Source organism: Cavia porcellus, unplaced genomic scaffold (genome assembly GCF_034190915.1).
Source record: "Cavia porcellus strain 051 isolate PalLab524CR breed Dunkin Hartley unplaced genomic scaffold, mCavPor4.1 scaffold_4, whole genome shotgun sequence".
Taxonomy (NCBI): Eukaryota; Metazoa; Chordata; class Mammalia; order Rodentia; family Caviidae; genus Cavia; species Cavia porcellus.
In genome coordinates, this window is record NW_026947487.1 from 82723696 (window position 1) to 82795784 (window position 72089).

At 37.9% G+C, this 72089-nt stretch overlaps 1 protein-coding gene across 1 annotated transcript; it reads right to left on the bottom strand.

The window, feature by feature from the left end:
* Positions 1-29219: 29219 nt before the first annotated feature.
* On the bottom strand, positions 29220-58554 carry LOC100717473 (liver carboxylesterase 1-like). Its single transcript, XM_003471972.4, is given in 15 exon segments — positions 29220-29500; positions 29502-29645; positions 29937-30009; positions 30930-31061; positions 36331-36478; positions 36737-36817; positions 38264-38404; positions 42362-42400; positions 45004-45108; positions 45686-45790; positions 47983-48136; positions 50423-50556; positions 53032-53176; positions 54732-54936; positions 58275-58554. Coding segments are annotated over 15 exon segments (1695 nt in total). The 5' UTR covers positions 58330-58554; the 3' UTR covers positions 29220-29466.
* Positions 58555-72089: the final 13535 nt, after the last annotated feature.

Consider the following 72089-nt stretch of genomic DNA (forward strand, 5'->3'; position numbering starts at 1 on the left):
TCTGAAAGGATAAAAAAACTCTCCAACTTCTAAAGAAATCACCCAGACAACCCTTTTGTTGGCCAAACCATGCACACCTAGAATTTGTCCTCTTTTATGTAAACAAGGTATCCTCAATTCAACACTCACAGTATAGTGAGTCACAAATCAGTTCAACCACTTTCTACACAAGATTTCTCCTTTGTAGAACCACACTGTGAGGTTCCCAAAGGCAGGCACAGGAGGCAAAGTCCTTCAAGCTAGCTTTGCCCTGGCATCCTTAGATCCAGCTGGAAATTTTTAGGTCAACGTAAGTTGTACAAACGGGATATTAGGACAGGTGTCTTGGGTCCCCTGGCCTGATATTTACTTGAGTTTCAGGCTCTGTGATTTGGAATCAGTCTTACACTTCATTTGATCCCCTTTTCTGATGCTTACAGGTACATTCTCAACAAGTGACACTGACTTTCGTCACACAAAACTAGGGTCAGGCAACTGACTATCGCTCAAGATAGAGGTTTTTGGGAAAAATAGTCTTTCAGTACATAAACTCTATTTTGCTACAGTCTCGCCCTTTATTCATCTATCCAAATATCCACTCACTCTTCAAACATCAAACAAAATCACTGAACTTTGCCTAGGTACTATGGATAAAAGGATGATTTCAAGACACAGTTCCTTTAGAAGAAACTCTCTATATAGTAAACAAAGCAAATGGGGACCATTGCAGAGTACACAAAAACATAAGATTAGGGACATAAAAAGTGCTCTGAGTGAACCTGGAGAAATCACTTTTTATAACCTGCTGGGAGCACAGAGAAGATGTTCAAATTCTCTTTCATAGTATCATTAGACACTAAATGAAAGAAGCCAAGCACTATAGGCTATAGGGTGTGTAATTCTATGTATATAAAATTTTCAGAATAGGCAAATCCATAGAGACAAAAAAATAGATCCTTACTTTCTAGGGTTGGCAATATGGGGGAAGAGGGTACATCAAAAGTGACTATTAATGAGAATGAGGTTTTTGGGGGAGTGTAGAAAATGTTCTCACATTAGATAGTGATGATGTTTGCACATCTTTTTAAATACAAAAATTAAATAATGCAATAAATGAATAGTGTATTTTGAAAAAGAGGCTTTCCTATCAACCATAATTTCATAAAATGAGAATTTTAAATCCAGTTACACATAGTACTATGTTATTTTAGAAATCACATATGTCTGTACTTGCATAAGAAAATTTTTGTAAGGCTTACAACTAATTAATGTTAAAATAGCCATTTTTGGCTGTAGTAGCACATTTTACTTATTTATATTTTCCACATTTATCTATTTGTGCCTTCATTTAGTTAATACTTACAGAGAATCCACTGTGTAGCAAACTCTATGCTCAGTGTTCTGTGTGCATGCAGAACCTAGACATAACCTGATGAGATTGGTAGTAGTGGTCCCAATCTAGATGTGGCTGAAGTCACTCATGATGTAGCAAGAAATTCAGAACTGGACAAAAACCTGTGTGACAATACAGGCCATATCACCATCCGGTTGTAGAATTAAATATTTTTTGACAAACCAACATGCCAGTATGCTAAGCACACACTTGACTGGTCTTTGGGAGATCTGGAATAGCCTCCCTATAACAGGATCTCCTCCATTTCAGGCCCTTTAAAGGACCACCACATTCCTGTCATCTCTCCTGGTTCCTCTAAGCTATAAAGAAAGATAGACTCCAGTTACTGTGTGGAGCTATGCAAAGGGGCATGGATGGCTGGAAAAAGAAACCCTAGAGTTCATGGATAGGCAAGGTTGTATATCGTCATCCTTTTTTATAATTTAGATCTGAAATGGCCCTCAAAGCTTCATGTGTTTTGGAAAGTAATCAGGTTATGGGGGGATTATAGCTGATGTTAGTTTTGGAGTTTGATCAGAAGATCTAGGTCACTGTGAGGATGACCCTCCCTTCCTAGTTCCTCCCTTCACTCTGCTTCCTGGACACCATGAGGTGAGCAAAGTTTCCTCTGCCAGTCTCTTCTACTATCTCTTGGAACTGGCAAATAATGACTAAAGATATAAGCCAAAAATGGACCTGTCATTCTTTACATTTTTATATTTGCATTGTCTGCATATGTCAGACATTGTGTCTGGGAAAGGAGAAAGTGACTAAGACACCCTTGCATTTTTGGAAGAAAATACCTGACATATACAATTTAAAGAGAAAGAGTGCCTTCTGTCTCACAGTTGGTGACTGGCTACAAGTCAGAAATATCACAGCAGAAAGGCAGGGTGAAGAAAAGTTACTAATCTCATGGCAGCCAGGAAGCAGAGAGAGCAAGATTCAGAGAGGAAGGAATCAGGGAGACGATATAACCTTCAAAGATAGACACCCAAAACTCACTTCATTCTATTAGGCCCTGGCTTGTAATAAATCTACTAAGTTATGAATTCTTTGATAGACTGATCAAATGATGTATTAGTGCCCTTATGATCCAAACATTATTCTAGGCATCACCTTTAAATATTGGTTCATTGAGGATCAAAACCTCAATGCATACTTCATAGTGGAAACAATAATCTGGGTGGCAGAGGCACGTGCTGAACACTAATGATTCACAATTTCCCTCCTCAAATGTAGACTTGCTGATGTGTCACTGCTCAGCCAAGAATCACTTGGTCCTGATCTCTGGGCATTTATCTGAGTCATCCAATTAGCAACAGCCAATGGAGTAGCAATGGCATAAGGCAAGGTTATCTCCAGACCAGCACAGTAAGGATACAGCTGTAACTTTCTCAAACATGTTATCTATCCTGAAAGCAGCTTAAGGAAAAGGTTCTGAGGGCCTAGAATTTACAAGATAGCTAGATGCTAAGTCACTCATCTGTACTTAGATAACTGCTTTCTAATCTACAATGTTTCAGACTTCATGTGATCAAAGAATAAATTTTACTATGCTGCAGTCCCTGTACACCTTGGGCAGCCAATATTGACCAATGCAAGCAGATTGCAAATAATTTGTAGTAGTGACTTAGGGGATATTTTTTAATCTCTATTTCTCCCACACAGTCATACACCACTTCCATATAATTGAAGATCAGAAAGGTACAGCACATTTCATCAATGGGTGATCATTCTTTTTAGATCTCACAAACTCAGCATTCTCTGAAAACTTGCAACTGTCAATGCATCCTTTCTGCCTGGGCAATTCCTCTGGAGTGAAGCAAAACAATTTATGCATGGCTCCAAATTAAGCACTAACTGAGATATAAATAACTCAGCTCCCTCGCCCCTCTGGAGGTTAATGTGAAACACATTTTCTTTTCCTATAGTTTTTGCCTGTTAATAAGCTCAGCCAATCAAGTGTGTAATATTTCATTTTTTTTTGTTGCTTTCCCTTCTTTGCCTCTGATTCAAGCTCATACCACTACACCCTGCAACTCTCAAAATAAACAAATCACACTGGAATACTTGCCCAAGGTTTCTGCTTGAGAAGCTCAAAGACAAAGGACCCACAGATACTACACAAAATGATCAATACACTCTTTATGTATCATTAGAATTCATAAGTTCAAGTTATATATTACTCAGTACCTTACAATGTAACTATATTTGGAGATAAAGTATTTAATGAGGGATAACACTTGAATGAATCCACTAGGGTGGATCCTAACCTCATATATTTGGTATCTAAATTTAAGGAAGTATTTTATCTAATGAAATGAAGTGATTATATGGAGAGATGTTGGGGTCTGTGCATAGACCCCAAATCCCCCAAATGGGTACATGATGAAGGCTAAAAGGAATGAGACATGTGACATGGTTTTTAGGGCTGCAGGAGTGTATCCTCAGCAGAGCTCCTAACTTTGCTAGTCAGCTGGCCAGCTGGTGCTAAGCAGCCCATATTTTAATCAGAACAAGCAAGGAGTTGAATGGACAATGTAAATAGGATCTTGAAGCAACAGATGATGCTAATTAAGGAAAACTATTCAGAAAGTCTCCAAGTGGTCTCAGCTGTGGTTTATCTTGCCCCCCTGAAGTGTCTCCTCATTCTCAGTTCAGTCATGCCTGGGCCACACCACAGCCCTGCATGTGTATTCAGATTCAATGCTCTCCAATGTATCCCTCTTTTTTGTTTTATTGATATACAGAATGGGTGGCCAGCTGAAGCAGTTGTTAGGCGAACTCCCCCAATTTAAACTTCATATAGTCCATCAATCGTAACAGTACTCAGTTACCTACTATTGTCAGAGGGTGCTAGTGCTCTGAGCTTCCCCTATAGCCAACATTTTACATGGCATTATACCTCCAGAAGCTGTACTTTCCTGAAGGAGGTTCAAGACCAAGCTAAGATGAGACCTGCATTAAATACAATCAGTTTCTTTTCCTATCAAGCTCAGTTAGGTCTCCTCAGAAGTTATCTTAGAACTATGCATAGCATCTCTTTGCTCTTCTATCAGTGTCAGCTATCAGGATGAGTCACAGCCATTGCTTGATCAAGTTGCTTTCAGTGAAAGCTTTCAGAAATGTTTTCTCCTGGTGACTCTCCTTAGCCACACCATATATTAAAGATCACTTTCCTCTGTGGTCTTATAATCTTCTTCATCAGAAGATCAGGGACTCACTGAATATCTTAGGGATGCAAGCAGAGGTTCTTTTATGCCCTAGGTCCCCACTGATCTTGAAGGGCTGGGGTCAAAATATTGGCTATCCTATTAATACATCTGTCTAATTTTTGGTCTTTAAATCTCAGCTGTTGAACATCCAGAAGAAAATATTCATAACAATACAGTATATTAGAGATAGTAAGCTTAACATTACTATCTTGTCTAAACATGAAACACCTTAGAACATTAAATAAAACCTATTTTCTACTAGCCATGGATATTTTAGCATTTGAGTATCTACATATTAACAGTTACATATTTTACATAGATCAAAAATCGAAGCCATACATATTATTGTATCATGACATTTTTACAGTAATCCAAATTTCTGTTTTGACATAAAATATCCCTTTTAGACAGTCACCCTTATCTAATACACAAAGAATTTCTATCCAACTTTTTGATCTTTAGTGGAATGTGAATATCACAAGTCTTTGGTACCAGCAGAGATCTGAATATGAAACAGAAGTCTGTTACCATAAGTACTCCCCATTTTACAACCAGACCTATATCTATGCATCAGGAACCATGAATATATCCAATACATCATGAAGCTGATAGAAATCAACTGTCATAGCCATATGAAATCTTTGCACAGGCATTTTAAGCCAAAAACTTATTGTGCTATTTCTTTTGGATAATTACCAATGTGAATATATAACAATAATGTATTTTACAATTTTTAATTAGAGTATATCTAAAAAAGTCAAGGAGATTATTGGGGTCTCTGACCAATAAACAAGAACTGATTAAAAATGTTATCAGGCAGCTACTTTCTTATTTGTCAGAGTCCTCTCTAATGATCCCAACTCCAAGGGAATTTATTTTGTCCTAATAATATTATTTCTAAATAATGGGACCCTCAAGTCCATGATAAATAACATATTACACTTATATACCCAGTATTTGCATCATTTGGACCAGTCAGAAACCAAGACAAAAGCATGCATTGTAAATTCATAACCCAAATGAATTTTTGATCAAATGATCCAAAAGCGGAAAAAAGAGAAAAATTATTGAGTTCAAAATAAAAAGAACAGGTGTTCACAGACACTCTGTACAGATTCAGACAAACAAGAAATAAACACCTGAAATAAACGCCATCGGGATGTGTGAGAACTCTCCAAGTTCCCGAGGGACTATTGATGTACTCCTACCATGCCCCTCTGCTAAACAAGCTCACCTCCTACACCCCGTGCTTTCAGGACATTTCCCAAGTGCTCCGTGCCATTTGGGCACTCTTGTATGGGTACTTGTACTTTTTGCTCCACACATGTGAATAGTCACTAGGTCAGCAGCTCCTAACAAATGCTCACAAATAGACTGCACAAACAGCTAACAGATACATGGACAGAATGACAAACATCTTACAAAATCAGAGTGCACTCAAGCATATCCTTGATCATGCCTTAATAATTTCTTTTATTTTTTTAAAGAGATTAAGACAAAAGGGGACACAACAAAGCAGATCAGATCAGAACAATGCAAGCAGCACAGCATTTTACCACAAGACAACCCATAATTAACAGTAACTACCATGTCTCTTTCTTTGAAATAGTTGAGCATACCTTCATATACAATAGTATCAAATATAACAAAACAGTATAAAAACATTCAAGAGAATAAAAGCATTACAGGGCTTTCAGAACTAAATAACAGAATGAACAATGGCTACTATATTATCTCATTTTCCATAGAAAATTTTTATACTATCACATATAATATATACAATAAGATATAACATGATAGAACCAAAGCATAGGACTTCAGAGTAAGATGACATTAAATCAGCACTGGCTATTCTAATGTCTTGTTTTCTTCAAAATAGCTGTTCATACTATCACAGATAATAAAATTAAACAAACCAGAATAAAATCATTCCAACTAATGAATGCAAACCTTATAAGGCTTCGAAGCAATGTAATGGGGAATCATGATTATCATAAACTCTTATGTACTCTTACTATGACTTACACTAGGGAGACTATATGATATTTATACATGTGAGTTTGATTTATTTCACTTGTGAATGTGGTCTCCAGCTGCATCCATTTATTTATAAATGTCTCAATGTGATCCTTCTTTATAGCTGAGTAGTACTCCATTGTATAAAATACCACAACTTTTTTATCCATTCTTCAGTTGATGGACACTTAGGTTGTTTCCAAGATCTGGCTATTACAAATTGTGCTGCTATAAACATGGGTGCACATATATCACTGTGCTATGTGGTTTTCAGTTCTTCTGGGAATATTCCTAGAAGTGAAATAGCTGGAACAAATGGGACTTCCAATCCCAGCTTTTTAAGAAATTTCCAGACTGACTTCCACAATGGTTGCACCAGTCTACACTCCCACCAACAGTGCAGGAGTGTTCCTTTTTCCCCACAGCTTTTCCAGCATTTGTTGTTGGTAGTTCTCTTGACCTGGCCATTCTTTCTGGAGTGAGATATAATTTTAGTGTTGTTTTAATTGGCAATTCTCTAATGAACAATGATGATGAACATTTTTTTCATGTATTTATTTGCCATTTGTATTTCTTCATCTGAGAACTGTGTATTCATTTCAGATGCCCATTTTTGGATTGGGTCTTTGAATTTCAGGGGTCTGATTTTTTTAAATTCTTTATATGTTTTAGACAGAAGTCCTTTGACTGAGGCAGAGCTCACCAAAATTTTTTCCCAGTTTGTGGGTTTTCTTTTCACTGTGCTGGAGATTTCTTTTGACATGCAGAAACTTTTTAATAAGACATGATCCCAGCTATTGATTCTGGGAAGTATTTTCCAGGAAGTTTGACTCCTGTTCATGAATTCTCTACCTATCCCTATGTCTTCCAGAGTTTTACCTAATTTGTCTTCCAACATATTTAGTGTTCCTGTTTTAATATTTAGATTTTGATCCATTTACATTTTATTTTAGTATATGGTGACAGGCATGAGTCTAGTTTTAGTTTTTGGCAGGTGGAGAGCCAGTTTTTCCAGCACCATTTATTAAAGAGACTGTCGTTCTTCCAGTGAACATGTTTGGTCCCTTTATCAAAGATAAGGTGGCTGAGTGTGTTTGTAGTTTTGGTTGTATCTCCTAATCCTTTCCATTGATCTTCAGATCTGTTTTTATTCCAGTACCATGTTGATTTTACTACAGTTGCTTTGTAGTATAACTTCAAGTCAGGGACTGTGATGCCTCCTGACTTGCCTTTGCTTCTGAAAATTGCCTTTGTTATTCTAGGTCTCTTCTGGTTCCAGATGAATTTTAGGAGTGATTTCTCTGGATCTATGAGGTATGTTGATGGTATTTTCATTGGGATTGCATTGAATCTGTATAACAGTTTTGCGAGAATGGCCGTTATCACAGTATTTATTCTTCCTATCGTTGAATAAGAGATGTCTTTACTTTTTCTGAGATCTTCAATTTCTTTTTTCAAGGTATTATAATTTTCCCTGTATAGATCTTTTACTTCTTTTGTGAGATTTCTTCTAAGTATTTCATTTTTTTGTATGCTAGTGTGAAGGGTGTGTCTTCTTTTATTTCTCTCTGAGTGATTTTGTTATTAATGCATACAAATGCTATCGATTTTTGAGTATTGCTTTTTGTATCCAGCTACATTGCTGAATTTATTTATTATATGTAGGAGTCTTTCAATGGAGTTTGGGGGTCTTCTATGTAGAGTATCATATCATCAGCAAATAATGATAATTTAACTTCCTCTTTTCCTATCTTTACCCCTGTTATTTCTCTCTTTTGTCTAATTGCTCTGGTTAGTATTTCCACTACTATGTTGAATAGGAGCGGTGATAGGGGACATCCTTGTCTTGTGCCTGATTTTAAGGTAAAGGCCTTCAGTTTTTGGTCATTTAATATGATACTGGCTGTTGGTTTGTCATAGATGGCCTTTATTATATTGAGGTAAAGACCATCTATTCCAATTTTCTGTAAGGTTATTATCATGAATGAATGTTGGATGTTATCAAAAGCTTTTTCTGCATCTACAGAAATGATCGTGTGATTCTCATTTTTGGCTTTATTGATATGGTGGATTGCATTTATTGATTTACATATGTTGAACCATCCCTGCATGCCTGGGATGAATCTCATGTGGTCATGGTGTGTAATCTTGATGATTTGCTGCATCCTTTGTGCAAATATTTTATTCAGTATTTTTGTATCTGTGTTCATTAAGGAGATTAGCCTTTAGTTCTTTTTATCAGTTGGGTCTTCCTCAAGTTTTGGTACTACAGTAATATTTGCTTCCAGAAATGACTTAGGAAGAATTGCTTCCCTTTTGATTTCATTGAAGATTTTGAGGAGTTTCGGCATTAAGTCTTCTTTGTATTTCTAGTAGAATTCCGCAGTGAATCCCTCTGGGCTTGGGTCTTCTTTGTAGGTAGGGACTTAATTACATTTTGAATTTCATTAATAGACATTGGGTTATTCAGCAGTTTTATATCTTCTTCACCCAGCTTTGGTTCTTCATATGTTTCTAGGAATCTGTCTTTTTTTTCTGTGTTATCGAACTAATGAGAGTAGAGGTTTTTGAAATAGGTATTGATCATCTTCTGTATTTCCACAAAGTCTATAATGATTTTGACTTTTTCATTCCTTATTGTATGAATTTGAGCTTTTTCTTTCCTTTTTTTTAATAAGGTTGGCTAGAGGCTTATCAATTTTATTTATTCTTTCAAAGAACCAACTCTTTGATTCATTGATTCTTTGGATTGTTTTCTTAGTCTCTACTGTATTAATTTCTGCTCTGATTTTTATAATTTCCTCCCTCCTTTTGGCTTTGGGCTTGACTTGCTCTTCTTTTTCTAGATGTTTGAGGTATAGCATCAGGTTGTTTATTTGTATTCATTCTGTTTTCCTGATGAGGGAACTCAGTGCAATACATTTTCCTCTGAGGACTGCTTTCTTTGCATTCCATGGATGCCAGTAAGTCATATTTGTATTTTTGTTTGCTTGAAGGTATTGTTTAATTTCTTCTTTAATTTACCCTATGATCCACTAATTGCACAAGGGTGTATTATTCAATTTCCATATGTTTGTGGGGGTTTTGAGGTTTCTTTTTATTATTTAATTTCTACTTTCATGGCACTATGATCTGATAACATGCATGGTATAATTTCAATTCACTTGTATTTATTTAAATATGCTTTTTGAGCTACTATATGGTTTGTTTTAGAGAATGTCCCATGAGCTGCTGAAAAGAACGTATATTCTGATGTTGTTGGATGGAACACTATGTATATATCTATCAAGTCCATTTGTTCACAGGTGTGATTCAATTCTGTTATTTCTTTTTGCTGATTTTCTATCTGATTGATCTGTCCCTTGTTGTCAATGGCGTGTTAAGGTCTCCTGTTATAATTGTGTTATTGCTAATTTGATTTTTCATTTCTATTAATACTTGCTTTGTGTAACTGGGTGCTCTGAAATTTGATGCATATATATTTAAGATAGTTACCTCTTCCTCTTGACGTTTTTCCCTAACCAGTATGTAGTGACCTTCTTTATCTCTTAGGATCATTCCTGGTTTGAAGTTCATATTATCTGCAAACAAAATAGCTACCTCCACTTTTTTTTTTCAGTTCCTGTTGCATGAAGTATTGTTTTCCATCCTTTGACTTTCAGTCTGTGGGTTTCCTTGGGTTAGATGGGTTTCTCGAAGACAGCATATGGTTGGATGTTGCTTCTTGATCCTTTCTGCCAGTCTGTTTCATTTAGTTGGTGAATTGAGACCATTTACATTAATAGCTATAACTTATATATTGACTTATTGTTGACATTATCTTTCTGCTGTTGCATCCTTACCTTTCCATTCTGTTTAATTGTCTACTTTTCTTAGTAGGCTTTTCCTATGAGTATCTACACTGTCTTTCAGTATTCTTTGCAGGGTTGGCTTGGTGTTCATAAAGTTCTTTAGCTTTTTTTGTCATGGAAGTATCTTATTTTTCCACCCATTTTGAAGGACAGTTTTTCAGGGTACATCAGTCTAGGTTGAAAATCATTATCCTTTAGGATCTGAAATACGTCACTCCATGCTCTTCTTGACTTTATTGTTTGTGCTGAGAAGTCTGCTGTTATTCTGATAAGCTTTCCTTTATAGGTGATCTGTCTTTTCTCTCTGACAGCTTTTAGTATTCTATTCTTACGTTAAATTTCTGGGATGCTGATTATTATATGTCTGGGTGTAGTTTTATTTTGGTTATGGCTATTTCAAGTTCTATATGCTTCACTGACCCTAATTTCAGTTTCCATTCTCATGTTTGGGAAATTTTCAGCTATTATTTTAGCCTCTTGATATCATTTGTGTTGTCTCCTTCTTTTCATTTATCCTTATCAATATTATGTTGTTTTTCTTTGCATCATCTTGCAGCTATTGAATTATTATTTCCTGATTTCTTGTTATTTTTAAAAGATCTTTGCTATCCTGTTAACTAGCTGCAATCTTCTCTTTGAGGTCTGAAATTCTATCTTCACTTACGTTGAGTCGGTTTTGACAATTTTCAATGGAATTTTTTATTTCCTGAATATTCCTTTGAATCTTCTGCATGTATTCTGTTCGTTTCTTAAATTGTTCATCCAGAGATTCTATCTTTTTGTTTTGTTCCTCTAGTTTTTTTATTTAAGGAGAAAAAGTTTAAAAAAGCAGAAAATGGTACAAGTTATACAGAATTTCAGAAAAAAATAAACAGTAGGAAATCACTAGTTAATGGATTACATATTGTCATCTTAGAAATATTTGTTCGAGTTACAAGATTAAAGCATATAAAGTGGACATTCAAACAGTGAGACTGCAAACAGTTCTGTTCAATGATCCAACAAAACTTAGTAATATCATTGTCTGTCTAATACACTTAAATTTACATGCAGTTATACCATTTAGAGTACTTTCTTTTCCTCTCTTTTGTACAATGACTATTACACATTTTGGGTTTTATTGCTCCCACAGTTCTTATTACTTTTTTTGGAAACCAAAATATAAAACCAAATGTGACTTAACAGAAAAGTAAAACCAAATGTGACTTAACAGAACAGAGTCAGTTAAATCAAAAGGGTGGACATAATAGATAATGAAAAAACATAATACAAGGTAATCAACAGTGGTTACCATAATACCTCCCACTATCTCAAATAGAATTGCCTATATCATCAGTTATAATAAAATTGAACAAAACAGTAAAGAATGAAACCAACAAAACCAAAACATTTGAGACATTACAGGTCTTCAAAAGTAGATAATAGTCAACCAGTATGGGCGTAATAATGGATCCCACTATCTTCACAGCTGTTGCCTAAACTTTTGAACCTGGTACTATCAAGCAAAGCAGAATAGAGGAACATCAGTCAAAACAAGATGGTGAGAGCAATACAGGGCTTCAAATCAAGTTAATAGAATATCAAAGTGAGTTACTATAATATATCCTGCTTTTTTAAAATTTATTTTTCCTTTAATTAAAAGTATAAAAATAAAAAAGTAAATAATAAAATGGAGATTGAGATAAAAGAGGACATAACAACTAAACAGTGCAGATCAAAACATAACCATTTAAGCAAATTAGTGTTTCACCACAAGATAATCCCAACATAAAAGTAGTTACCATATTGTCTCTTTCCTTGAGATCTTTGAGTATAACTTTGTATACTGTAGCATCAAATATATCAACACAATGTAAAACCATTCAAGAGAATGACAGTATTACAGGGTATTTAGAATCAACTAACAGATAATGAACTATGGTTTCTGTATAATCTCCTTGTCTATAAAAGTTTTTGTTTATACTATCACATATAATAAAATCCAGTAAGATACAACATGTTAAGACCTATGGAGACAGAAGAACTAAAGCTTCATGGGACTTCAAAATGAGATGATACCAAATCAGCACTACCTATTATGACATCATTTTCTCCAAGATAGCTGTTCCTATCATCCAATCTTCTCTGCTTCATTTCTCTTGAGCTCTTTTTCTGTCATTAGTTGTCAGTTTGTCTTCTTCATTTTGTTTTCTGCTCCATCATTGTGGCCTCTCTGCCACTATTTCTGGATTCTTCGTATTTTTCTTTTTTAGAATATCCTGCAGTATTCTCTGTAGAGTTGAATTGGTGGTTGAATATTCCTCTAGTTCCTCTTTATCCTGAAAGCACCTTGTTTTTCCATCAATTTCCAGGGATAGTTGTACAGGATATCTCAATCTTGGCTGGAGATTATTATCTTTCAAAGCTTGAATTATTTCCCCCCACACTCTTCGTGATTTGATGGTTTGTGTCAAGAAGTCTGCTGTAATTCTGATGGGTGTTCCCTTGTAAGTGATTTGTTTCTTGTCTCTGACAGCTTTTAATATTCTGTTCTTATATTGGATTACTGGAATTTTGATTATTATATGCCTGGGTGTAGCTCTATTTGAGTTGTAGGTAGCTGGAGTCCTGTATCTTTACTGTTTGCTAAATTAGGGAAATTATCTTGGATTATTTCTGTGAATAGCTTTTGTAGTCCATTTGTTTGTGTCCCCACTTCTCTTATGTTCTTAAGTTATAGATCCTCTTATCATCTAGTTTTTGTATTGTTGCTGTTTGTTTTTTTTATATTTTTAAGAAGTTTTTCATTTCATGCTCCCATATTACAAATCTACCCTCCAGTTCAGATAATCTGTCCTTAGTTTCTTTCAAGCTGTTATGCCAGTTTTCGATAGAGTTTTTAGTTTCCTGGTAATCTCTTTGAACCTGCTTCATGTATTCTATGTGTTCTCTATTTTCTCCATCAAATAATTCTCCCCTCTTTTTCTGTTCTTCCATTCCACCATCTGCTTTTTCTTGGGTGATGCTTAGCATTTCTCTGACTATTCTGCTTATGTCTTGCTTCAGGTCATTAATAACTTCATTCCTGAACTCATCTATGAGGCTCTGGAGATAGCCTTTTATGTGTATTCATGGCATGTCTGCTATTGCCTGTTTCCAGGATTGGGGGCCGAGGAGCCTTTCTTGTTGCTCCCTCTTCCCATATTCTTTGTTCCTTATATATGCAAGCATATACAGGAGGCCCAGCTTCCTTTCCTGTCAACCACAGTGTGACTGAATTGTGCTGGCTAGGTGTTCCCACCCACTGCAACACACTGGAGTTACAGACGGAAGTTACAGACCGGGCAGCCTATGCAGGGCCCGCCCCTCCAGGTCAACCTAGCAAAAGGCTTCACTGCTAGGGTGCACCTTCAGGCTCTGGGACCTGGGTTGTGCTAGCCTACTGGGTCTCAGCCAGTAGCGTCATGTAGGCTAGACACTGCTCACCAATCCTGCTTGAGAGGGGGATATGTGACTGAAGTCACTACAGCTCCCTGTTCCAGCAAGTCTGCCCAGTCCCAGAATGTCCTCTGTTGGCACCTCCTAGACGGTGGGAGAGTCCCAGTTTCCCTCACTCACTGGAGGTCAATGCATGGCTCCCCACCCGCCCAGCTCTTAAACTCCGTTCACCGATTCCTGTTCTCAGTGCTTTCACACCTCTCTCTCCCTGCCGAGCCAATTCAGATGCAGCAGTGGCAGCAGGAGACCCAAATCGCAGCTTTCAATGGCACAGGCTCCAGGTTCCATGCTCAGCCTTTATTTGTTCCTGCTATAGCACCAGGATTGCATTCCCAGTTAGTATCTCTCAGCCCAGTTCATTCTTGGGTCAGCAGGGTATATCTCCTCTTGGTTAGGATTCCTCCCTCTGCACCATTCCTGGATTCTAAGCTAGTTCTCACAGAGAGCCTGTGTAGCTGCTGCTATCTGTCCGCCATGTTCTGTATCATTCCTCTGATTTTTTAAGGGTGTCTTCATACATGTGTTCAGCAACTCTGTCATTACTTTTATCATTTCTTATTTTACCTGGGAAATTATTTTTAGTTTGAACTTTGAAGAGTCCTAGATTATATTCTTTATTTAAGTTTCTATTATTACAGCTATTTTAGGTGTATGGCATATACTTCTACAAACATGACTCCTAGGCTTTCTTGGGAAGGGCTGGATGTTTGAGATTGCATTTTGGTCTTTCATTTTGTCATTTTCCTATGTTTCTGCATTTCAAGTGTTGTTCCAAAGCTTCCCCTGGGTGTGTTGGAAATCATCTCCTATTCCATGGGCTCCTGGGACTGAATGGAGGTTGCTGAGAGTGGTCCAGTCAGGCCCTCACACCCTCCCATGCCACCTTCAATGTTCCAGGCACTTGGCAGGCACCTAAGCACTGTGGATGATGGGCTAAAGCTCTCCCTGGGCAACTACCAATGCCTTGGAACTCACTTCATCTGCTCTCACTCCCCTAATCAAAGAAGGTCACTGGGCATAATCTACTTGGGCTGCAAAACCTCCCAAGGCTAGTCTAGTGTGGCTGGGAGCTGAGCAGGTCCTTGACTACTGGGGGTGATGATCTTAAAGTTTCCCCGGGGCTCCGGATGGCGCTCAGGAGTTATCCCAGATGGCAGCTGGGTTTCCCAGATTAAAAGAAGGCCACTGGGCATGGTCCATGCAGCCTGAAACCTGCCAAGCACAGCCTAGTTTGGCTGGGATCTGGGCGGGTCCTTGAACACTGGGAGCAATGATCTTAAAGTCTCCCAGGGCTTGGGATGGCACAAAGATTCACTCCAGCCAACAGATTCACTCCATACCTTAATAATTTCTTACAAATATAGAATTTACAACTATAAATCAACCATTCAAATTTGTTATAGGCCAATTAGCCATATGAAAGAATCCAAAGTGGCTGGGCTTGATTCAGGGAGTGGCAAAACTGTGGAATTAGATTGTACAGCCTGCAGTGCCAACTCATTCCATGCAGGGTGAACACAGCAATCAGGAATCCACACACGTCCTGTTGGGGATGACACATTGGCATACCCTCTTCCCCAGGTTAGCAGTGGTGGCCCCTGCCAGTCAGGGTATGGGATGTCCTATGCAATATAAAAGGCTTTGGCAGAGGTTCTTCCAGGCAAAAATGTATTTGAACCAATGAAGAAGAAAGCTTTGTTGGGAAAGACAAATGATCCAAAGTAAATTGCACCATGAACAGGATAGAAGAAACCTGTGCAGGGGGTGCATCCCACCCCTTCAAGTGTTCAAAGAGAAGAGTCTAAATGAGTGATGAGCTCATTCAATGATAGCTTCACCAGTAGGATTATAGGGGATATCAGTTACATGATGGACTTGCCATGAGAAAAAATAGGAAGCAAAATCCCATGAGGTACAGACTGAACAACTGTCAGTTTTAAGGGAGGAAGGTATATCCATAACTGTAAGCACATCCAGGAGATGCCAAACCACATGTCAGGTAGATTTGTCACATAGTGGCAAATGAAGCCAGAAAAGGTATCAACAGAAACATGAAGAAACAAAAAAAGATCTTAAGGAGGAACAATGTGTGACTTCTGCCTGCCAAAGGTCACTAGAGAAGTATCTATGAGGGTTGACAGCACCAAAGGGAAAAGAGTGAGGCATGGCAGCACAGTGTGAACAGGCAGAAACAACAGCCCTAGCTTTAGAAAGTGGAATATGAAATATTCTATGCAGAGCATGAGAAGATTAGCGGAAAAAGTATGTGACTTTCTTTAGCATTATCCAAAAAAAGGGCAAAGAATACACAGTGTTTGATCAGCAATAGCACTACCCTGTTGTAAAAAGTAGGCAGGGATTGATGACCATGAACATGCAAAAGAATAAGAGAGGCATGATGAGCACAAAGAGGAGCCTGTAAGTGCATAAAGAGACATTAGGTGTGGATCTATTACCGTAGGAGAGATAACAGCAGAAGACAAGTGCAGGACAACATAATGTACATACAAAGAGTCAGTAGCTAACTTAAGGGCTTGGGATGAAAAAACCTGCAAAGCAAGTAAAACAGCAGACAGTGCACTGCACTGCACTGAGCAGAGGGCTGCAGCAGAGAACACAGGTGTTTCCCAGTATTATCAACAAAGTAATTTACAGCTCCATGATAGGGCAATCCATCAGTGAAGACAGTGAGGGCACCCTTTAAAGGGGTATGATTCAAACAAGTTTGAAGATAAAAGGGAATTAGGGTAAACAGAGACAAAATGAGGGTCATGGGGCACATGACAAGAAAAGGAAACAACATAGTCCACCAAGGCGACCTGCAGAGAGACAGTAGAGGACAGCAAAAAGGAAAAGTCAGCCTTGACAAGTAGTGAAACAATACCAATTAAATCAATTCCAGGGAGTATAGGTGCTCTAGCATGTCCTTGAGAGGTAAGAGAGGAAACAGCATTGACAATGGGATATAAAAGTATTGCCAGATGAGTAGGGTAAATGTAACCATTCAAGAATAAGTACCTCGCTGCTCTGGATGGCAATAAGAGCCCCTGTGGGCAAAGGAGTGAAACATCAGCAAGGAGAGAGGGAAGTCCTTTGGGAATTGATCCACCATAACTGTAGTGAGTGTGTGAGCAATGCTTTGAAAGGCCTGCTGTAGGGATAGGAGCTCACAGCTCCTCATGCAGCAATTTGCCTGCCTTGTCCCAATCCTCCACAATGAGCATACCCGCCTCAGGACACCAAGTGAGTTTTCAACAAGAGTTGCACCACACTATCCATGCATGGCTCACCTTCCTAAGAAGGAAAAGTTATTCCACTTTGTGGTTCCATTGTGCTTTAGATAGAGAATTCCCCATGACTTTCTTGATGAAGTAATATTTCTGAAGAAAATGAAGTAAGATGAAGTAGACACGTGTTGGGGCCATGTTCCACCCCAGGAACATAGCAAAGTAAGTCACGCTCCACAGCAAACATTTCCACTGTACAGTCCCTGTTTGGGTGCCAAGATGTTGGGATCTGTGCATAGACCCCAGTCTCCCAAATGGGCGCATGATGAAGGCTCAAAGGAATGAGGCACACAGCGTGGTCTTAGGGCCGCAAGAAGAGTGAAATCCTCAGAGGAGCTCCTAACTCTGCTAGCCAGCTGGCCGACTGATGCTAGGCAGCCTCTGTTTAATCAGAACAAGCAAGGAGTTGAGTGGTCAGTGAAGAAAACCTGAAAAAGATTGAGCTCATTCTCAGTTCAGTCATCCCTGGGCCATGCCATAGCCCTGCACATGTATTCAGCTTCAATGCTCTCCAAGAGAGAGACATCAGAGGCACATGTGCAGAGAAGGTCCATGTTGTGCAGAGGAAAGACAGTTTTTGCAAGTCATGGAAGAAGGCCTCAGAGAAAACCAATCTTAATGGCACCTTGACCTGGAAATTTCATCCTAAAGAGCCTTAAGAAAATAAATTCCTGTTGTTTAAGCCACCCAGGGTGTACTACATGCTTATGGCAGCAAAAGCAGATTAATACATGATACCACTCCCAATTCTTTCCTTCTTACCAAGGTAAAATCAACATCCAAAAATGAGAAAGTATTGCCTAAGATACATTCCACTTCATTGGTAAAGTAGGACAAGAGCTTGAAGCTTTTGTCTTCTGCTATATGGTGACTGACAACTGTTATTCATGTTCAGTACATCAGGGAGGTATTTTAACCTCACGATATATGTCAAGCCCAGATACTTTGGTTTGTACATAAGTGTATTGTTGGCTCACTGACTCAGGATGAGGAAGGGAGAGAGAAAGGATTAGGAAAGGTCAAGGGAGATGCTATATATCTGGGGAAATGAATTATATTTTGCACAGTCACTAAGCAAGCCTGCATTTTCCCACAATAGATCTGTACTGACATCAAAGAGCATTGGGCAATCAACAGCTATGAATCAAATGACACTCTCAAAAATGCTCAAGACCACAGATTCTGTCTGAAATACAGTGTACAGAGACCTGAATTCACAAACAGATGTTCATTACCACTCATTCCGCGCGCGCGCACACACACACACACACACACACACACACACACACACCAAAGATTGGTAAGGGAGAACTCTGTGATGGGCAAAAGACTTTGTGAGAGCCTTAGAATCAGTACTACAATGATCATACATAGCCCGAAGTTGGGGGGGGGGGGAAAGTCCTCTCCTTTATCTAGGAGAGAAAAAATAACTCATAGAGAGCACCACCGTAAAAAGTCCTCCTCTCTTTTAGAGGATTTGGATGGTCTTACTAAATAGACAACAAAGTTGTTTCCAATTATTTAACAGATTACACACACATGTGCACATGTGCTTGTGCGCAAACACACACACACACACACACACACAGGCCTACTAAGCATATTGTCCTTTGCTTCATCCAACTGGTATTTACAACGGCCCTGGTTCTCAGTCTAGAATGGTTGTTTGATGTATTTTTATGACAGCATAAAAGAAATGAATTATCTTCAATCAACTGTGCAGTTATATACCAACTAAATCTGCAAAACAACAGAAGCCACACCTAGACCTGGCCAGGAACAAGGTCAGATGCTCATTCCTGGCTCATCATGACTCTGCAGAAATTAAGGGTGTAATCAGAGTCCAATAAGCCTCGACTCAGGTCTCAAGTAAGAGTGTGTCTAATTTCCCAGTGTCACTTTATCTGCTTAAGTGGTAGTTGACTGTGATTATTGCTTTCAGTTGGGGAGTGTCATAAGGTTTCCTACATGGAACAATATGCTCTATGAGTGGAATCCTAACAACTAGACTTAAATCTTAAGGAACTGAGAACTTGGGAAAGTAGGTGGCTCCAAATGAACACCCAAGAACCTACACATTCATTAGTTTACTCACTAGATATATGGAGTGCACATGTTAGGAAAACTATTAGCAAGAGCAAGCCATGTTCAGCTTACTCCTTCTTTCAGCTTTGGAAGTGACAGGTGATACTGTGGTGGAAAGTGATGCCCTAAGATATTGGAAGTATGGGATCTACCAGGTGACATTAGGGGATAATTGTGGAAAGAGGTTAGAGGAGCGTAGCTGTGAATGAGTTGCTCTCTCGTGTGTCATTCACTAAGTTCATGTTGGTGAATCTATAACCCTATGACATGTCCCAGTGTGGCCTAAATGAAGGCCATGTTTCTGGAACACTCCTTGTTCTCATACTAATGTCAGATTTTTGACAATGTGAAAGTCACCAGAGTCCCAGAGGAGTTGCTGTGATAAAATAAAAATAAAATAAATATGCCATGTGGTTATGAAGAAAAGGAATCTCATCAAAGTATGACTTGAGAAGAAAACTGTCACAAAAGACTGGCAAAACAAAAACCTGGCTAAAGGCCACCATGACCTCATGTAAAAAATACTTCTTTGAGGCTAGCACTAGAAAATGTCCAAACTTGGACTAGTGCTCCCCTTGCTATGGAACCTTCAAACCACTGTTGCTAATTCTTGTGGCCAAGGATTATTGTTTCAAAATGATTATATAATCCTCTTGATTTTATCTTTAAATTTCCTTTACAGCCTTTTGAATATGCCTGTGACACCATATCAGAATACCATCTGTGATAGTTCAGTAGTTTTTAAAAATGGATTGTCTCTTTTTACTTTACCTCACTCATTGAAAGAGAGATTTATATCATTTCAATAAATCTAAGACCTATATGGCTTATGATAAATTAAAGGTAAGCATGGAAAATATGCTACATTTCCTATAAATTAAAATAATATTAAAAAAATAAACGCAGTAATAGCTGATTTAGTTTCTAAAATTGTATACCACAAAATAAGTCACTCACTGTCAAAACCTAACTATAGGCTGACAGGCACTTAGAGATATGAAGATAGTAACAACATTGATCAACAACCATTTAGGTTATAGGTATCAGGCTTGTCTCATTCACAATGCAGGTATGCTGGAGCAGTGGAATAGGATGCCAAGAGACTGAAGAAAAATCTTATAAATCTGCACTAAACCATATTTAGTCCTTGGTTCTCATTTGTTAACCTCTGATCTACATTAGGATCATTTTGAGAGATATCTAACTGATGATTCCTAAGGTTGTCATTGGTGCTGAACAGTCAGCTGAAGGGGTGGAGGGAGAGTGAGTACAAAGTTTTTCAGAGTCCATCCCAAATACAGTTCTGTTCACTTCTACTGATATTTCATTGGAGGAAACAGTCACAGGATCAATGTCATCACAAGAAAACCTGAAAAACGTGGTGTGCATATGTTTCCAAGAAATTGTGATAGATTGTAATGAATGCCCAGCAATAACTGTCACTAACATTAACCATTCAATTATTCTCACATTGAAAGGTCATTTGTGTGATGAAATTTCTAGAATGCTTTTTGGACTGGATCAGGCTGGAGCAGAGTTGTGGGTCTTCTGAGATTTCTAAATTCATTACCTATGCTCTTGCTATTTTTCCTCCTGTGGAGGCAGGCCAGAATCATAATGAGTTTGCAGTGGGTGAATGGGTGGTAGAATTATTCAAAACACAGTCTCCCTTCATTCTTTCAGCCATAAGAAGAAGAGATTCTCAAGGAATTTTCAAACTACTCACCTACAAACTGTATTATTTGAGATGAGGTCTTACTGTGTGATGCAGGCTGATCTTGACTTCCTAGGCTCAAGTGATTCTCCTGCATCAGCTCCTAAAATGAGACTGCAGGTATACAGGGGGCTCAGACAGAAAATCATTTTAACAAACCTAATCATGCACATTAAATCATACATGTTCAACCCCAAAATCTCAATTGCACCCATGAAATAGGCACATATTTTTACCATGACTATGCTACTAATAGTAATACTAAATGTGGGCAAGAGTACAGGTGAATATATTTTATGGTGGAGGGCAGCTATCGTAACACTTAAAATCTATCCTAATGCGTAGGAGAGAGTCTTTCCTGTAGACGTGCATATTAGCTGTATTTTTATTTTGTACTGGTTCAGTGGATGGAAGAATTATTCAAAATGCCTTGACATTTGAACCCCAGCTGATATAAACCTATTCTTAGAATCTTTAAGCTATTTACCTGTGACTGGGTTTTTCATATGTAAATTAATCCACCCAGAGCCTAGAAAGCTTCCTTTATGACTCTTTCACTTGCTGGATCACTGATTCCCTGCCCTACTCACTACAGGGACTGGTGCCAGAGGGAACAGATCCATGCCCTAAAGACAACTGAAATTCTTCAAATCAAAGATCACTTCAATCTTTGCATGTTCACCATGTCTCTTCTTTCTTACACAAAGCATAATAAAAGTTTACCCCTCACCTCATCATCACTTCTTGCTGAACTCAGCATTCCTGTATGGCACCTGCCACTTAAGGCCTGGAGTGTCCCCTCCTGTGGAAACAGTGATTGACAAACTCTCTTTCCAAGGACAATCATCTCTTGGTCTGTGAGCTTGGTCACACTTAAAAAACAATAAATCCAAAATTGGTAAAACACTGATCTTTATCAATAATTCTGGGTAAGTCCAAAGAGGAATATATCAGATCTTCACCTTAGTGAAGCTGACAGTCATAAACATCTGACATAATCAGAATGAGCAGAATAGTAAATACTTAATCAATTAATGTTATACAATATAGGTATAAAAATGTAGAAAATATTATTTTGAAATATTTTGGGGAAAGTGATTTACCATTTTCTTTTAAAAAAAAGGAGATCATATAATTTCTGTTCTCTCCTCAAATTCATCTAAAAAGACAGAAAAATAAAGTTAAATATACCAACCCACATGTACAAACATATTACAGAGGAGACAACATTTCAGAAGCCGGAAGGAGGACAGAGCAGTGAGAACTATGTTTAAAGCAGAGGAAATGAAAGTCATTGAGAAGAAAGGAAGAAAATCTCATACAAATAGGAGAGTAACATGGAGACAAAACATTCTCCCAGCACTCAACAGTAATATCAAGCTAAAAAATGGGAAGTGGAAATATACATCGTGTACATCCATGCAGAGTGCAGCTTTCCCCTTTAAAATCCTTCCAAGGAGAAAATTTTCCACAAATTCTCTGTCTTTTAATCTTACATAGATAATTTGAATGACCCTTAAAGCTCTGACCACTTACTTACATCTGAATATCAAACGATCCTTCACCAACGTCAGTATATAATGTGATTTCTGTCCAGAAATCAATGAGTCAAAGAAAGAAGTTTTTGAAGTCACAAATAAAGAGGACTGCAATAAAGAGGACTTTAATGGAGTCCTTGCCTGGCCATCTAATTTGTGGTCATGGAGATGGACCAGGTTAGCCTGACTCATACTACCAACAAGACACCAAGGATCCTCTTTTCTTCATTGAAAGATTTATTTGAGTGAATACCACTCCATAAAACATTCCCTAAGCCAAGCCAATTAGGAAATATAAGGTCATGAATAAAAGTTCGTATCCCTTGCCTCATCATCACTTCCTGATGAACTCAGGATCCCCATATGGCAAGGGGCAGCAATTCTTCTGAAAACTCCAAGTATTAAAAAGCAATGTAAAGTGATTCTTCCTCTTCTGATAGGAGTGCAAGTTGGTACAACTTTGATGGAAAAAATATTTGAAGTATCTGCTACTGCTAACATATGGAACCTTTATGATCAGCAAAGCCATGCTTAAGTATCACTACATGAAAAGTTTCTGCATATAGTCCTTACAAAACAAGTTCTAGCTGAGCATAGGGCATGCCTGTAAGCCAAGAGTGCAGCAGGCATGTCATGAGTTCAAGGCCAGCCGAAGCCACAGAGTAAGCTCAAGCCTGGCTTGAAATACATAGTGAGACTCTGGCTCAGATCACAAATGGCAGGTTATGGACTATTCATGATAGCATTATTTGTAATAACCTCAAAACAGAGACTATCTGTAATGGACTGAATTACATCACTCCCCAAATTCCACTGTTGAACAATCAACAACCAAAGTAAATGTATTTGGAAGATGGGTGTTGGTGGAGGTAAGTAAATCTGAGTAGGACATAAGGATGAGGTCCTAGTCAAATAGAATTGATTTAATGTCCTTAGGGGAATAGGCCTGAATCCAGCAACACATTCATTACTTTTCTACTGTAAATTTGCACTTTAGCATTATAGTCGTCAGCTGTGCACTTATGTATCTTTTTCTGAAGGACATGGGAAGTGATCTATATATTTAATCACTTGATATGATGAGCATCAAGGGATGTGCACATGTACAAAAGTGTCAAAACAGGATTTTGACACACCTTCATGCTCTAACTGGTTTTTCATATATTTACCCCAGCATTATAGTGTACAGTAAACCCACACCACTACAGGATTTGTTGTATTAAAAAGTTCTCTTTTGATTTTTCTGGCAGAAGTATCTCAGTTCAATAAAATGCCATATAAAAACAGACTTACAAGTTTTGGAAGAGGTCAAAATGGAATCATCAGATTACTCATACATAGATAATAAAGATGATGCATTATGATAAAATCCATGCTTTCATCAAAGAAGAGTGGGTATGCAGCAATGATGATTGTACAATGATGATGATGATGATGACTTTGACACTGTGACAGTGACATGGAACAGGAATTAAGCAATACAGACACAGGGAATGCAGAACTCCTTGATTTGATGACAACCAAAACAGCCATGTATATAACATACATATATGACTGATCAAAATGCTGTGAAAGAACCATGCAACTAACTGAAACAATCTAGTGCTCGAACTAGAGCTAAAAATGTGAAGGTCTTGGCAGAGGTGAAACATGATGGATAGAATTCCAGGACTAACATTCAATGTTGAAAATTGTAACTGTCAAAATAATAAAAGATGCTGTGAAATACACAAAGGCTAAAGTGCAAATAAAACATTCTATAGGCACTAATAGCCATGTTAAAATGTGTTTATTATAACAATTCCCTAACTAAGTTGAAAGTATTCATAGGTCTGCTGTACTTAGCACAGATTTGTCATAGTGATTGTAAGAATGTAAAAGATACACAAAAAAGTGATGAGTTAGAATATGGCATAAAAATGTTTTGCTCTTGTAGTTGCAAACACATTAGTCTTTCCAAAACTTAGTCATGAAATCCTTATTCATATAGCAATAAACCAAATGATGTTATGAACAGACTTGTTGCTCCCATCTCTCAAAATAGTTGCAATGTCATATTCAACAACTGGGTTTACCAACTGATATTACATTCACTAACAGAGCACAAGAAAATGTACACAGGAACAAAGCAGAAATTCCAAATGAAATACTGCAATTTTGAAGAAGAAAATTGTACAATACAATGTTTGAATTTCAGAAAGATATAATATTGGCCTTGTATATGACAAAAAAAAGCAAACTGGTACACTGATATCAACAATAGGAAAATCTTGATAAAATACAAGCCTGAGATGAGATCTTTCTGCAGCAAAACCAAAGACAGAGTACACATTGTTGATGAGTTGTGCAACTATGAGGTCACTTGAAATGCAAAACATTGGCCAGTAGTTGTGTCTTACTTTATCCTAAACGTATGTGGCATAAATAGTTTGATAATTTACAAGGATAACAAGTGCAAAATATCGCAGAAAATTTTTCTTAAAGGATAAGAGATCATTTATAGTAGAGGAAAACCAAAATGTTTTTGCAACAAGAACTATGCAAAAACATTGAGGGACACACTGGTGAGCTGATAGGTGACAGGCAGGCACAGCATCACAAGGACCTACTATGGCAACAGGAAAACAAACATATCAACTGCCCCCTACAAAAAAGTACAGGAAAATAAAACATACATATTCTCAGTGTAAGTGATAACTGTGTGTGGACTGCCTTGGCTGTGACAGTTACAGCAAAGCTTATTTCTGAGGTAGACTTTTGTTTGTGTTTACACTGGACTTCACATGAGTTTTTAATTTTGATGTAATCTTTTAAGTTTTGTAAGGAAGTAAACAGATGATGTGAAAATATTGATGTCTATTCTAAGCACATTACATATTTGACATTGTATTTTATGGACATCTTATTTCCCTGAAAAGTGCATCTTGTGCAATATAGTAGGAAGCTCCTGACAAAACAGGAATAGAAGAGAGGTGACAAGACTGCCACATAGAAAAGGGAGTTAAGCACACATGCAGTCAGTGTAAGGGAGACACGTACATGGGACATTCAGTTGCAATGTATGAAGACTGGCTTGTGTGTGACAGTTGAAGCAAAGCTTATTTTTATGGTAAATTTCTACTGGTATTTTCATTGTAGTTCATGCAAGAATTTATTTTTGATGTTATCTTTTAGATGCTGTAAATAAGTACACAGCTGATATGAAAAAGTTGATGTCTATTCTAAATGCACAATACATAGTAAGAATTTAATAATTTACTTATTGATATTTTATGTTCCTGTTAACTACATAGTATACAATATAATAAAAGCCTTCTGACAAAACAGCAAGACCACTGCAATGTTAAGTATGTTCAACAAAAAGGCTAGGAAAGCAAAAGACATGTGATGTGTGTATGGAACATGCTGTGGTCATTTGTGTAAACTATCTTCAGTGTGATGACTGAAGTACAGATTTTTTTATAGAGTGCTATTGATATTTTCATTGTAGTTCATATGGGAATTTATTTCTGATGATCTAGACATATACCAAAAACTAGGCAATGTTCAAAATTGTGATGCAATTTTATAAACAATAAACCTCAACAATATTAAAACCTCAATACTTTGTTTTTGTGATTTTTCCTTTTAAATACTCATTGCTTACTATAAGTAAAATTCATAAAATTAAATAATTCATTAATAGAAATATTCTAGAAAATAAATAGACCCACATTTATGCATCTTGATAACAAGATTAGTCTTATATTAGTCTAATATCTCAAGGGCTACAAAGAAGAACAGATATGAGAATGATCCTCCCCCTTACACATACACACACAAGCACACATGCACACACACACACACACACACACTCACAAAACAAAATTCATATAATAGCTCAATAAGTGAAAAGGGCTACAAACCACAAAGAAAGTCCTCACCAGAATCAAATCATCTGGCACTTTGGTGTGAAATCTCTAGTAGGCAGCACTATGATAAAATGAATTTGTATTGCTTTAGCCAAACTGCCTGTGGTAACTCATTATGGTCATTTGATCAGATTAATACGTTATGCAAAGGCTCACTGTTTATGAACAAATGATAGTTCATTTCCACCATAAATAATTTACACACTTATCAGGAACAAACTGCAACCATGTACAACAATCAAGAAGAGTCTCACAAAATTAAGAGGAAGGCTTCTTGGAACATAACTAAGTCATTGAGAGCATCATGCTCAGGACAGAGTAGTACAACATAGTCTTCATATGACCAGGATAGTTCTAGTAAAGGAAGATTATAAAACAAAGTAAGTGTGGTCCTTGCCAGTTCTGCTCTTTTCTGAACATACTCTGACCATTGAAAAGTTATAAAGCCCCAGTGCAGGCAAGCAGAAGCCAGCAACATGCTCTTAAATCTCCATAAATGAGAGATATATAATTCTCTTTTCCTTATACAGTACCCAACCTTGAGGAGTAGATTACAGCAACAGCAAATGGCCTAACCTGAACTCCCTTTTCCTCTTCCCAAATGTTGTAGAGAAATATGACACATCATATGATATTGGTTTCTAATTGAAGTGTTAGTATGGTTTCTGTTCTGTACAAGTACCAAAATATCTCCCTGCCAACAGCTCTGGAGCCTCACCACAAAGAGAAGCCCACTTTCTCTGTTACAGTGCTGCTCTCTACTGGACACTGAGAAATACACAGGGGAAGTTATGTTTTTCCTTGAAGTTTTGTGAGCTAATTCATTGGGTCCACGATCAGAGAGAGCAGGAAAGTTTTTAAAACAAAATCTTAATTTTATAGTAAGAAAATGATTGGATGTTTTATGTTCTTAGAAGGATGGAACTATTGACATGACCATGACATATAATACATAGTCTGATTGCTTAAGAGCATGAAACCATGTGGCTTTTTTAAAAAATGTATTTGAACAGTTGAATATCATAGCCCATACCTGTAATTTTAGGACTCTGGAAGTCTGAGGCAGGAGTATTGCCAGTTTGAGTCCTATGTGGAAAATCAGTGATTTAGCTAGAATCTGTCTCAAAACAAAAATGAAAAAAAAAAAAAAAAACTGAGCAGGTAGCTAAGAGTGTAGGCAAGGCCTTAAATTCAGTCCCCAGAAGAGGGAGACAGACAGACAGAGACAGAAAGAGAGACAGAAAGAAACCAAGAGACAGTGACAAAGACAGAGAAATTCATAAAGTATAAGAAAAATAATTCAAAAATGCTGGCATTTGACTCTATCTTTTGCAAATCTGGGGGCAATAAACAATACCAATAAACAAAAGTAGTCATTTCCAAAATTACTTATTGAATTCTGCCCATAAATATATAGGATGTTGTATATGACCAGTCTCATCAACTTGATTTTTTTGTTTTTTGTTTTGGGTACTGGAAATCAAACTCAGGGCCTCGTGCGTGCCGGGCAAATGCTGTGCCACTAAGCTATTTCACCAACTTGGAAAATATACATGTCATGCCAGTCAGAGTCAGTGATTCTGAATCAAAGCTGTGCATCAGAAGGCCTGAAAACTGAAAAAATGAATGGATGTACAGGTCCTATCTGAGACCCTAGAAAATTTTACTTCATCTGCACAGAAGAGTAACCTGATCACTGAAATTTTGAATAATCCCTCCAAATAATTTTTCTACATTTGTTTGCCTAATAAATGTAACCATTTTAGTATCTGCACAGTGTATCTGTTTTTTCCCTACATTTGGCTTATTTCTGTATGTTTATAATGTATTTTCATCAACAGTGTGCTTTGCAAGTCAAGACTAATGATACCACACTCCTTCCCCCAAAAAAGATGAAAAAATTTATTCCACACATTCTTGCAGTATTTGGTATGGAGAATAAAAGCCTACATGGCTTAAGAGAGCAAAGAAAGGCAGTGGCTATGGATACCAATGCGTTCGGTGAGGGGACATAGTAAGATTTGTGAGGTTTGCATCTTCCACTGACTCCAAAGGAGGAGGTATCCAGACTTTCTTAAAAGCTTCTCCAGATAAAGATCAAGAGGGGTCAAGGGAAATGTTGAGATTCAAAACTTTCAGCAGACAAATGTCAAGAATGTGAATCACTTTTACATTGCACAAGGAGGTTTTTGTTAACATGGTACCTAGCAACTAGTGATACCTACTGAGGAATGCTTTCTATAATCCTGGTCTAGTCTGAAAGATGAGGACCCTGGGTCCTGTAGCTGTCTTTCTCAGTGAAATTGCCCCTCTCCAGCAACCAAAGATCTCTAAGGATTTTGATCCAGAAACCTCTCATGCCAAATTGGAAGAAATAATTTTTAAATTTTTGTTTTTTCTTCCTCAAAAGTTCTTCACAGAGGTTCTGAGGAAGTGCATTTTCACTGCTCTTTGCCTAATGGCTTTAGAATTCTATTTTTCAGAAAAGAGTCTGAGCATAACTCTGTGCCACACAATGAGGATAGGCTTTCTCTCATCTTCCTACCTGCCCCAAATCTTTCTCACAAGCAACTGACACATATTGGTGAAGAAGAGTCTGTGATAAGCGTAAACTCCCCAGTAGAACTGTGGTTCTCAAGAATTTCATAATCTCATTCTAGTCTACACTTGGTCTTTAGGACTTTTATAAACTTTTTAAAGAGATTCTCATAAGTATGATTACATCAAGCACCTGTAGGAAGAAGTCATCCTTATCTCTTTGAGAATAATTGATTTATTTCCACCTCATAACACAGATACTGATTATTTTGTCCAAAATAACATTTATCTCCAAATTGGGACTAGAGTGAAAATGTTACCGATCACTGGATTCTACCCAATACCAACAAACAATTCTTCAGCCTCTAAAATAAGATGCCACTTTGGCCTGCAAACGGGATCTGTCCAATCCAAATGTGTTGATTGCTCCAGGTTCCTGAAACTAGGTGAGCCTCCTATTCAGAGCTCAATGCCTGCTTCTTGAGGTGGCTTCTGCCTTCTTGGCTAGAAGCTGGGTCCAGAAGGTCACTTCTTTGTCTTTCAGTTTGTGGGCAGCCTGGATGGTGGCACCAATCTGCAGGTATCCTTCCTTTTGGTCATACTTTGGCCAGTTAGGTAGTCCCTCCCCATTGGGATTCCTGGAAACAGAATTGATTAGAAAGTATCCAAAGAGCTTGGTAGATCCCACATTTTCCCTAAGATTTTTGAATTTTCCCTGGTTTAGATCTACAACAAGGGCCATGAAGATCTACAAACAGGGAGATCCTCCTGGGGCATCTTGTGTATTTACAGTGTATTGTCATGACCAGAGGGTTGTGGTCAGGGTTTAGGGTTTGATCACTCAGTTCTAGAAGACACTCTATCCCCACAAGTATGCCTAATCACACACACCACCTCCAACTCTCTTCTGCCTTCACCAACAGCCTCACCCATTCCGAGCAAAGTTGGCCCAAAATTTCATCATCATCTTGCTGAGGTTTATCTCCTCTTCAGAGGCACCGTCTGTGTAGAAAAAGGAAAAAAATCATTTAACACTCAAAGTGTGGCTGATGGTCCACCAATAATCGTGGCACTGGAGATAGTTAAGAAATACATACTTGTGGCATTTACTCCACATCAAAACTCTACATTGTAAGAGGATCCTGGCTATTTGGTGTGCAATTTAAGCTTAAGAATCATATATATAGGACTCAGCCATGGACACGATGTCCATCTATAGTCTGGCTGCCTTTGTCTTCTGTGTCTACCTCTAGCACCCACATCCTAGAGTTTCCTGTGCCTTATAGAATTACTGGATGTTGTATTCATTTTATTTTCCTGCACACTTTCCATGTTTTTGCAGATGCTGAAATATCACCTCTGTAAAGAATCTTAAGGAACAAAAGGTGAGAGGTGTTTGGGGCACATGAATCATGAGGAACATGAGGTGGAACACAAGTCAAAGGGTACTGAAAGACTGAATGCATTTAGAAAAAGATTTCATTAAGTATCATTATTATACATAATATTGACAAAGATATATGAATTTAAAATATATGAAATGACAGACATAGATATATAAGATATTTGGTTCAAACTTAGCAGTAATTTTAACTTCTCACTTATAATACGCTCCAGTGAGTGGTTATTCTAACAGTGGCATGCTTGCCCTCAAGCAGGACCCTAAAGATGGCGCACTATCCTTTCTTTTGGTATTACAGACCAGAAGGGTTAGAGTGACTATGGCTGGGGCATACAAATATACATATTCCTCCAAGCATGTTAGAACAAGAGAAATGTTGCTCAACCTGTAAGATGAAACCTGTAACATGAAATCAGGAGCCTAAGATGGGGGGAGAAGGAGAAACTTGCTCAAGTCATCAAACCAAGAATGGAACCCAGAGCTTCTAACTCCAAGATCTTAGCCAACAGAGAGCCATTACCTTTTAAAAATGGAGCCCCAAACACTGAGAAGATCTCATCCCCATGGTCTCCTATCACTGTCTTGGGCTTCAAGTCTGATGAGAAGCTTGGTCGATACTGGAACTCATACATGTAGGTTGGGGCTCCAGCATCTGAAAAGATATGGATAATGTGTTCTGTTTACATTACCAGATACACACATGGATGGTTCAAGGTCTTTGGTTCTTTAGAAAACAAATGCTTATCACAAAGGACCAAAAGAGAGTTTCAGGAAAGTTCCTTGATGGGTTTAAGGCTACTGGATGGTTGAGGTAAAATTTGGAATTGAATCAGATATTTATTGAATGAAAGAATGAATTAATGCAGTGAGAAAACCCTTAGATGTCTTTTACTGTTAATTCACTAGTATTTATTCATGTCAAGAATAATGATGTTTGCACTACCTGTTGAGTGTCTACAACCTGGTCCTTGTCTTCTTTGTCTTACTTTCAATTATGCTCAGTGTTTCATCCTTTCTGAGAAGACTGAAGCAAATCAAGCTGTTTTCTGAAAATGAGGATGCTTAAATACAAATATATGCAGGTATTCAACAATCTGTCTTCTGTGTTACAGAAAAGCACAAAACTCAGAGTGAAATGTTGCAGTGACTTTATATGTCCAGTTTTCTTCTTTGGTCAAGGAGTTTAAGGCATTATGTTGGTAATGTGATGGCAAAAAGAGAGAGCCTGGGTTCTCTTGCCTTGTCATTTGCCATGCTTTCTTACCAACAAAGGAAATATTTCCAAGTCCCAAGATGCTACATTTTCTGCCAACTGAATCATGAAAGCCACCAGTTTCTGCCCCTTTAAGACTTACTAATGGACCCTGTTTTTAGAGTTCGTCAGTTTGCTGCAACCATACTGCCCACAAAAAAAGCAAAACCAATAAAAGGAAGCTCAAGAACCAATCAAGCCAGTGAAGAATTTTTCTTTTCTTCTCATGAATATAGTTTGAAAATTAAAAATGCAGAAAAAGTAAAAACAAAAAGCAGAACCATTTTGCTGACCCTTCCATCTGTCACTCAATTATTTTAGAAAGAAACTCAAAATCCAATTATAAAAGAAAGAATTCTTATGAATGAGAGAAATCATTTTAGGCAGTATGCTGCCCCAAATCCTTTTCTTTTATATTTTTAACCTAAAATCATGTAGGCTTATAAAATTTCTATAATCATAATACAAGTATTCAAAAGGAAGAGGAGGCTTTTACAATTGACATTACAGAAAATACGAACTATCATGAAACTACTAAAATCACATACACACAAACTTAATAACCTAGGAAAAATGAATAAAATCCTAGTGCTTTATGACCTACCAATACTGAATCAAGGAGGCAGAGATAATCTGAATGGATTAATAATAAGATTGAATCTGTGACAAAAATTCCCCCATCAAAGAAAATTTCTAGTGGAGATTGGTGACTTCGAATGTTTATCTCAGTTTCATCCCAAAAAGAAATTAAGAGAGACATTTGAAAATTATTTTTATGATGTTAGTGTTTATGATGTTAGTATACTAACACTAAAGTAAAGCAAATACATTAGACTAAAAAAAATTAGAGGCCAATAACCTTTCTGTACATCGATGTAAAGATCTTCCACAGAATTCTACAAATTGAATTCAACAAGAAGATAATCTACCACAATCAAATAGTATTTATCCATACTATACAAAAATTGTGATATATCTTGACACAAACTGAATGACAAGAACCATGATCATCCCCCTCCATGCAGAAAAAAAGAATTTGAAAAGACCAATACCTTTCGTCATAAAAATTTTCACGAAATTACAATACAAAATGTAACTTAACATTACAAAAGTCATATTGAGAAACCTGCTGCTCACATTATTCTCATATGTGAAAGCTTAAAAGCATTTCCTTTTGAATCTAGAGCAAGACAATTGTGCTCCTTGTTGGGACCTCTGTATTTCAGGACCTTGACAAAGCATTCAGATAAGAGAAAGAAACAATAGATTTCCAAAATGATATGTAGATCTGAAGCTGTTACAGTCTGCTGGTGACATGATGATGTAAGTACAAAATCTTACAAACTTCACCAAAATAGAACAAATAAATGAATATCATAATAAAATTAATACCCAAAAGTCAGCAGCATTTTTATACACTAAGAATGAACTATTCAGAACAAAAACAAGAGAATTATATGGTTTACACTAGATATAAAAATAATAACTAGGAATAAATTTAACCCAGGTTGTATCATACATGTACACTGAAAACTATAAAACACTGATGAAAGAAACTGAAGGACACCAGTGTTGGAAAAGCATCCCATATCCATGAATAGAAAGAATGGATACTGTTAAAAGGAACAAACTATCCAAAACAGTCTACTAGTTAGATGAGATCCTTATCTCAATTCCAATGTTGTTCTTCAAGAAAATATAAAACAAAACTCAAAATTATATGAAACCACAAAAAATCATAAGTCCTCAAGGCAACCATGAGCATAAAGAATAAATCTGAGGGGGGCTGTGGATTTAGCTCAGCGGCATAAGCGCCTGCCTTGCAAGCAGGCAGTCGTGAGTTCGATCCCTGGTACCGATGAAAAGGAAAAAGACAGAAAAAAAAAAAAAGAATAAATCTGAGGATACCAAAATATTTGATTTCCAAACTAATATGAGTTTATAACATGGTTATGGTTTAATTAAAACATCATGGTGCTGGTTATAAGCATGCATACACAGATTTACAGATACACACTGATACACTTATACACACACACAGTTCAACTGAGAACTGAGAAAATTTCTCTCCAATAAATAGTGCTGAGGAAACTAGGTTTCTACATGGTTATGGGTGAAATTGGATTCTTATTGTACATTATATAAAACTGAATTAAGGTTTAAAATACACTATCAGACACTCAAAAAGTACTAGAAAAATATAGGATGTATCATAATGATCTGATCAAATAATACTTTTGGATTTAACTCCAAAAAGCATAAGCAACACAAGTAAAAAATACGGAATTATCTCTATCTAAAAACCTTCTATTCAGAAAGAAAAGCAATTAAGAATGCACAAAGAAACTCTATAGATTGAGACAAAAAATTTGAGGTCAGGTATGTAGTAAATGTTTAGTATGCAAAATGTGTAAAGAGTTCAAACATCTCAGTTGCAAGAAAACAAAAACTTCTATAATTAAGCAAAAGATCTGAATTGATATTGGTCAAAAGAAGACATACAAATGAATTTTTAAAAAACTTGTTAAAATGCTCAATACTGCTAAATAATTAGGAAAATGCAAGTTAAAATCACAATGAGCTATCACTTAACCCTCCTCAAAATGGTTCACATCAAAAAAAGCAAAAGCAAAACAGACAAAAGAAAACAAAAATAGCAAGTTTTGGCAAGATAGGTCAAGAAAGGAGACACTGTTAAACTGTTATGTGAATGTAAAACAAACAGGAAATTCCTCAGAACACTAAAATGAGAATTGCCATATGATCCAGCAATCTCACTTACAGGTTACTCCTCAAAGCATTTGAAAGGAGTTTGTTGAAGTAGTGTGTCTGTACCCCCATGTTCACTGTAGCACTATTCACAGTTAGGTTATGAACTCAACCTGAGTCTGTTAATAGAAGAATGGGTAATGACGGTGTGGTATTGTACACACAATGGATTACTATTTTAGCCTTAAAAAGAGAAGAATGTCTGTCTTTTGTGACCACATGTATAAAACTGGAAAACATTTTAAGTGAGATAAATCACACAAAGAAAGAAAAATAGCATATGTTACTACTAATATATGACTCTAAGACATAACTGAAAACCAGAAAAAAAGTGATGGTGATATAGGCTGTATGAGTGGAGGACAGAGATGGTGAAAAGTGCAAAACCTCATAGAAACATTTTTCCTTCTTTTGTTCTTCTTTAGTTTTAATATCTAGTATTGAAGAATATAGTTAATAATAGAGTACTGTACAATTAGATTTATAGAAAAATATTGTTTTCTCACTACAACAAATGTTCAGTTAGGGTGTGTGTTTATCAACTAGATATAATTATTCAAATTTGTATCCACTAATCATAATATATTCATAATTATTGTAGTTTGTGTTTATAATTTGTTACAAATTTATACATTAACTTATAAATATGTAACTTGTCAATTGAAAATCTAAAAAAATTAACTGAATCCTCTGTCTCTCTCTCTCTCTCTCTCTCTCTCTCTCTCTCTTTCCAAAATATTGTATTGTATTCACCTGTCAACCTAAATGGATTTCAAGTTATGCAACTGCAAAAATGAAAAATTGAATGGGGAGTATGAGAATTACTTTTAAGTTTATTAAGTCCTGACTTAAAAATCCTTCCAAAATGTTAGGGAGAAGAGTTTGGAATAAAAAACAATTTATTGGCTTGAGACTTGCTGAGTGAGAAGTAAAAGTAACAAAAAAACAGTTCTGTGACGGCTTTAAAATGGAACTCAGAAAGAACACATCCTTAAATTCAAACACCCATCTGCAGAACGTTGGATCGGTGTCAGAAGGTCCTGTGATAAACCCCATCCTGATCCTTAGCTTGCCAACCTGGCACACACCAATACAGAAAAAAAACCAAGCAGATATTAAAAATGACCAGACCTGCCCCCATCCTGCACCAGCTACTGCCTTCTGCATTTATTTGATGCTCTTACTCCTGGACAACAGGCCTGATCCCATACTTGACTCCTACTCGTCCATCAGATCCAGTAAACCTAGCTTAAATATACCTCTTACTCTGAAAATGTTCCAAGACCCATTATCCAATATTTGCAATCTAGTCCCACATATTACTTCACCCCAGAGAAGGAGCTGCTGTATCCTGGGTTCTGGACAGGTCAATTTTGTTTCCACCTCTAGCATCTATAACTATTTTTCTCAGGATTTTGTCTAGTCACTATAAATTACTTTGTATATGTTTGTGAGAAATCAAAATATAAAATTTACAACCACTTGGAAGAGCCTTCAATCAGGACATGTGAGTACTGGTGAATATATGGCTGGTTCATTGCTGCACAGACAGGACAACTCCAATACGTACCTTCTGCTTGTTTCCCATAACTCTCTGCCTCTGATTTTGCATAATAGGCACATGCTAAGCTCTGCATCATTTTGGTTTCCATTTGCCACTCATTTCATTTCCTTGTCTCTCCCAGCTAATGTTTTCTGTGTTCACTTCCCAAATTAACAATTTGTATTTGGATCCTTTTCTCAGAGTCAGCTCTTGGCAGAGGCAGAACAAGATAGAGCCAGTCCCCATGCCATAAAAAATCAGTTTCTGACCCTCAGAATTTTCTGTATCTGTCAAGATGGAAGGTGAGCAGATCAGAGACCAAAGATGGTGTGCAAGAATCTGTCTTCCAGGACTCACCTCTATGGCCACGGGCCACAGCCACAGATGGGACACCAAACATCAAATCTGCCATTAAGTCCAGGAACAGCTCTCTCTTTTTGACAGGGTCATCTGTCCCACCTAAATACCTCTCGGTGGCCACTGATGTCAGTTCCTCGGGAATATTCTGAAATGAATTAAGACAATGACCACCCACTCTGGTTAGCAATGCAGATTCTCCACCTAGTCAACAAGGCTTCACTGAAGGTGAAATTCTTGAGCCTTATGCATGTCCTCCCTGGATAGTAAAGTGGGAAAGGCAGAAAAATGAGTCAAACCCCAGATTCCAGTACTTTGTCTGCCTTTGAATTGGTCTGTAATTTGTGATAAGCTCCCAGCCCTTCTTTGTTGTTCCCCTAATTCCCATGATTCCCTGCATGCTTACAACAAAGGAGTAGAACTTCCACAAGAGTGATGTGGCCGTCATCTGGTCCAGCTTGCCTTCTGGGATTGAATTTCCCATCAACTGGTAATAGAATGAGCAATCATTTGTGAGTAATCATGAAATACCAGGAAATGAACAAAATCAATGTATAATAAAGCTTCTGCATTGAAAACTTCTAGGACTAGGTTATTCATTACTTTGAAAATATCAATGCAACAAATGGAGAGACTCAGAAACTCAAAGAGGGGAGATATAGATATAGTGATAAAGATATAGATAGTGATAAAAAGGTATAGATATATCTGATTTATATATAACTAGATAGATCTGGATATGGCTGCAAAATAAAAATGGTCAGGCAGGCATCAAGGGATCATTTAGGATTTAGGCCAAGGTATTATTGAATCAGAAGGCTCAAGGACAGAGGATACTGACCATATACCATAGCTGACTGAAAACAAAATCACCATTATGACTTTTATCCTTTGGCACAACCATTGAGGTACTTCTGAAGTGAGAATTTTAGAACTCTTATCATGTGACAACTCTGTCCAATTTTGTGACTAAGACTTTGCCCAAGTTCTGCCCATCTTCTTGTAGGTTAAAGTCCTAACATGACCCTAGACATTAAAATGCTGTCTTGAGAAAGCTCAATACCACTAGGAGAATCCTTGCTCATATGCAAAGGTTATAATCTTCCCTTAGAGAAGTTACCTAAGAAAACAGATGATTATCAGTTTTTCTCTGTTCTCTGAAATGTAAATCTTTGATGCAAAACAGTTTCCTCAAGGCCATAAGAGCTAACATTTTGGGGAAAATGCTTTGAACTTCCTTGATACATAAACAATTGGAAAGATAACTCTTGATATACCTAAGTCTCCATGGGAAGAACAATTCCAAGTTCAGTGGTAGCCTCACTTCAACCTGCACCTAAGCTAAGTCTGTTTCTGCTGCAGAAGAACCTGGGTAAACAAATCCAGTGATGTGGCTATGTGTACTCACCCCTCACATCAAGAGTGCCTTTCTGAACACACCTAGCCTTGAACATCTCCAGCCTTTAGTGTTAAAGATTTGAGTTTATGTCATGCTTGATCTCTTTACTATTGTGATCAAATTACTCAATAAAGCTTGTCTTAGCATTTTAAATAGTGAAAAACCTTTGTTAATCTTTGAACTAGGAAAAGTTCTTCTTTCCTTTTAGCGGATGAACTTATCTCAAGTAGAATATTTCCAAAGTTAAATATTCTCTGAATCTTTCCTATGAGATGCCTGAAAATACGAATGGAGATTTTTGGAAACAGTCCAGCCTATGTCCCCTTGACTCCTCAGCTTCTCAAGATTCCCTTGCACTACCCAGGTGACAAATGTGCATCCCAGGAAAATCTCCTAGGTAAATATCCACTGGTGCCAATATGGAGAGTTGTCCTAAACTCTGAGAAGGATGATCTCCTGGAACCAGAATCCAGGATAATGATGGTGGAATGTGTGGAGGGGATGCATTTGTCTAAGAGGGCTGTGCATACTCACAATTGGAATGACCCAGCCAAACTCTTGCTTGTTGATTCCTACAATATAGGGGACAGTGTTGAAATCCTTTTCAGCCAGCATCTCTTCAGGCATCTTGGGCAGTAGCACTCCATCTATCACAGTGCCCAGTAAGCCATAATGCTAGGGAAGAGAAAAGCATAATGTTTATGGTTACAGTGTCCCTTCATCTCTCTCTCTCTCTCTCTCTCTCTCTCTCTCTCTCTCTCTCTCTCTCTCCAGCTGCTTCAATAAAGATGGAGCCAACACAATAGACTTCCCTGATGGTGAACATTTCACACAGAAACTCAGGGTCCTAAAAAAAAAATCTGTGTCTATGAGACATTAAGGGCAGAAATTTGGGGAACTAGTGGTGAGGTGATGCTGGAAGAAGGAGAGAGAAATTATCACCAAATTAAAATACACATTATTACAATATATATTGTAATATATATGAGTTGATTCTGGTGATTTGTAATAGTTATGTATTTAAAATCACAATGAATGTTGCACTAGTGAGCACATACTGAGTAATCACTCCAAAGGAGATTCCAGAGTTAGCTCTCATCACTTTCATTACTCTTATTTTATAGGTGGGCACTTATTTGAAGGCACATTATATTATGCAAATTTCTTATAAAGCGTTAGTTACATATAAAATATATTTATTATAAAACACCAATTGGGAAGGGCTAAAAATTTTCTAATGTATAAGTTCATCAACAAAGATCAGTTTCTGCTTTTATTCTTTGATCATTTTTCAAGCCTAAATCTTGTAACCTGAACAACTACATCTAAGATAACAGTATGCAGTATATTAACTAGTGTTAAATTCCTATTTTAATTTTTGAAATTCTGTATTGTTTCTACATTTTTTGTTTTGTTTTGTTTTTAAAATTTAAAAAAATCATGACCCTGGGTAATTCTAATTTATTTGATTTTTGATTCTCAACTGTGCCATCTACTGTGCTTGTTATAAATTTATTATCTCATGAGTTCACACATTTAGCTGCTTTTCTATGTTCTTCACAGCTGTTTCACATGTTCTATACATTACATTACCATTTTCAGAATGGCCTCACACATAGATATGAAAATCACTTTCTCTTCTCTTGAATTTACAACATTGTTAACTCATTAACACTGACTCACAGGTAAGGTAATCATAAGTCAACCCTGAATGTAGCCTATCAATCTCATGTGTTTTTCTATATGGTATATCCCGGTGCCTTTGCCTAGGAATAGAAGACAACACTTCAAAACTACACTTGAGAACCATTATAAACCAAGAAATCACTAATGAAAGCAAAAGCACAAAAATGAGGTACTTCCATGACAGAAAGAATACTTCTTAGTATAGGAAAAGGAGCAGTAAATAACTTTCTTGGACCTCACATGGGTACATGGGTATGCTGTGACTAAAGTTGTTCGATGTCCCACACATATGTTCATTGCAGATGACTACAGAAGTCTTACAAGTACTGATTTGGGTTAACACATACATTGTGAATTTCTAGATTTCCAAATTGTTGAGAGTCAGTGGCATGTTATCTATCTATATAGCTGAAGATACTAAGCTTATCACTCAAGGCAACTAAATGAAACTGATTCCAAACTTAAGAGCAATAGAAGATCTAGACAAAGGACAAACCCTGTTTTATTCATCTAACAATACAGAGCAGGTTTGGATGCAAATACTGCTATTGTATACAGGCTATGGAGCTCAAAGAAGGCTGCTCCGGAAACTAGTAAGACAAGTAGCTCACATGAAGAGAGATACGTGCACTGCCTTCGGGAATAGGTTATTGCTAGACATAGTTGGGATCTGGAGATGAAGGCTATTGCCAAATAAAGATATAAATTTTCCAAAAGTGGAAAAGCATGGGACAGAGATGTCAACATGCTTGGTTAATCCCAGGACCATTAATGAGCACTGGGCTTGGAGGAATGCCTGGGGCAGAGACAAGTACCATGGCCAGGTAGTGGAGCGTATTTTTTGCATAATATCTGGCACATCCTTGATCTTTAGTATATTATGAAGTCCAACTCAGTGGAGTAGAAGCACTTTGTCTTGTAAGCAAGAGCATGCTTTTAAGAAAGGGAATGACATGTGCTAACCTTGGTTTACAAGTTAGAACAAGTCTGATAACATCATGGACCATGGAAGTGTGGAGAAAAAGAGAAAGCAGAAGGTAGAAAAAGTGCAGAAGACAAGCAATGAGAAAAATTACCCATGAAAAGCATCCATGGGAAAACACTGATATCAGCAACCACAGAACAACAGTAATGTCTGTTCAGTGGACATTGGTGGCTTTCCTGAGAGGCCATCTCAATTTCTTTTCTTAGGATAGAAAATTCAGGGCCATCTTTCTCCTATCCTTTCCTTGCACCCCAGATCCTGTTCATCAGAAAATCCTGTCAGTGCTTCCCTCAAAAACAACAGGATCAGGGGCTGGGGATTTAGCTCAGCGGCATAAGCGCCGGCCTTGAAAGCAGGCAGTCGTGAGTTCAATCCCTGGTACCGATAAAAAAAAACGAAAAAGCCAAAAAAAAAAAAAAAAAAAAAAAAAAAAAAAAAAAAAACAACAGGATCCTACCGACTTGCTCCAGCCCTGATATAATCCACAAGCACTCCCTGACTGGCCTGCTACATATCACCGTCATCCCAGGTGATCTCTCTGCACCTGTCTTGCTTCTTCTAAATACCTCATCAACACTGCACTCATAGACTTTTGTAAAATTTAATGTATATCACTGCTGCTGTATTTAGAGCCTACTGAGCACCACCTGACTATCTCATGGTGAGTCACAATCCAATTCTCTTCAGTTTCTAGCCTGCCCTTCCCTCACTGCCTCCTCTCCAAATACATTGCCTTCCTCTGTCAGGGCCTTTGCATCTTCCATTTCTTCTGCTGGAACACTTTTCATTTAGGTTTCGTGAGAACTAGCTCCTGCCCTCCTCCACAGGTAGACTCATATGGCACCTATGCTTACAATTAAGATCTAAAATGTCCAGTAAAAGTCTCATGTTTGGAGTCAGGGCCTGGTCAAATCGGAAGACTCCAATTACTGGGGGGCATTGCTTAGAAATGACATTTCTATAGTTTCATCCAGGCTCCTTTCTTCTTCCTGTGCTTCCTGGCTGCCATGTGGTGAACACTTGTCCTCTGCCCGCCCCTTCCAGCAGGACATCTCTGCTTTGGACCCAGTTCACCATGAACTGAGCCCACTGAAAGTGACCCAAAAATAAACCTTTCCTTTAAATTATGTGTAGTCACAGTGACACAAAAGCTGATACTCATCAGTCCATTCCTAGACATCACTGTTCCATTCCATTGCCAGTGTGCCCTTACTTTTTCACCTTTTATCTGACCATTGTTACACAAGAGCAGTTTACTTGAGTTTCTCCTGCATTCTGCTCAGCAAGATGGAAGGCTCTAAGAAGGCAATAAATATTATCCACCACTTCTATAGCCCAAATATACAATCAGGCCATGCCATTCAAAATGTCCTCTTATACGCTTGCTAATACTCAAATAAATCTAATTTTATCTTTCAAAGTTCTTTAAGAGGAAGTGTTCTGATCTCCAGGAAGGAGCAAAGAGGATAGAATTGTAATATGCTGCAGCTAATGTGACCAAACCCTGAAAACCCCATAGGCAGTGACTGGAAGGAAGGAAATGGGAGAATCATGTGGGTTTCTGGAGTGCTAAAAGGCTCCTTCTTGTATAAGTAATCAACCCCGTGGCTTCCCAGGAGACTGGTCATCCTCAATCAAGGTTCCTGAGCCCTTTATCTAGTTTCCTCCCACCTCTTGGTAGTAGAAGATTCTGGTAAAGCCTTTTTTCACAAGCCCTTTTTAATACAAGAAATGTGAATGAAAAACAGGTAACTGAGCCCGGATTATACAGGTTTGCTGAACATGAGCATTTCACTGAGAATCACGGTAATGCATTTCAGTCCTATCTCTGATCTTCCAGGCTGTGTTACCTTGACCTCAACAATACACATCCAAGAAGAAGCATGCATTCTTGAATAGAGAATTGCAGCTTAAAGGTGCAAGAAATCAAAACCTATAATCAAGAAAACAAAGGTCCTCACCTCTCTGGGGTCTCCATGTAAATCCACAGTGAGAAATTTCTGTGAAGACAAAGGCAGAATTTTTTGTCAGAAATATCCCTGGAGTCAAAGCTCATCTTTTGATCGGTGACCAAAAGGCATGTTATTTTCATGCTTCTTTTTTACCTGGGCCCAGAGAATAAGGACACTACACAGGCCTTTTGGGTTTAAGCACACGATGGTAGAGTAGTACAGGGAGGGAAGGGTACCAGCAAGGGAGGTTCAATCCTGAGATGCTAAAGTCAAAAGTCCTGGAGCTCTTGAAGGGATGACTGCTGTTGGTACCTACCCTTCTCTTTATCTTTTTCCCTACTTGCTCACCCATAGTAACGTTATTGCAATTTTTCTTTTGGGGAGAAAAGGAAGAGTTGACTGTGGAGGCAGGAATGTGACAGTCTCAATATTTGATGGGATAAGAAAGGGAGTGCAGTGGCTAGAGATGGCGTTCCCATCATCCTTCAGCCCCTGTTTCACTCTTCTCTCTCCCACTTCATTATTTCAGATGCCAATATGTGATCTGGGATCTCCAAATCCCCAAACTTAGAGGTTAGTGCAAGGAAGGAGGTTAGTACATGTTCCAGGATCAATCCAACAGGGTATGCACCAAAACTAATGCTATAATTTTAAGGTACATGACTTCTAAACAGATATAAGTCCAGAGAGTTGCCGTGTTTTTACTTCCCCAAGGAATAAACATACTTCAAAAGAAACCAACAAAGAAGAGTTTTAGCTATGTCACTGAGACAGATAAATTTTCAATATTTTCAGAGCTTGTGTATCCAGCCAAAACTGCTTTACATCAAAATCCATTTCTCTTTTGGCCACTTTAAAATTAATTTTCTCATTTTGTATTAGTAAACTCTGATTCAAACAAACTCAGTGAATCACATATCAGCTCATGCTTTTCTTTGCTGTATGTTCAACAAGATTGCAAGGTTTCATGGGGACTGAAATTGTCTGCATTACCTAATAGGTCTGACATAGATATGTGAACAGCAATGACTGGAGATGCCTCCACTATGAGGGGTAGTTCCCAGAAGTCAGATAGGGGTGTGTGTGTGTGTGTGTGTGTACTGAGGACAGTAGCAATCATGGAAGCATTTCCACAGTGACTCAGAAAGATGTCCTGGGATCACATATTTTCTGAATTATCCTAGAGTCACCAACTACTTCTCCATAAGCTGAGTCCTCTTGTGCCACATGAAAAATGATTATTCCTTTTTCCCAAATATTAGAAAAATAGCAGTGCCTTAATTCTTTGAATGTCTTGGTTGACTGATTTGACCTGATACATCAGTTCAGAGGTCATGTTAAATGTATATTCATGGACTCATCTCAAAACCCAGTGGTAGAAGCTTTCCCTGGAGGTATAGAGACATTTCTTGTGTTGAGATCCAGACAAAAAATTAAGAAGTTCAGGTAACTTCTGAGCTCATAACTTCCTCCACAAAGGGAATGATTTTCATGAGCCTTGGATGTTGTTCTCTTTGGATATTTGTCCAGCTAAGTTTCTTTTGCAGTAATAGAAGAATTGCCCATCAATGCACAAATGTCATTTTCCCTGAGAAGCAGCCTTGCTGGCTATTACAAATATGTCTGTTCTTTGTACTCTCACTACACTTAATCCACTAAGTACATGGTTTTACCTCTCTTTGGATAGTTCTCTGTGAGAAGGCACTATGGTCAACTTATGTTCAGGTCGCCTCTGCTGACAGCAGACTTCCATATAATTAGCTTGGAGAGATGGATGGACAGGTATCTCAATACAACCATAATTGGATAAACAGATGAAAAATAGCAGATAGCAGATAGGTGATGGATGTGTCCGTGCTTTTGGAGTGCCAAGTGAAAGAGCATGGACGTGTTCATTGGTACCTATTGGGATTGAAGTGCCTCATTGAAAATAGACAAATGAAAAGCTATGGATAGATAAATACTGGATTGAAGAAATTATTAAAGAATTACATGGACAGAAGGATGGATACATGAATGAACTGATGATAGTTGAATGATAATAGATACAAGTCATTCTAATTGAGTTCAAGTTACCAGAAATCTGGTATAGGCCACTGCTACGTTACTTGTAAATTTTAGCATCTAAATCCACCAAGATTAGCTGTCATTCTTTTCTGAAAAACCTGAACTAACTATACCCATCCCCAAATCCAAGATGATAGTTTCTTACAGTAATATAGAATATTCAATTCTGAAAATAAGAATATCAAAATGTATAATTGAAAGAACTGGGGGTGGTTATATAATTTTAAGTCATGTTGCTATTGGACATTTTTTACATTTGTACTAATTAATAACAAAAAAGGAGCCAAGTGTGCTGGTGCATGCTTGTAACTCCAGTAAATAGGAGGTTGAGGCAGGAAAATTGTTGTAAGTTCGAGACCAGCCTGAGCTACAAAGTGAGCTCAAGGCCAGGCTGAACTGCATAGCAAGACCCTGTCTCAAAAGGACAAAATATAATAACAAAAAAAGGAAAAATTATGTCCCAATTTATATCTATATCCTAACAGAACTACTGAAAGGTAAGAAACCATCCCAAATGGTTTAAGGAAGGGATAAAGTATGGGGTCCAGTAGACAGGGTAAGGCCACTGGAATGGAGGCACCTACCATTTTCTGTGAGATCTCTAGCAATTCTTCCTCTGTCTTCTGGCGTAGGCAGTGAACCATGACAGCTGATGTGATGGTTTTACACCCAGCAGTGACAGCAATTTTCTGTAGATAGTACAAGTGAAAATATAGTTCAAAGGCAATGTCACTTCTCTCCATCAGTGTAGATAATACTAGAAGTATGTGGCATATGGCCATGGTAACAGCCAAATTTTTGGAAAAAGCATTTCCACACTGACACATCCATAACCTATCTGCTAGTTTTCATCTATTTATCCATGTATTTGTTCAATTGTGGTTGTATTGCAGTTGAAGCTGGAGATAGCTGCAAATATTCTATACCAGTAGGTATGCATTCTGAATCCCAAAGGGTGTTGCTTCTTTCAACACTCATAAAGTTAGTTACGACATGATCCAGTAAATATCTCTAAATACATATATATATACATATATATTATATATTATATATTATATATATTCATAGTTTGATGTCTCAAGACAGGTTGTTTGTCATGGGCACACAAAGCTCACATTCAGGACTTCACTGTCTGATGTCAAATCCCAGATCTTTTATTTCTAGCTATTTGCTATCCAGTAAGCCCCTCAATCTTTTTGTACCTTGGTTCCCCTATTCATAGGGAAGGGTAATCATTACATTTCTCTTATCCAGAATGAGACTTACCTTAGCCAAAGGCTTAACATTCTTCATGACCAGATTACCGGTTAGGGCCACACCACTCTCAGAAATGGCCCTGTGGAAGAGGTTCTTGGCCAGGGGAGATAATACCTGAGAGGGAAATGGAGAGGAGGAGAGTTGATGCTCATGGTCCAGTGGGTCAATGATTTTCATATTCTTTAAGATTCCATCTACCCACTCCCGTGCTACCCACTCAACTGCAGACGTTACACTCAGTAGATATGACATCTCCTCACATTTCCGTCTTGCTTCCCAAACTCTCTCTCTCTCTCTCTCTCTCTCTCTCTCTCTCTCTCTCTCTCTCTCTGTGTGTGTGTGTGTGTGTGTGTTTCTCCTTCAAGGAGAAACTTGAAGGGATGTAATTAGTCCAGAGTAAGGGATAATACTAGAAATATGTGGCATATGCCCTTGATAACAGCCAAAATTTTGGAAAAAGCATTTCTGTATACTTTGCAAGAAATTCTGCTTCAAACTTGGCATTACAGGGAATTTATTTTAAGAAAAACAACTATTATGAAAATATTGTTCAGGATATAGTGCTGACATGGCATGCACAAGGCCCAGGGTTTGATGTGCAACTTAGGAAAAAGAAAAGGGAGAATAAGGGAGGATTAGGGGAGGGAAGAAAAGGGAAAAGAAAGGAAAGGAAAGGAAAGGAAAGGAAAACTGATAATGAGGTGAACAACAATATTTAAGAGTTTTTGTGCTGTTTGAAGTAGGAAAAATTAAAAATAACCCACAGTGCTATATATTGAATATACAAATAATTTTTATTCATAATATAGAATACTATGCATAAAAAACATAAGAATATCTAAAGAGGCTTAATTTTAAGGAAATATTTATGCTACACTACATGTTAAAATGATGAAGTAACTGAGACAGAAAGAGATATGCCAAGAGAGCAAGAAAAAAAGAATGGATAGCTAAAAAGAGGACTAAGGTGTGTATAAATGGATATATACATATGGACTGTGAAAAACACTGTGGAAATACATACTTTAAAGTCCACAGTGACTACTCACAGAGGGTGGAATAGTGGCCATTTTCTTCTTTGAGTTTAACTATTTTCCTTTCTCTCTACTATAAATATGTGTAACATTTTCTTCTGAGTATTCAACTAGGAAATAAAAAACTCATGTAAAAATAAAGCAATAAGGCTAACACTGAACTCTACACCAGGTGCTTACATGATATCTTCTGGCTCTCAGTACCCTCTGTAAATTCCATCAGTGTCCCCAGGCTTCATTCCCCATACCAGCAAGACATCTCATGATTCAAGGTTAGGTCTATATATCAAAACTTGTATTCCATCTCTCCTCTACTTCTGTTCACCTGTTTCCCCAAGTCCTGCACTGCCCCACAGTCCCGAAGAGTGCTATCCTCCCTTTTGGACCTGGATAAGCTATCAGGACACTGTTGAGGAAGCACTGTTGACTTCTCTCAGTGCTCAAGACCCCTTAGTATGTACATCTGGTCTGGAGCCAAATGATACTTTATCCAACTTATGTCCTTTCCCCTTGCTATATATAGTTTATATTCATTGCTCTGCCCAAAAGAATCAAGGTGAGCCCTACTGTGAAAAATGATTAGAAAGTACAGTGAAAAATCAAGGAGGAAGAAATGGAAAGCCACTACTAAAGGCTAAAGTTGAAGATTCTTAGGGTCCCATAAAATTAACCTGAGCCCAATCCCACTACAGTCCAAAGAGTGTGGGGCCCTAGTTCTTCACAATTTGATGCTGGGCACTGAGTAGACTCAGCTCTAGATCTAAGTCTTATAAGCACAGACACACATGACTGGATTAACTGATTTCCAATAGGCTCTATCAGCAACTATATCAACCCTGGACCTGAATTCCTCATTATAGTTTGTGTCTAGATGTTCCCCCAAAGCTCCATGGAGTCATAGACGGGGCTTTTTCATAGGTGACTGGATTTAGAGTGTGTGAGCCTGGGATCGATTCATGGTGCAATGCTAGGATCAAAGGCACTAGGATTAAGGGTGTGAGAGTCACTTGCCCTAAATAGCCTGGATAAGATTTAAGAGATAGAAAGAGCTGTGGTCATTCTTTGTTGTTTTGTTACCTTATGCCTACCATGAAGTGTTTCTCTTCTATGAAGTCTATCATGTCATCCCGCCTTGGAGCCAGATGATTATGAACTGAAACTTCTATAAACTGTGAGCTAAATTAACCTTTACTCTTTTAACTTTGGGTATCAGGTATTTTGTATCAGGACAAAGAAAAGTAGCTAAGACAGTCTGGTAACAAGAATACTTACAAGAACAGAGACACTTTCACCACCTGCTGATTCTCCAAAAATGGTCACAGAGCCTGGGTTCCCTCCAAAGTTGGCAATGTTGTCCTGGACCCAGTGCAGTGCAGCCACTTGGTCCAAGTGACCCCAGTTCCCCTGGCCATGTTCATCCCCTGTGCTGCAAGGGATAGAGTGGGAGAGAGAAACAGAACTATCACAGTAGTGCTCTCAAGAACCAAAGCAGTTTAGGGTCTTTCACTTAATCTTCCTGAAAGAGATTAGACTGCATACCTGACACAGGGGTCACCTGCTTCTCACTCCTGTAGTAGTGTTCTAGGGAGAGATCTGCACTCATCCTCCTGGCTACTACTGAGGATCTACCAAGCATCCAAAACAGATCAAAGAGATAGATCACATCTTTTATAAAAATAGGTGAACAAAAATCTCTGATGACATTCAGGTCACACTGCAGACCACAAATAAATAGAAGGTTAAAAGAAAATACAGTGTCAACTGCTGAAAGTATTCTGAGGGAAAAAAAGCTAATAAACAACTAGTTGTAGGACAGTGTGGTGATATTTCAGATCTCATGGCCAGGGAAAGTGTCTCTGAGGAAAAACATTAGGTAGAGATCAGGATAAAATGAGCATATAGGCCTTATCAATTACCAGTGAAGGTAATTTCAGTTAGGAGAAGTAGGCTGTACACAAATCCCAGGGACAAGAGAAGAAAACATGAGAGGCTAATGTAAGGTGCAACTAAAGAGCTTACTGAAAGCCTTGACTAGGACTCTGCAACATGGCAAGTAATATAGGAACCCTCCTAAGAGACATGATATCATTTAAGCCATCTATCACACTAGCAGTCTAGTTTTTATAGGAAGCATCCATTGTGTAAAAATAGCAGGTTAATAAAAATATGTAGTTTTAATTCAGGATGTAAGTCAGAAAAATAATTAAAGGTCTAGGCCTTTAATTATGGTGCAAGCTAAGATTGGTGAAAAGTAAGTGGATGAATATGGCTTTAAAAGTTAGAACCAAAAGGCTTTGCTAGTCATACGGACATTACTTGTAAGAAAAAGTGGTGAGTCCAGGCTCTCTACCAGGGCTTTACACTGAAGAAAAGGGAGGAAGGAGCTGTTTGGTGGCTGCACAGAGACTTTTGAGGGAAGAGAGGAAGAGTCATTGTTGGGTGAAAAGTAGTGAACCTCAGGGACTGTCAGTGTACAGAAAGCAGCCTTTGTAGACATCCATGGATATGGGAGAAGGTAGCTAAGATGGCACCTGGCACTAAAAGACAAGTGGATGCTACTAAAAAAAAAAGGAGCTGTGAACATGCTTCTGAGGTTGCCCAGAGATTAATGGAGAGGGAGACATAGAAACTGGAGGTAGGGGAGGAGAGGTGCTAAGAAGGAGTAGGCCAGGAGGCGGGAAGTGGCCAGAGCTAGGAAAATGAAGCACTGTAGGGAGGAGGGAGTGGCTATTGGTTGGTGGTGTGAAGAGGTCCCATTAGGTAGATCCAGGCATCAGTGGAGACCATTATTGACTCTGTGAGAGCAGCCTGGAAGTATAGTTAGTTGAGAATCCGCCTGCATAAGCACTCGCTACACTCCCACCTTGACAGTGCCCCTCCTTACTTTCCTAGGAGTAGATGTGCAGCATGTACCCCATCACAGAAGGAGAAGTGGGGAAGATAATTTTTGAAACCTTTCTAGGCATTGACAGATAACACAGGTAAAAAGGAGATGAGTATTACAGGGGCAGGAATGTGAGCCTGGGCCTTGCAGGATGAATAGGAAGTAGAGCAGGCATTCCATGGACAGCCCATACAAAAGCTCAGAAGCAAATAAACAAGTGTGAATGGTAAACGGAAATTTCAGTGGGGTCCAATAATAGAAGGAGTGGATATATTAATAAGAACTTTTTTAAAAGGTGTTTTGGGGGATGGGATGACTACAGCTGAGACCTCACATCAATCCTGTGGCAGCTACTGTGGTTTGGCTGGCATGTGATTTGTAACCCAGAGGTTAATGTGCTAAAGCCTTGATCCTTAATGTGCCAGTCAAGAGTTGATAGAACTTGTAAAAGATAAAGACTAGTGGAAGGTGATTAAATTATTAGGACTGCTATATTTAAGAGAGACTAACATAGAGCTCATGGGATGCTTGTTAGCTCATAAAAGAATGAGTTGCTATAAAAGAACAAAAAGGTCTGAGATCCTGCTCTCTGGCTTCTATTTATGGTGTGAGCTCACCTTTCTGCTGAAGATTCCCTTCCTAATTTCCACCACATTGCAGCACAGCCAAGGGGCTTTCACCAAAGACAAATCAGATGAAACCACAGAGGTAGTATGAACTAAAATTTTTGTTTTTAAACAAAATTAGCCAGTCTTTGGTACTTTGTTACATCAATATAAAATAAACCAACACAGAAGATAATGTGCAAAAAATAGTTCAATGTCTTACCTGAAGAATCCCCAGATGCCTAGTCGGTACTGAATGGTTACCACCACCACATTTTCATGGGCAGAGAGGGCCAGTCCATCATAGGTTGATGCACTACCAATTGCCAGACCACCACCATGAATCCACACCATCACCTGTACAAAAAGAACACAGCCACACTGCTTACAAAAAATGCTATTAGAAAAGACCTCAGGGATTTTCTGATTTTGTCACTTACCATATTTTGCCTGTAACTCAAGGGAGCCATTACCCAAACTCCATCAACACCAGCCATATTGCAAGACGCAGTCCCTCTTCTTCCCAGCTCTACCAGCTGCGCCTAGGCCATCACCATACTCCATGCATACTGGTTTACCCTGCCTTTCTCCCCAGACACATGGCCTATGTCCTGACAAGGCTCTCTAAAATGAGAAAGTCATGAAAAATAAGCAAAGACCAAGGATGTCATGTTCTCCCCAAAACTCCACCATTCTGATGCCTAAATGATGCAATCAGCTGAATGTATAGACTGGAAAGAAGAAGCCCTTGGGTTTTAGCTTTATCTCACTTAACTCTTTAGTGGAGAATTTCATTTCCTGTGTTGTTCCATTATATCAATAATTAAGGACATCCCCAGTGGGTATGTTTCTACCATGCTTCCACTGTGCCTCCACTGTGGCCTAAATCCCACACATCTTCAGCCCAGCTTCACATTCACCTCCTGTAGAATGTCTTCAGTCATTTGACTAAAATTATATGACACTATGTGTCTGGGACTGTGATGAGAGCTGAAAATGGTGGTATAGTAAAAAGACCAATTCATAAAGCATTTCTTTGCATTTAAAAGTTCACATACCAGGAAAGAAATGAGAGTGAGTAAAATAATATTAATAGTACTGCAAGTAGAAAATAGATTAGACATCAACTACACACCAATAGTGTTCTGAGTACTAAAAAATATCTATTCAAAAGGTAAGAAAATTGAGAAATAAAAAATTGGGCCACTTTATTGCTCAACATCCTATGGCTAAAGGTGGTAGCAGCAAGACTTGACCAGACAATCTGGCCCCAGAACTCAGGTACTGAGTTACCTACTGATAGCAACCCACAGGTACAGCACAGTAATCTGGCTGTTCAGGCAAGAATATCCTTCCAGCCCTACTCAGTGTGTGATCAGTGCTGCCTGTATGTACTCAGCCAGGACTGAGTGAAGCTTGACAGTCATCACTGAATACTCATGCCATCATTTTTATTTGAGGAAATAGACATTCGCAAAAATTAAGAAATTGTCAGAGCTTCTAGGTCACCCAAAGGCAGACTTAGGATTTAGATTCAAATCCCTAGTCCTCAACACTGTGTTTATACCTGGGAGTGGTGGGACTCCTTCCTCCAGGCTCCCAAAGACCCTTTTCCTTTCATCTCTGTTCCTTGCTTCTCTCCAGGGCAGGAACTGAAACACAAGCATCTTTAAAAGAAAGCTGAGCCCAAGGGCTGGTCAACAATGATATGCTGGAGAAGTTTATATGTCTCCGCAACCCAAATGGTAATCTCTTTCAGGGCAGGATTGTGTTTCTCATGGTTTCTTTCTCCTTTTTGTAACCCCCAAATCTAACTGTGTGCACGTTAACACTATGTAACAGAAGGAGTGAATGAATGAGGGAACATTACTCCCTACCTCAATATTCCTTATAAACACAAACAAGACCAACCTCCAAGATGACATCCTTCATCCACACTCCTGGAGTCCATGTCAAGATTTTCCTAAAAAACTGGATGGATACTGACACTCCCTTTTGCACCTCATGAACTGTGGGCTTCCTCTTTGCCAGCATGTGTTCCTGTCCCTACCCCCATGCACCTGACCAAAGGTGGGTTTGTCTCACCTTTGGTCTTTTAGTCTTTGGGAAGTGCTGAGTCACTGAGCCATCAGCCTGTGCCAAAGGTAATTAGGGAGGGAAGTAAACCATCATGAAATCTCACAGGATTGGCCAAAACATAAGGAAATTTCTACTGAGGTTATTCAGGTTTCATCCACACCACCTCTGTCACTAGGCAGTGACAGTATTCACAAGACAGTGAAAGTCCTTTCAGGTACTTTGTGTAGAAAAATGAGACACATGCTCTATTTCCTAATCTCTGTCAAAATAACACTGGTTTAAAAGTCAGAAACTGTAGATGTTGTATTGGCAGTCTGTGCTGTGACCTCCCTTTCCCCATCTGGGCCTCAATTTCTCTACTTGATGAAAAGAAACTGTTGGGTTTTTCCATTTCCTCTAAGGTTCCTTCTAGCTCTAACTTCTTGAAAATTATGCGTTAGCTGCTCCAGAAATCGTATCCTTAATGTAGTAACTGGGTGTTCATTCTTGTTCTTCTATTAGTCTGAGGAAACTTAGAGTTATTAAGGTGGGCTTTCCAGATGTACATCAAACTCCTCCCAGATACTTGAGGTTAATAGGGGAAGCTGAGATAAGGAAAACTTTGCGTTTCCTATGATGAGAGGAAGATCTGGCCCATCTTTCAGAACCTGTAGTGCTTTTACCCCAAGCTGACTTCATCCTCTTCTATTTTGTATTCAAATTTTCCAGATACTGAACCTCACAAGTCTTGGCCAGTGGTGGTGCCATGCTTACCGGCAGACTTCTTTTCTTCTTCAAGTCCACCGGAGCATAAATATTTAAATACAGACAGTCTTCAGAATACGTGAAAGGAATGCTCTCCTTTCTATTGGTGAAGAGATCAGAGAGAATCTTATTTCCTTCTGCATCTTGGGAGCACCTAGGAAGGAAGGAAAAACACCAGAGATTCAACTAGGTTGAAACTAGGAAAGCCCCCCCCCCCCGCAGCTGTTTCTAGTATATGGAGTTTTAAACCTGTAAATGAAGTTGTCATCACTGGCCTGAAGTGATTGTAATGGGTAGAAAGCTGTCTGGAGATTCCAGTAGGAACCCTGGGACTCCAGTGTCTCCTCATATCATGCAGATAGTGAAGCAATGGGCAACTCTATCCTTTCCATAGCTTTTAAGATACACTGCTCCAGGGACAAGAGATTGCCCATGTGCTGTTCTTCCATGGGAGATGACATTTCCTGTAGAACCATTCTTTCCTGTGCTGGATGGTAACCCTGTTCATCTACCAAGTAATCATGTTGAAATAATTAGTAGACTTCCTTTAATTAGAACTCTGTAAAATGTAAGAAATTATACTCAACCGTTCAGAATGAAATTTCAGGATAACTTCAGGAAAACTACATTTCAGAAAGATGTACTCAGCCGTAGATGTACTGGTTGACCATAGGCAAATTTCTTTTTTGTTCTGGGCCCAATCATTCTGTTCTGTAAGGATCCAGTAGCCCTTCCATGCTAACATTCCATCATTACTCTGCCCCAGGCAACCACTATAGTCTGTCCCAATAAGAGATCTCTAAGATCCAACATGGATTACAGCCTGCAACATATTCTGAGTTCCCCAGTGTGTCAGTGATTTAAATTATTTTCATGTACTCACTCATTTAAACCTCACAGAATCTACCCCTAGCACAGATTCTCTTTGTATCCCTATTTTACAGGTAAGAAAGACAAGGCACAAAGATCGTTACAGAATCCTGAGTACCTTACAGAATCTAGAGAGCTGGCAAGGATTGCATAGGAAATAGATCCTTACTATGTAGAGCTTATTTTCCCAACTACATTATAAGCAACATTTCAGTGCTCAATGGAATCAGGTGGTAGAATGGCTGCCTGCAAGCTCCTGAGTCACTGAGGTTCTCAAATGACAGGTTGATGGACCTCTTAAGTAGAAAATGTAAAATCAACAAAGGATGCATTGAGACTCCTATCTTGGGGAATTTTTCCAACTACAAGGAGCATAACGTTTATAAAAACACAATTATAATGTCAAACATGGGAAAGAATCTCATTTCACTAGTATTGACAAGTACCTAGCCAACTTGGTCTCAAAATAGAAGACATTACCACACTACCTCTTATCTCCTTGAACTGTTCAACTTCATAACACATGTATCCTATTTTGTCCTATTACCAAATTAATTTTTAACTTTCCATGTTGACTCCTACTTTTCTGCCCACTTCTGGAAAGTTTTGTTCTCCAGTGAATTCTAAAAACTGAAAACATGCTTGGCACAGAATTGGTGCTTTATAATTATGTGCTAAATAAAATGATCTAGAAAGATGTGATAGTTCTGGAATGTTTTAGAAGTTCATGATGGTTCCAGAACAAAATAGAGCCAATCAGCATATTTTAATTCTTTCCTACATCACCCTGAGAAAAACATCCGCACTGGAAGATGACAAAGCCACCCTCATCAACTTACATGGGAGGGTAGGAGGTGGTGCTCTTCACATAGTTCCATGGCTCTGGAGGCTGTGGAGGAGTAAACCTCAGGGACCCCAGAGGAGGCTTAGCAAAAGGGACTCCCAGGAAGACAGCCACAGGCTGTGAAAATCCTTCCAAGCTGACATATTTTCCCAGGACTTTGCCATGCACAGTGTCCACCACAGGTGGCGAGGATGTGTGCCCTGCAGGACATAGAAAGGAAAAAAGAGCACGTCAGAGGGAAAAGGTGAGGCTCAGACTCCAGGAAGGCTTTGTCTCCTTCTAAACATGTGACTTTGACAAAGTCACTTAAAATTGCTGGGCCTCAGTTTCTTCTTAGTATTATGGCGGTGCGGAACACTGTCCTTCCCAGCTCTGAAGGCCAACTGAAGGAGTAATGTGGAAGTGGAGGTAGAAAAGAAACCATCCTAAAAGAAATTTAAAAGCTTAGATGATGCTGACAATGAAAGATAACTTTCATGTCCTCTAAGCCTTTAGAAGTGTGTACTCATTAGCAAGCTGATGCTGAGCTGTTGCCGGATAAAAGGATGAAAAGGAGGGGACATTATTCTCAGGAGATTGATATCATACGGAAAAGATGGAAGGGAATGGATGAAGAAGGAATAAAAGAAAGTACAGAGGCCCACAGACAACAAAACACAGCCCTGAGTGGCCTAAGAAAACCACAATATGTAGTCCGTGGACAGTGGAAGATCATCATGGAATGCACAGGTATTTGGAATAAGGGGCTCAACTGACAGGCAGAGGGATTGGATTTTATTCAGTTGGCTAATTAGAGTAGGAACAATTCTGAAGGAAAGGATACAATAAGCTTCTATGATAATCTCAGATTGCTGGGAATGGGTTCATTTAGAGGACTGAAAATGTCCTGTCTGTTCCATTCACTCTATTCTTATACAGCAGACAATTCTCCCTCACTTCCCTGCTCCTTCCTCTTCACCCTTGATTTCCAGTGCAATGCATCCAGTGAAAATAACCTGATCATTCTTCATGAACAAGGTGGATTTTCAGACATTTGACTCTGGTTACCCAAGCATTCTTCCTTTCTCTGGGGCCTCTCTAACCTCAACACATCAGAATGTCCTTCCTAAGACATGACTTCTGAATACTTGTTTGCGCAATATGTTACTTTTCAAAAAAAATATGTATGTCAACATCTCCCTAAAATTGCATAACCAGCAAAAAAAAAAAAGAATAAGATTTGTTTTAACAAACCAGAAGCCAGTAATCCTGAAAACTATGGGCAACAATGTTACAAACAAACAGGGTTGCTAATGATCCCATGCAAATTTCCTTTTTCTTGCTAAGTATTACTAATCATCCCAAAGCTTACTTCCTGTAATGCACGTTCTTGGAGATGTCCAGGGATGGAGACACAGCTGGTTTCTTTTTCCAGCCAAAGATTTCTGTGCTGAAAATTGGTCCTTTTTTAATTAGAAAAAATATTTATGAAGACATATGGAGACATAAAGGAGGAATTATGAAGGAAGTCTTGGTCCCTGACCAGATATGGGAGCTAGAGATGGGAAAGGAGGGGATAAAAGAGCAAGTAAAAGATGAAAGCTCCATGTCAGACATATTCAGTGAGGAAGTCAGTGTGAATCCTAGTAAGAAAATGCCACAGGACAAGGTCACCACAGGACTGAAAGGAAGTGGTCAGAGGCAGGCAGTGGCACTCACTTGAATGTGAAGGTGCACATCATGAGTGTGTGTATGAATTCAGTGCAGACCCCTGTGAGAGAAAAGAACAAGCTGAAAATAAAGTTTAGAGACAGCTGCAGCTGAGATAGAGCTCATACCAGAGTAAGGTAGGAGAAGGGCACCACATCAGGGCAGCCCAGGAAGGAGGAGGGATTGGCAGGAGTGCTCGGTGCTTCAAAGAGATCGGAGAGGATAAAGTCTAAACACAAATCACTAGATGTGGTCTGTGTTAGATCAATGATGACCTTTAAACTAGATGAGTTAGATGGAACCCAGTGATAACCTTCATACTGTCCTAGGTAAAAAATATGGTTGGACAGGGTAACAGAGACAAACAAGAATGATAAAATAGTTACCATTTATGTCACGTGGAGTGTGCATATGGGGAGCACTTACTGTGTGTTTGCCAACCATACAATTTTCTTTATATTACTTTTCCAAAAATGCCTTTTTACATATGTTAATATGCTCACTGAGCAAAAGAGCAAACAGGATTTAGAATCAGAGCATACAGACATTCTAAAGATGGAAATATGTTTGCATGTCCAGGGTAACCAGGAAAAATAGAATGTTTCACTCTACCTATAGGTCCCTTCTTATAACTCAGTTCCACGCCTCTCACTGTGTCACACTGACAAAAAGATGATACAATCTAGATGCTCAGGGCACTAATGTCTGAGCCCGGTCTGACTTCAGGAATCCAAGATAGACCTAAGCATGATTTTCCAGCTGCCTTTGGCAGAGTACACCATGCTTTGAGTCTGAATTTCTTTATCTATAAAATGGCATGGATGTGTGTTCAGGTGCCTTGCTATAGCCCTGACACACCATGGATTTATTTTTTGTATCTAATGTGTTGACTTTAGAAACTTTGCTGATCATAGAGGTACTATCTCGCATAGGTCCAACCAATCCATAGGCTACACCCCAACCACCTCTTACATCTGGTTCTCAGACCCAGGGCCAACATGCACCTGCTTCAGTCACCCAGATCCAAAATCCAGGCAGCTAGCAGAGCCCCTACCCCCCAATTTCGAGCAATACAATTCTAACATTCTCTGCATTTCTCTTCCTTCCTGCTGAGTCCATATCGAAAGGCTTTCCTCAAATTCCCCCTCTTCCTCTGCTTCCTGATGGATTCTGTGCTTTTTCTCTTGTGCTCCCTGTCCCAGTGTGTGACTTGACCTTTAGGAAATGTAAATGTCCTTTTCAGTGGCCAATGAATCATGGTCTGATTTAACATATGATAAATTTCCTATTAATGCACTCTATTTTAAATCAAGTCTCTTATCCCTTCCTCACATCTTTTCTGATTGGACAGCCTCAATACTGCTTTAGAAACAAGAATCTGTTTTGTTCTCACTGTAGCCCAAAAGTAGGCACCACTGTCAACCATATTTTAGAGATGGAAAAACCAAAGCATAGCAAAATGGCACCCAGTCTGGAACTGCTGAACTGAAATTTAGACATTCACTCTGACTCCTGAGTCCATGCATTTAATGTTCTACTAAACCACCATCATGACCCATATAGATCTGTGAATCAATGGGAAAATATACTTAATTACTTTCTCTATGTGAACTTTAAAGTTATTTCCTGGCCCTTTTATGTCTATTGCCTGTAACTGGATCTTAGGTTAGAGTTTCCTCCTAGATAGGTTGATTCTACCTCCACACTCTATTCAAGAAGGTGGATACCACAACTGTGGTATCCAGACTAATGTTTCTTTTGTGCACAGCTCCAACATGTTTGGTCCAGAATCAGGACTAGTAAATATGCATTCCCCAGCGCCCTTTGATTATATTTCAGAAGCACTTACCCCAAGATGTGCAAGCAGTGAGTGAGACAGAGACCAGAACATAAAACCACATCATGGAGGGAGGGATAGCAGCCAAGGGCCTATGTGCTTTCTTTTCTGTTCCAAGGGAATGTGTGTCTTGCTTGAGAGCTGGAGATCTGTCCCAGAGTCCCACCCACACAATCTAATTAAATAGTCTTAAATGACAAAAAAAAAAAAAATAGAAAGAAAAGCAAAAAGGTTTTTCTCTTCCAAAGACCTCACCTGGCACCCCTTAAAATCTGCAAACCACATCTACTCAGTTTATCTCCTGCTATTTGAATAGTCCACACCCAACTCTCAGATTACAAACAGGCTTCAATTCATCCAACAGCTTTTTTTTTTTTCATCCAATACCTTCTTATGTAAGATCTTCTCCTTATAATACTTTAACTTCAGTGAACTTTGATCTTCTCAAAGGAAAGCAGTGTGGAAAACTTTGGTCCTAAGAACAAGCTGGGAAGTTGTGCTTCTATGCTGAGATTTTCACAGCTGTTGAAATGGCTCTCTTTAATTTTGGTAAGGGGGAATTTTCAGTAAGCATTTTTCTCTTGACAATAGGAGGTTCACTTGTTATGTAGTGTTGAGTGTAAATTCATTTGGTTTGGTCTTGGTAGTGTAGCTTCCCTTGAGCTTATTTGACTATTATAAATGGCTTTTAATGCAATGTCATGTATTACAGAATAAGGGACCAAATTTCACTTTAGATCTTTTAAGGCTGCAATCCTTCTAATAGTTCAAAGTGGGAGGAGGGGCCAGGGATATAGCTCAGTGGCACAGTATTTTCCTGGCAAGCATAAGTTCGATTCCCAGTACAAAATAAAAGTGGATGTGGCTTAGACATCATATTATGTGGGGTATGAAGTTAGAATGAAAGGTCCTATAAGGTAGTAGGGGTTAAGACTATTGATATTGAAAAGATTCTGCTACAAGGCCAGGACCTTTTATCCTCTGATCAGGCAATAATGTAGTTGCAGTTCTTTCATGGAGAGTGACAAGGCTGATATCACGACCTATGATGTATAGCTTGAATATTTTCAGCAATGTATGATCTGATAACTTATGGGAACAAACAATGCTGCAACTCCTTATAGATGTAGAGCCCACAAAATTTATGTTATTTGTGTTTGTTCTTTAGAGAAGTAAGTGTTCAGATGGATTTCATAGCACCACCCCCCATTTCTATGTCTGATTTAGGAAAGGATATCATCGGAGCACCCTGATCATTTCATACAGTGACTATCCTGCCAAGATTCAAGAGGCAGATCATGTTTGGAGCAAGGTGCAATACCACTCAGATATACTGGGAGTGTAGCTCAAAATGTGAACACTCAAGGTGATTGAAGTGTCACATTCAGTCCCTAGCATCTCAAAGAGGAAAGGTGAAAATAAGAAAAGAGAAACAGATCAGGTGAAGAAATAAAGTAATAATCAAATAAAAATAACCAACACTACCAACATTGTAAACAAAAACAAAAAAATCTAGAGTGAAATACAAAGTGAAAACAAATGTTTTAAATCCATAAAGAGAAAAAATGAATGTAAGAGAAAAGTTAGAATGTGAGAGAAGGGAATAAGAAAAATAATTATATAGATAACATCAAGAAGAAAAGAAAAAGTAGCAACAAAAAGATATTAATGAAAATCTCCTTTTTGCAATAGTCTTCAAATTAGCAGGCAAGTGTTGATATTCACATTCTATGACAATCTAACTGAATAGTACGCAAAGATTTCCTAAAGAGACTCCAATAACACAGGAGATAACAGCAAGAATTAACAAATGGAAGTATAGTAGAGCTTCCCCAAAGCAAAGGAAAACAATTAAAAAGATAGCATACAAAATGGGAGAAAAATCTTCACCAACTACTCTTCCGTTGGAAGTTGATTATCCAGAACACATTTTTTAAAAACACAAAAAATCAACACCCAAGTTAAAAATTCAATCAATAAATAGGGCAAATGAACATATACCTTTAAAAAAAGCAAATGACCAGAAATAATATTTTAAAAGTTATCAGCATCTTTAGATATCAGGGAAATGCAAATTAAAACTACTTTGAGATTACTTCTTCCCTAGTCAGACTGGCTAGCTTTAAGAATAAAAAGGTACCCAGTGCACACTTCACCCCAGGAGAACAGATCCAGAACAGCTCATCCTCCAAGCTCCAGTGGAGCAGCCCCAAAACATGGCAGGATAGTGTTTCTGGAGAAGTCCCACAGAGGCAGCAGTTGGCGAGTGAGGTGAGAGATTCAAGGCAAACCCCAGCAGCAAAACTGTCCTGGGTTGCTTCACTGCCAAAGTTTAGGTGGAAGAAGGAAAGAAGAGCCTTTCAGTCACAGTGGACTGCTGACAGCTGGAAATCAGATGAGAGAGAATTCTCCTGAGATGTAGGATCTGGAACCAACCAGACTCTGCTTCAAAGACCACCTTGGCCCTGCAGAACAAGCAGTCAAGCACCAAGCAGCCTTGTCCTGCAGAAGATCAAAAGTGCTCCTCCTATCCTACGATCAACAGGTAAAAGGAGCCAGTAGTCTGGAAAAGAAGAAGCTGTGTTAGATTCAGATGGAGTCAAACGTACACAGGTCCAGGAGCAACCCACTGGCTTTCCCTATGCAAGGGCACTACTGCAACGGGAAGAGTTCCATAGAGCAGATTGCAGTAGGAGAAATGAACACCAAAACTGTCAGTTAAAAACCACCCCAGGCCCCACATCTAGAGGCCAATATCAGCCTCATGCCCAGAACAAATCCTTTTACAACTTGGAAGGGTTGCATAGTACACTTCTGGGATCCAACTTGGACACTACCACACAACTGTGGACACCAGGGCAATTTTACTATTTTTATTTTTCTTTGTTTGACTGGTTTTCCTTTAATAATCTGGTTGCAGTGATTTATTTTTGTTCATTTCTTTTTTATTGTTCTTTACTATTTACGTATCTTAAGTTTTTGTTTTGCTCTATTTGTCTTCTCTGTTCCCTCAACAATATCTCTTCACTTTATAATACTTTCACATGAGTGAACACAGTCTCCTCTCTTTCTGGTTGTTCCAGTATTCTTTTGCTTTCTCTTTTATTCTTTCTCTCCTGTGTCCCCTCCAATTTCCCTAACCATGAATGACCATCCTTGGTCTTACAGCCTTGCTTCTACTTTATTTGTTTCTCACTCATCTGCTGTTTAATTCATTATGCCTCATAAACATCCCCTGATCAGTATAAAATTAATCTACTAAGAGAAAATTTGTTTCATATACATTCCTGATATATGCTGGATTTTGTTATATAACTGTAGAGATTGCTTCTGTACTTTGAGGTACCAAATTAAGTTATCACAGCTTATCAGGTGCTAGATGGTATTTGATACCATTATTGTTGCTAATTGTACTACTTTAGCTAGGATGTCTTCTGTGTATGACAACACTATGAGTGTATCAGGTAATAACCATCACCACAACCCAGTACCAAAGTGGGGTACTGAGATAGCAACTTCTCATACTCAATAAACTGGGAAGGCAAAATCTTAGGATAAACACAAAGGCCAAGAACTACCTACACCTTGAAGACATCTCTGAGGAAGAGACATTTCCAGGGAAATCCTTGATATTAGCGATAAAGCCATCTAAGATCTAATGTCAATACTCTTTAAACCCTTTAATAAATTGAAAGGAAAGCAATACTCTCAAAGTTCTTCCTGGAGGTATGTATTATACTGATAAAAAAAATCAGAGAAAACCCCAATTGAAAAAGAGAGCTACAGGGAAATCTCCCTAATTAACATAGAACTCTTCAACAAGATGCTGGCAAACAGAATGCAGCAAATAATTGAATAGATTATTCTGTATGACCGAGAAAGGCAGGGATGGTTCAATTTACACAAATCAATAAATGTAATACACCAAATCAACAAAGGCAAAGGTAAAAATCACATAATCATTTTAATAGATGCAGCAAAAGAGTTTTACAAAGTCCAATACACATTCATGAAAACAAAAACCTACAGAAAATTGGAATAGATGGTCTTTATTCCAATCTAATAAAAGACACCTATATCAAACCAACATCATACTAAACAAACAAAAACTGAAATCTTTCACTCAAAAATCAGAAAGAACACAAGGATACCCACTGTCACCACTCTTATTCACTATAATTCTGGAAAAATTAGCCAGAGCAATTAGATAGGAGAGAGAAAATTGGGAAGATAAGAAATGAAAAAGTTAAATTATCATTATTTGCAGATGACATGATACTCCACATAGAAGTGCTTTAAAAATCCACCAAAAGATTTTACATTTGATAATTACATCTAATTCAGTAACATAGCTGAATATGAAATCAATGCTCAAAAATAAATGGCATTCCTATGCACAAACAACATCACTCTGAGAGGGAAATTAAGGAAAAAACACCTTTCAAAATAGCACCAAAAATTGCAATACTTGGAAACCAATCTAACAAAGGAAATGAAAGAGCTACATCAATAATTATTGTATTCTGACAAAGGAGGTTGAAAGGAATATCAGAAAATAGAAATGTATCCTTTGCTCATCAATAGGAAAAACCAACATGGTGAAAGTGACCATATTCCAAAATTGTTGTACAGACTTAATGCAATTCCAGTCAAAATACCATTAGTATACCTCACAGAATAATAGAAAAAAAAAATCCCAAAATTCATTTGGAACTAGAATAGACCTATAATAGCAAAAACAATTTTAAACAACAAAGATAACGCAGGGACCATCACAATCACTGACTTGAAATTATGCTGTAAAGCTACTATGATTTTAAAAAAACCCTGCATGGTACTGAGGATAAAGAGAGCTGAGGATCCATAGGACAGATAAGAAAATCCAGAAACAACTACAAACACACTCATCCACCTTATCTTTGACAAAGGGGTCTAATGTGTTCACTGAAAGAAACTCTCTTCAATAAATGGTGCAGGAAAAAGTGGCTTGCCACCTGCTAAGGACTAAAACTAGACCCATGTCTATCACCACGCACCAAAACTAAAATGTTTCAAGATACAAATATTAAAATAGAAACACTGAGTCTACTGAAAGAAAGAACAGGTGAACTCTTGAAGACATAGATATAGACAAAGATTTCATGAACAAAACCCTGATCACACCGGAAATCATACAATCAACAACTGGGATCTAACCCTATTAAAAAGCTTTTGCACACCAATAAGGTGAAAAAATAACCTACAAAGTGGGGGAAAATTTACCCAGCTATCCCTCAGACAAGGGATCACTATCTAAAACATAACAGAGAACTGAAAAAAATCAGACTTCCAAATTCAATGACCTAATCTAAAAACAGGCACCTGAGATGAATAACCACTTCTCAGAGAAAGAAATACAATCAACAAGTATATGAAAACATATTCAACCTCACTGATCATTTTTTTATTTTATTTAAAGAAAAGGAAATGAAAAAAAAATACATGGAGATTTTAAAAAAGGGTAGAAATAATACAAAATTACAGACAAACAAAAGGTAAGAAATTGCCGGTTGATAAGTTACACATTGTCATCTTCAAAATAGCTGTTCAGGTTATAGAATTAAAGTGAGATGTTCAAATTAAAACAACACTAATATTTCATCTCACTCCAGAAAGAATGGCTAGTATCAAAAAGTAAGTCAATAACAAATGATAGAGGGGCTGTGGAGAAAAAGGAACCCTTTTCCACCATTGGTGGGACTGTAGACTGGTGCAATCACTATGGAAATCAATATGTTGAATCCTCAAAAAAAGTAAGATTAGAAGTTCCATTTGACTCAAGTATTGCCCTTCTGGCAAAACATCATACCACAGTGATGTGTGTGCACTCATGTTTATAGCAACCGAATTTGTAATGGCTAAATCTTGGAAACAACCCAAATGTCCTTCAACTGAGGAGCAGATAAAAGGATACGCTTTTTTATATACAATGGAGTACTACTATGCTATAAGGAAGGAAAAACTTGCAATATGTCTAGGTAAATGAATGCACCTTGAGACCATACTTTTAAGTAAAATAAATCAGTCACACATGTGAAAATATCACATTGTTTCTCTTGTGTGAAAACTTACAATTAGTAAGAATGGCATAGGGGAAAGGAAAGTAGGGAAAAAAACAAATGATTAAAGAAGGATGAAATGGAAACAAAACTTTGTAAATAAGAAGGAGAAGAAAGGTTGAAGGAAGTGGAAGGGATTGGGAAAAAAGAAGAATTGACACATACCATATATAGGCACAAATTCCCTATGATGTATATAATCATTATATGTATCTGAATTGTGACAATGAACTTAACAAAAAAGATACAAAGATATGCATTCCATCTCCTTTATGCATAAATCACGTGCTGCAGGGAGCCCAAAATGATTATGGTCTCTTAAGTTACCCTTGTAAAACTGAAGAAGCAGATCTGTTTCTTGTCCTAATTTTTATCTTAAATGTAAATCCAAATTTAAAATTTATTAATAATCATTTTTATCTATAAAATCTTGAATTTATTTCACATGAGAAGCTTGTCTCTGAGAGCCTTTACTAATCTTTTAAGTGTGGAAATAATGATGTTGGTCTTGGATATTTAAAAAAAAAAACAGACAGCTGCACCCTTTGTGTGCATTGTATTAAAATAATTGCTATAGCTAAAAAGGGGGGCTTCCAGAATAAATGTGTATGTTTTTAAAGTGTATTTTATCCCTGGTAATGGCTTTACATAGACTCATTGCCTTTCATGCCGTAAATCAGAATTTTGAAAGTCTTTCAGATTTGTTATACTAAATGTTTCGTTCAACTATTTCTTAGAACTATTTAGAAATGCCAACAAAAGTTTGAATTATGTTCTGTAAAAAGTATTAGTCATTTATTTTGGGATATGCATAGTTGTAGAAAAGGCCAAATTAAAATTCATGTTTGGTTGCTAAGATTTTCCTTTTCTAAAAGTATATTTAAATAATTTCATTTCATAGCTTCTTGCATTAATGCCTGTAATTAATGTTGGTCAAAAAACAATTCATCACCTCTCCCATAGCTACTTCAACAAACCATGTTTTGGGCTTTCATTTTTGTATGCAAAGTAAAATATACTTCTATCATTTCTGTTTCATTTCATATAGCAGCCTTCCACATATCAAAGCTTCAACCAAAATATAAAATTTCTATACTATCTTAACCATGGTTTTACAGATTTGCAAGTGTAAAATGTGTTATGAATCCCCAGTAAATCTATAGTATCACAGTAATACCCCCAAAAAAGGAAGTTTGATTTTCATAACTTTATTTTTGTTATATACATATCTCTTCACCTATTTTGTGTGAGAAATAGATTTATGTCATAACTTTTGTAAAAAGAATAAAAAGAAATGATAAATACTAGGAAGGGTGTAAGGAAAAAACAACTACTCTACATTGCTGATGAGACTGTAAATTAGTACATTTAGTAAGGAAATCACCATGAAGATTTCTCAAGCAGCTAAAAATAGACCTACCATTTGATGCAGCTACATCACTCTAGGTGTATTATTAAAATAATTGAAGTCAGTATAACACAGTGGTATGTATTGCAGCACAATTTGCAACAGCTACACTATGAAAACAGCCCATCAGTTGATCGGTTGATAAAGGAAATTTGGCATTAAAAGAAGGTAGAGTATTCTTCAGTCAAAATGATATCATATCACTTTCTGGAAAATGATAAGACTGGAGATTAGCACATTAAGTGAAACAAGCCAGACTCAGATCATCAAATCTCACATGTTTATTCTCATGTGAGAAATTCATTAAAAAATTTAAAGAGAGATGATGTGAAAGTAGAAGTGAGACTACTAGACAAGAGGAGGACAATAAGGGAATGGGAGACAAAAGAGGTAAAAGTGATGGATGGTGATGATTAAAGAATGTTACATGAATGCACAAATATGCCAAAAGGAAACACACTAGTCTGTCGGCTAACATACACTAATAAAAATAACTATAAAAACAAAACAAAGCCAAAGCAAACAAGCAACAATGTGGAAGCCCATTAGCACTAACACCTAGGATGTCTCTTTTAGTCTGGTAGAACTAACAACTAGGTCGTCTTTGAATCTAGTTCTATTGATCACGGTAGAGATAATTAATGAGGTTTTCTTTTTCTTTACTTGCAACTATGTATTTGATAGTGACATAATTTGTAGGATATTAGAAACTGAAATATATAATATTTAAGAGTAAAAATGGGTGTGCTTTGTCTTCTGTTAAGCTGATAGTGAAAGAGTTGGAGAAGTTCAATCAATTTACTATAGGAGGAGAGCAGGGGTTGGGTTTTGTTGTTGCTCTATCTTAATATCTTGATTTCATAAAAAATTATTCAAGTTTTGCACTGTAATTATGCTTATTTTAGTGCTTGTTTCTGGTTCTGAAGTATTTTCTTAATATCCTGTTCCACCTTCAGTTTTATACTTGTCCCTAAGAAAATATCTCTGCATTTCAACAGCCCTTGTTGGGATTTCACCATTTTCATTTCTAATTGTATTGACGTGAATCTTTTCTCTCTTTCTTGAGTCTGGCTAAGGGCTTATCTATGTGGCCATTCTCTAAGACAATTGCAAACTGCAAACATGTACAAATAAAATGTTTTAAAAAGTTTTAAAATAAAATGTCTGTACATTTTTGCTCTCCACCTACCACAATTCCGGTAACTAATATCCAGTATCTGCTAACTCAAAACTGGCATTCAGTTTGGTTTCACCTAATTTTTCTTGTCTAGTTTCAACTTTGAGGGTCCTGTATTCTTTCGTCTTAGAGATGGTGATTTCTCATTGATCTTACTATTCCTCGGCAGTAAAAGATCTCTAAATGATCCCAACCAATGGCAGTTCTAGATCTCTCTCCCAAAGGCATAGTTTTACATTTTTATTTTCCTTAAGCCTTAGTAGTTAATATTCAGGGTCCTGAGATAAAGCACTTATTGCATTTCTTTTTTCTCAATGATTGAAGTATATGGTTAAGAAGAAAAAAGGAAACTGAGTTAGAAATCATGCCCACATACTTAGAGGTAGTATTTCTCTAGTGTTAAAACCTGCCTCCAGTCTCTCTCAAGAGAGCTGGTAGAGGTTCACAGAGAAGTCTGTGTCAATATAAATTTCTTCTTGAGTCTGTGATTCCCAGAGATTCTGTATTATCACAATTGACCATCCTTGGTCTCCAGCAATTGGGTAAACTCTGGAATTACTCTCTTCATGTGCAAGGTGACATCTCCTACAAGCAAGTGGAAGGTAAACCAATATTCTTTTTTTTCTTTTTAAATCTTTTTTTTTTTTATCGGTACCAGGGATCGAACTCATGACTGGCTGCTTGCAAGGCAGGTGCTTATGCTGCTAAGCTAAATCCCCAGCCCTGGAAGGTAAACCAATGTTCTTGTCCCATCTCTCTTCCAATGTGATTTTTTTCCTTAAATATCAGGATAATCATTTACCAAACCATCTTTACAGAAGCACTGTCCTTTCCTGGTACCTTCTCTTTATTCTTCTTTCTCAGAGAAGGATGGAATCCCCTCCAACCTAAGTCATATACAAATTTTATGTCCAAAAGTTTATTTATTTTCAACACTGAGGCTGCAAGAACAGACATTACCCATACCCGGCCTCTACTCACTACCTCCATATAATTCTCTAGCATCTACAGTAAAATTTCTCCTTGGTTCACAAAAGCATTGTTTAGAATAGCCCTACTCTAACCCCTTAATATTCATGGGGTTCACTGAAACCCTTTTCCAGAGCTGTGTTCTCTCTGAGGTAAATTTTTTCTGCTTCCCTGCCTCTGAGCTCAGTACAGAAAGTCATTCTTTTGTCTTTCAACTTCTGGATAGCCTGGATGATGGCACCAGTCTCCAAGTACCTTTCCTCTTCCTGGCTGTACTCCGGCCAGTGGGGCAGTCCTTCTTCATGGGGAGTTCCTGAGAACAGAATCAAAGAGAACTCACCCAAAGCTGCTGTGTGGTTCCAACAACCAACCCTCTGAGATTGTAGGTATCCCTTGGTTCATCTATGCCAAGAGAATGGCATAGATATGTGAAGTGTTCCATTTCCTGAGAGAACCAGTGAGTTCACTGTCACAATGCTGTTGTCACAGGTCACACATCTTGAACAATCAAAGACTCAAAACTACTGCTTTTCAATAGTATGCCACACCTCATCTCACCATTCAATAGTATGCCACACCTCATCTCACCAGGAAGCATTGCTGCTTCCCTTCTGCCACCAGCCTCAACCATTCCAAGTAAAATAGGTCCAAAATCCTATCACCATCTTGTTGAGGTTGACCTCCTCCTCTGAAGAACCTTCTGTGGGGAAGAGGGAAAAGCACTTTTCTTCTCAAAGTGTGTCATGGTTCTGAAACAGCATCATGATCTTGCAGCTTGTTAGAAATGCAACATTTCCCTTTAATCCACATCTACTATTTGATTTAGACCTAAAATCTCCTCCTAAAAGTCTAAAGATGGAAGAATAACAGAAATGGGGTTTTAGGGAGGTTATTAGAACATTGGTAAACTATATTCATCAGTGAACTAAGCCACTGATGAGTTTATTAGCTGAGTTCACTGTTAGTAGGAATAACCTCCTTAGAGGACAGAAGTCACTCACAGACATGTCTCTGAAGGATACATTTCTTTTTGAACTCCAAACTTCTCCCCTGTCTGACTGCCTTGTGGTGAGAGAATTTCACTGCTGTGCCATTTTGCCACAGTGTTTTTACCTTAGAGCCAGTTGACCAGGAACTGGAACCTTTGAAACTGAACCCAAATAAACCTTATCTTTTTTGAGTTGTATTTTATCCCAGCAATAGAAACTTACTACTACATAGGCCCTATTTTGAGTGCTTTAGAAACAACAACCCATTTCATTTTCACAACAGTTAAATGAGTCAGAAAACATTGTCTTCCCTAGTTTAGACATGGGGTGACTCAGACAGAGCAAATTTAAATAACATGCTCAGCAACAACAGGGTTAAGAAGTGTTGAGTTGGAATTCAGATCCTCATTCTGACTCTAAGTTATTGATTTCAATATTGTCCTAAACCTCTTTCCATGATCTTGCCATATCTGACTTAATAATTAAGGTGAAAAAAACTAGGCCTTTTAATTCTTTATATTTGGGGCATGAGGTTAGATGATTGTTCTTCTGGGTCAGACATGTGCTGCTGGATCTCAAGGTGTTTAACCTTCCCTAGGTCTCAGTGTGTCTGGTCCCAGGGCTGACTGGTCTGCCATACTCCAAATTCAAGTCCAAGTTAAGAAGGTGAGCACTGAGATTGAACTAGACCTGTCATGTTCTTAGTCTATATGCATCTCTGTCAACTTTGACCCAAGACTCTTATTTCAAAATGTAATTGTCACTCTGATATTTACATTTTAAAAGAACTCATTCTATGTTGTACAAGAGGTGGGAGAAAACAAGACCTGACAAACCCACATTATGGGAGGATATTATCTTTGGATCCAGTAAGCTCTGTGCTCCTCAAAAGGTATGCACTTTTCCAAGCCCAGAAATCTAAATAGGCACCCAAGACCCACCTACTCAGCCAAGTTGCATAATCTAAAAAGCAAAATATCTCTTCCAAACATCCTACAGGACTTCACTTGAGTCTTTTATGCTATTTCCATCCAAGTTTGCCTGTTTTATCCAAACACCCACAGTTTACCTGCTCTAGTTTGTATTCAGATTACAAATGGCCACAGACTGGTTCTAGTTTCTTATATAAGGGCTTTCCTCCTGTAGGAATCTAATCTCAGTGCACTGTGAGCTTCCTAAAGGCACTATCAGAAAGTTGGCTTAATAAACAAGGAAGGTTTTGTCTGGGGTCTCAGAACAAGTTCAAAATTTTAGAGCAGCTCACAGTACCAGAGCTGCTTAGCTGAGGGGTTAGGACACATCTTTTGACTTCCTATGGCTGTTAGCTCCTAAACTTCTAAGTTCTAAAAAGTTGGAAGCAAACAAATTTAAGCCAGGCCATTTTGTGGTGCCTAAATTTACTTTGTAATGTTCCTGCCACACAGTCCATCATCCTGTCATACACAACCATGATAAAGGAACTCACTATCATTCAGAGCAGGAAGTTTGGAACAGAATATTCTTATAGTAAATGAATTCCATTTCTACAAAATCACTGGCTGTAATCATTCCACCATCCATTTATCTATTCATTCTTCTACCAAAATAGCTGGTCCTTGCCTATGTGTTTTAGACAAAAATGAATTCAGTGCATGGTCCCTCTTCTCAAAGTGCTATATACTAGACAAGACAAATGCATGCGCGCGCATGTGTGTGTGTGTGTGTGTGTGTGTGTGTGTCTGCACTGCAATGCATATGTGAAAACACCAAATTAGAGGAATTCAAAGTCCTCTGGTTACTCCTGGGATATTTGCTTACAAACTGCTAGAGACACAAAGTAGACACTCAAATCTTTTTCATAGGATTATTAAGTCCACCAGAGAGACTTACACAAATGTATTTGAATAGAGCTGGCTGAGCAAACAATATGTATGTCTCTATGGATGGGCAACAACAGATAGTGAGTAATCTAATGTGAATGGATAAAAAACAAGTTATAAAACTGTCATAGTTATTTAGGATACAATTTATTAGTTTCTGTGAAAGTTAGACACAGAGTTCTTATATAGCCCATCAACTCTGATCCAAGGTTTGTACCCCAGAAAACTGAAAATAAAACCCATGTGGAATTGAACACCAATATGCCTATTATTTGGAATAGCCAAAAAATAGAAGCAGCCCAAATATCTCTCACCTGAAGAATAAGTAAATAAAGGTAGCTTGTCCATAAATACAATATTACTCATTCATGAGAACACAATGCTGTGAGGCAGATAAAATTTAAATATAGTGTGCTAAATGAAGGAAATAAGACACAAAAGGCCATAGGTTGCATAACTTTTCTTACATGAAATTTTCAGAATAGGTAAATCTATATGCACACAAAATATATGTTAGAGTCTGCTAGAGGAGAAGGAAAGGGGGATGATGGGGAATGAGAAATGACTTAGTGGGTATGAAGCTTCTTTCTGGAATGATGAGAATATCTATCCTGGGATTAGATAGTGGTCATACAATAAACTCTTGAAATGTACAGTTTGCAAAGCTTTTTCTTTAAATCTCATCATGATCTCACTTTAATAATAATAATACCATATCTTTATTTGCATAGGAAAGTTCTTAAAATTTTATACCTAGTTAATATTACAACAACCATTTCTTGGCTACAATACTGTGTTTTAACTTATTTGCATTTTCTACTTCTATCCATTTCTACAAATATTTCTTGAGAGATTTCTATGTGATAACTCAGTGTGCTCAGTGATTTGTGTGCAAAATGTTAGTTCTCAGAATAACCTGATGAGGTTGATGACACCTGAGGCTCAGCATGGTTGAAGAACTGACCCAAAATCACACATCTCACCACTGGAAGAACTGACAAAAGGACTAAACCTGTACAGCCACAGGAACTGTACCCTTTACCATTCCTGGAAAGTCCAACTTTCCTGAAAAACCAACATTGAGAATACCCTAAGAACAGCACTAATTGTCTGTGGGAGTTTTGATATGGCTTCCTTGCTGTGGAATCTCTTGCATTTCCACCCTGTAAAGTGCCCACATCTTCCTGCCAGTTTCTTATGGGTCCTTCAGACTGCCAGGAATGATGCACTGGCTATTGTGTGAAGCTGTGGAAAAGAGAACAAGTAACTAGAAATGCTCTGCGATCCAACAAAAAGTCAGTAGCTAGGTGGCAGAACATTCAAACTT